Source organism: Anolis sagrei, chromosome 4 (genome assembly GCF_037176765.1).
Source record: "Anolis sagrei isolate rAnoSag1 chromosome 4, rAnoSag1.mat, whole genome shotgun sequence".
NCBI classification, from domain to species: Eukaryota; Metazoa; Chordata; class Lepidosauria; order Squamata; family Dactyloidae; genus Anolis; species Anolis sagrei.
This window is the reverse complement of record NC_090024.1, coordinates 86,847,159-86,919,247: the sequence shown is the minus strand read 5'-3', so window position 1 is coordinate 86,919,247 and position 72,089 is coordinate 86,847,159. Positions and strand designations below refer to the sequence as shown.

At 42.2% G+C, this 72,089-nt stretch overlaps 1 protein-coding gene across 1 annotated transcript; it reads left to right on the top strand.

The window, feature by feature from the left end:
• The first annotated feature begins 38,870 nt into the window (after positions 1-38,870).
• LOC132772790 (enoyl-CoA delta isomerase 2-like) lies at positions 38,871-71,391 on the top strand. Its single transcript, XM_067467042.1, has 7 exons — positions 38,871-39,037; positions 49,521-49,590; positions 53,083-53,173; positions 56,486-56,606; positions 57,780-57,869; positions 66,895-67,038; positions 71,225-71,391. Exons 1-7 carry the CDS (start codon positions 38,921-38,923, stop codon positions 71,375-71,377), a joined length of 786 nt encoding a protein of 261 aa, XP_067323143.1. The 5' UTR covers positions 38,871-38,920; the 3' UTR covers positions 71,378-71,391.
• The last annotated feature ends 698 nt before the right edge of the window (positions 71,392-72,089 follow it).

Below are 72,089 nucleotides of genomic sequence, written 5' to 3'. Positions count from 1 at the left end.
TTAGAAATGGAGATGAGCACCACACCCCAGAGTCAGACATGACTGGACTTAATGTCAGGGGACTACCTTTACCTTTACCTTTTTAGTGTTTATTTTGCTCTTACCTTGTCATTCTTTCTTGCCAAAATATCTGTAAAAGAACAAGACTTCTATGTTACTTTACAGAAATCATTTCACAGTTTCTCAGAATGTCTTTACTAGTTCTCACCTCCTTTGGAAATATTCACTTTTGGCAGGCTGATGTTCTCCTTTCATGAAAACATCAGTCTGCCATTTATTATTTATCTGAAGTATTTAATAGTCTGCCCTTCTCACCTTGAAGAGGACTCAGGGTGGAGCACAAGATATATACGGCTAGCATTCCACGTCGGGACATAAAATAACTATAAATATACAAAAAACACTAAAATCAGTTACATTTACTTTAAAATCAGTTGTTTTAAACTATCTCAAAACACCATGTTGGCTCCGGTCAGCGGAGTGGGTTTCCTATTATTGCATTATTGCACTGTCCCAAAGGCTTGGTGCCATGCCAGATGTACCTGCCTGAAATGACATGCACTGTTAATTTCACTACATTTCTAGAGAAGCCTAGCTGGAGAAATACACATTGGTACAATGTTTAAGAGTGTGTTCAAAAGAGAATTGTAACTGATCAATCTGGTCAGAAGAAATAATCCATATCCAGCTGTACATTTTTAAAAGTACTTAATATTTCTTACTGTGATCTGCTCTTTCAATGGAACCTGCATGGATGAACCTCACTGAAGAGCCGTTTTATTTAGAAAACTGCAGTACAAATCAGATCTTAAACCAAGATCAGCTCACATCCATGCAGTCAAAATTATATCTGATTCTAGGATGAAATTACACTATATCAAAAGTTAAGAGTTTCTGCAAGGACTAGGATCCAAAGAACCATATTTTGCTTCCTCTATATCGTAAAGGCAACAGATCCTGTCTGATCTTGGAAACTAAGCAAAATCAGAACTTGGATAGTAGATTGCCAATGAATACCAGGTGTTGTGGGCTATTTTTCAGAGGAAGGAAATGGAAAAACTTCATCTGAGTATTCCTTGCTTATTTACAGTATTTATATATTTACAGTATTTATATACTGCCTTTCTCACCACTGGGGGACTCAAAGCGATTAAGAAAGCTTGATAAAATTGATGGGGTTGCCATAAGTAAACAGGTACTTTAAAGGAACACACAAAGTGGGAGTTTTATATATTCTCCATCCTTCTGCAGCATCTTGATCTCTCACAAAAGCCAGTTGCTGAAGGTTGAGATAAAAGTGGAGGGCTTTTTTAAATATGGTATTGCACCATTAATGAGAATACTGTGTTATTGTTCTCTAAAACATTTGAAATTTGATTGCAGGTTTTGTCCTTTTTCCACGGATGTAAGGAGGGGATTTGGCTTTGAAAGCTGCTGCTATGAATCAAGGTTTCACAGAAAGGCATGCATGCATACCTGCACACATGCCCATTGCCATGTTCAAAGGGCAAGGAGGGTGTGAACCAGGGGTGTGGGAGAGAAAGGTGCACATCACCACTGCCATCCTTTGCAAAGGCAGCAGCTCCTCAGAAGCAGTGTCTCCTCATTGATTCCGGAGCACAGTGTTGGTGGTAGAAGGGGAGAACGAAGAAAGGAATGGGAGAAGGAAGGCAGGAAAAGAGAGGAAGGGAAGGAGGGAGAAAAGGGAGGAAGGGAGAAAGAAGGTGGGAGGGTTTTTTTTTTTTTGAGGGGAAAGAAAGATGGGAGAGAAGAAAGAAGGAAAAGAAAGAAGGAAAGAAAGAAAGAGAAAAAAGGAAGGAAAGGAAGAACAGCTGGAAGAGAGGCCATGCGCCTCCCTTTCCTACTCTCTCTTGCACTTTCCTCTCCTCTCCTCTCCTCTCTCACATGCCTTCCTCTTCTCCCTTCTGGCTGTGCCAAGAGAGGAGGAGAGGCGACGCGCCTTCCTCTCCCCAGTCCTTCTCATTTCCTCTCTTCCCACCTCAGTTTCCCCCCACTTTTCCAGGACCCCATTCCCATCCATCTTCCCTTTTTCTAGTTTTCCCCGTCCTACCCTAGTCTTCACTATCCCCAGCCCCTCTCTCCCACTTTTCCAGATCACTTTCCATCCCAGCCTTTCCCAGGTTCTAGCCTCTTTTTCCCATTTCAGTCTTGCCCCTTTTCCCACTTCAGTTTCCCCATTTCCCAGCCTCTCTTTCTTATCGCAGTCTTCCCCACTTTCCCACCCCCTTTCCCACCTTGATATTTCCCATTTCTCCGCTTGCCTCCTTCCTACTCCAATCTTTCCACCTTTCCAGTCCACCTTTTGCACCCCAGTCTTGCTCATTTTGCAATCTTCATTTCCTCATCTCAGTCTTATCCAGCTGCCCCTCTTTCCCACCCCAATTTCCGCAGCTTTTCCCAATCCCCCTTCACACTCTAGACTGGCATCTTTCCCACTTTTCTAGCCCCTCTTTCCATCTGAACCTTTCCCAGTTTCCAGCTCCCCTTTCACACCTCAGGCATTCCCCCCCCTATCCAGTTACGCCCTTCCCACCCCAGTTACCCCCTTCCCAAGCCAGTCTTTCCAACTTTTTCTTATTCATATACACACAGCATTTTCCTCAAAATGTATACTGAAAATAAACTATGTTGATTATTGGACAGATACCTAAGCACATTTACATTGAAGAAAGTTAGAATAATAATTTAATCAGAGTTGGACAGCCTTATCTTACTGTTCTATGTAAATATTCAAAAACATTTAACCAATGGATGCCTCAATTAATGTAATTTTATTGGTATCTGTTTTTATTTTGAAATTTACCTGTAGCTCCTGCATTTCCCACCCTCAGCTTATACTCAAGTTTTCTCATTTTTTTGTGTTAAAATTAGGTGCCTGGGCTTATATTCGGGTCGGCTCATATTCGAGTATTGTGATATTTGTCTATTGCTATCAACATTAGGCATACTACAACTGTGCCATTTGTTCAAATGCTCACCTCACTCTATGTCTGTTTGTCATATTGTTTTGTGATACCTCCAAGTTCCATTTCTGCAAGGCATCCCAAAAGGATACCGTGGTATATGGTATCGAAGGCTGCTGAGAGGTCCAGCAGAACCAACAGGGTTACACTCCCCCTGTTTAGCTTCTGGTGCAGATCATCTACTAAGGCAACCAAGGCTGTTTCATTTCCATGTCCCGGTCAAAAGCCAGACTGTGTCAGATCTAGATAACCGGTGTCTTCCAACAATCCCTGGAGTTGCGAGGCCACCACATGTTCCATGGTATAGGAGATTGGAAACTGGCTGATAGCTGACAAATTGAGTGGGGTACAGTGATGGTTTTTTTCAACAGTGGTTTTATAACAGCTTGTTTTCAGCTGGCTGGAATCTTGCCCTCCTGTAAGGAGGCATTAACCACCACCTTAACCCACTCTACCAAACCCCCTCTGGTAACACACTTTCCTTGTTCTTTTATAGATATTTCAGCAACACCAACAAGAAGGTGAGAGCAAAATAAACACTACACCTTTCATAATAGTTTTCTTACGACCTCATCATACATAACTAAATTGGCATCCTAGGATGTTTGGACACCATCTTCAGGAAGGAGCCTATGCTGGACATCAAAGTATGTAGTGTAACTTCCGGCGCAGGCTCCACCCCCAACTATGGTAGAAGTTGGACACTTCCCCCAGAACACAGAGAAGATCGCATTTCTTTGCTTTGATATTTTCATGATACATTTTAGCCATAATTGAATGGGCATTGCTTGTTCTGAGCTATATAGAGAGGCTATTTTTTCTAAAAATGTTTTGTCTTTTTCAGTAGTACTCAAATAGCACCAAACAAGAATAATTTAATTCCGGGAGCCATACACATAATCAGAAGAATAAGTCAGTGAGCAGGTAAAGAATTGCAATCTCTTTTCCTTTTAAGCTAAATTAAGATAGAACTGGTGAATAAGAAGGACAAAAGAAACCTTAAACTACTCCTTTGTTTATAAATACAAACTGCTACATTTTGGCAATGGAAACCTCTGTTGCATTGTATGGATACTTTGCAAGCATTAAACATACAGTGTTACGGTGTGAACTGACCTCAGTTTGTGTAAGGATTCCTATCCTGTTTTTTCAGTACCTTCGCAAAAAGAAAACAGTTTGAGTTATCTGTTGTGGAATGTAATCCTGACATTCAAAACTAAACAAGTATTAGCCTAATGTAGAGCTGTGCTTAAACTTTGCGTCCCAACCCCAAATGCCCTTAGCTCAATGTTAGAGCCGCAGAAAGCTCCCCCCCCCCCCCAAAAATAGAAGCCACAGATGCTGCTGTTCTTATCAAAGGAGAGCAGAAAAAACCCAGCTAATGCTGCAAAAGGAAGGGAAATGTGTCCAATGAGGTAGCAAGGCACATGAAGGAGGGCAGAAGAAAGCAGGCAGCATAGAACCTCTAGTTTCTGTCTAGGGACTGTAGGGTTGAGACCGTGTGCTGCAAATGGCGTAGCGTAAGTTGACTGTGCCACACTGTATGTACTTGCTGGCCAATCTTGCTTCATGTTCACTTGTGGCAGACTGTTCAGTAAGGCAGCCTCTCACTTTGTCACTTCTGGTACCATTTCAATATGCTGTGGTTGTTGTCTTTTGGGTATCTAAACCACTGATGTTGCTGATTCTGCCATTGGAAGTTGTTTTACAGTCTTAACTTCTTCTGGTTCAATCCTGGGGTTTCAGCATTGACTGTTTGTATGTTGAAGTAGAAAGTCACCTTTGCTATGGGGTTTTCTTCCTCTACTTCTTTGGAGTCGGAGGTAAATGAACTCCCTTTAAGGACTTGTTTTAAAACCTGAGCTCTTACTCATAATTCCTCTTCTGCCTTTGTGCCAGTGTCTACAAGGTGACTTCTATTTTGGTTCGATGAGCCTGTTTTGCAGTCCTGGCAGCATCTGCTACGGCTTGTTTTGTAGCAACTTTGACTTGTTTTGCAGCCGCCACAGCATCTTATTTGGCTTATTTCAGTCTGTTACTTTCGGACTCCACCACATTAAGCTGGGAAGTGTTTGAAAGAGGAGAGGAGTGTCTGGGTCCGTTTAGTTTAAAAAATGGATGTTTTCCCTATCTTTCACCACATTGGTTTACTTTTCCAGTGCACTCAGCTTTTTTTGCAAGCATAAGGCCCCACCATCCCCTCTCCGTGTTTTTTTTTTTTTTTTAAACTCAGTTTGTCCCTTTGGGAAACTGTTGAGGAGAGAGGAGGGAGGAAGAAAGGGGGATTAGGGATTTCAATGTCATTTCTGGCATGGGGGAAGGGGGATAAACTCTGCAATTTAGCTATATATGTTCCGGGAACAAAAGTACAAATGCATTGTATAATACTTTCATAATCATATACAAACAATTTACTAGGGGATACTTGCATCATTGCATAATAGCAGTCAGGCTTTGAAGCTGCAAGGCTATTTAATGCTAATCAAGGTCAACAATTGCATTACTCCCACTTGCCTCTGATAAGTGGGGGTCCTATCTACACTGCCATATACTCCAGCTCCTGAATCCCAAAAATCTGGATAATTGCATCATTGCATAGTGGCAGTCAGGCTTTGAAGCTGTAACACTATTCAGTGCTAATCAAGGTCAACAATTGCATTACTCCCACTTCCCTCTGATAAGTGGGGCCCCCATCTACACTGCCATATACTCCGGCTTCTGGATCCCAAAGATCTGGATACTTGAATAATTGCATAGTGGCAGTTAGGCTTTGAAGCTGCAAGGTTATTCAGTGCTAATCAAGGTCACCAATTGCGACATTCTCACTTCCCACAGAGGATACCTGCCACTGATGTGGGTGAAACGTCAGGGCATAATAATAATAATAATAATAATAATAATAATAATAATATAGTGTTTCTCAACCTTCCTAATTTCGTGACCCCTTAATTCAGTTCCTCATGTTGTGGTGGCCTCCAAGCATAACATTATTTTTGTTGCTACTTTATAACTGTAATTTTGCTACTGTTATGAATTGTAACACAGGCATTAAAAAGTACAGCTTCTGGAGTCGTTAAGTAAGCTTAAGAAGTCAATATCCTTGATCACAAAGCATTCAAAGCGCTTCCCAAAGGGATTCAAAATGGCCGCCACTGGTGCCAACATTTCAATGAACATCACAATACTCAAGATGGCCGCCGCTGTTATGGGAGTGGAGCCCCTTTCTTCAGAAAATGGCTTCCTTCTTTTTGACTTTGTTTTAGTGCACAAAGTTCTGGCTTTTATAGAGGGTTTGTTTGGCACTACCATGCTGAATGGGGCTGGGAAATCTCCTTGCTGACAGTTGGGGCCCAAATGAACCTTTTCCTTTCATTGCTGGGCCGGGATCATTCTTTGTCTTCTGCCACTGGGCCTGGAGACATATGCTTCCCACTGTTCTTCCTCCCTAGTTAACTGCCGGGTGCCCAGTTCTCGGTGAGGGCAGAGTTAGAAACTCACACTAAACAAGTGTAACAATAAACAAAAAAATCATTTAATTGTAAGACAAATCAGAACCCTAACTCCTAGAATCATAGAGTTGGAAGAGACCTCGAGGGCCATCCAGTCCAACCCCCTGCCAAGAAGCAGGAATATTGCATTCAAAGCACCCCTGACAGATGGCCATCAAGCCTCTGTTTAAAAGCCTCCAAAGAAGGAGCCTCCATCACACCCGGGGCAGAGAGTTCCACTGCTGAACAGCTCTCACAGTCAGGAAGTTCTTTCTAATGTTCAGATGGAATCTCCTTTTGGGAGTTGTAATTGCTGGGATTTATCCTCCCAGGGTCTGACTGATAAACAAATACTTTGAAGGGAGTTTAGGATTTTACTCATGTTCTTTTGATTACTTTGGAAAAGATCTTCTTCCTGGCCTCTTTCTGTTTCCTTTATGCAAATTTGCCTTCTTTTAACACCTCAGAGTTTCCTAAACTATCAACTTCTCAACTTTAAGTTTCCTCAGCCTTTGACTGGAGTTTCCTCAACCTTGAACGTGGAAAATGCCTACATTTATGGCACCCTTTTAAAATACATCAAACATCCAGGCGTCCCCTGGGCAACATCCTTGCAGACGGCCAATTCTCTCACACCAGAAGCGACTTGCAGTTTCTCAAGTCGCTCCTGACAGGAAAAAAAAACCTGCCTACAAAAGGGCTGTTGATGTGGGCAAGACAACTGCAATCTCTGCCTTTTTTTGGAGGGGGGGGGGGGTTCAAAGTTTTCCTCCTACAGAAAACTCTACAGAAAATAACTTAGCCCATTTCTACCAATTTATTTATTTATTTATTTATTTATTTGGTACGCTTGTATACCGCCAATATCTCAGCCTAAAACGGCGACTCATTGCGGTTTACAACAACATTAAAACAACAGTATTCCAATTAAAAAAAAATAAAACACAAACATATACATTTCACAGTATTGGGCCACCAATACAGACCAATGCATCTCTTAATTTAATCATGATCCTATTTCGTTGTCAGTAATTGCCGGTCCTAGGTCGAAAATTCCTTGCATCGGGTTAACCGAATGCTTGCTCAAACATCCATGTTTTCAGTTTTTTACGAAATACCATCAGTGAAGAGGCTGATCTTATCTCTATAGGGAGGGCATTCCAAAGCCGAGGGGCCACCACAGAAAAGGCCCTATCTCTCGTTCCCGCCAACCGCACCTGTGAAGCAGGCGGGATGGAGAGAAGGGCCTCTCCTGAAGATCTTAGGGTCCTGGTGGGCTGATAGGTCGAGATACGTTCGGATAGATATGTTGGGCCAGAACCGTTTAGGGCTTTAAAGGCCAAAGCCAGCACTTTGAATTGGGTCCGGTAGCTAATAGGCAGCCAGTGGAGCTGGTACAGCAGAGGAGTTGTATGCTCCCTGCGCCCTGCTCCTGTTAGTACCATGGCTGCCGCCCGTTGGACTAATTGGAGCTTAGGGAATAACTGAGACTTGGCAGAAAAAATACAATAAAAGCAAAATGATTGATAAGAGATATTGACAAGCTGGGCAATGCCCAAAGGAGCACAACTGAAATGATCAAAGGTCTGGAGACCATGAATCGCTATGAGGAGCATCTGAAAGAGTCTGTTGAGCCTGCAGAAGAGGAAGTTGAGAGGAGACATGATCGCCATGTATAAATACCTGACATAATATGATAAGGAAGCGGGAGTAGGCTTAGAGTCATAGAATAGAGTTGGAAGAGACCTTGTGGGCCATCCAGTCCAACCCCCTGCCAAGAAGCAGGAAAATTGCATTCAAAGCACCCCCGACAGATGGCCATCCAGCCTCTGTTTAAAAGCCTCCAAAGAAGAAGCCTCTACCACACTCCAGGGCAGAGAGTTCCACTGCTAAACAGCTCTCACAGTCAGGAAGTTCTTCCTCATCTTCAGGTGGAATCTCCTTTCTTGTAGTTTGAAGCTATTGTTCCACGTCCTAGTCTCCAGGGCAGTGTTTCTCAACTTTCCTAATACCGCGACCCCTTAATACAGGTCCTCACGTTGTGGTGACCCCCAACCATAAAATAATTTTCCTTGCTATTTCATAACTATATTTTTGCTACTGTTATGATTCGTAATGCAAATATCTGATATACCGGATGTATTTTCATTCACTGGACCAAATTTGGCACAAATACCTGATACGCCCTAATTTGAATACTGGTGGAATTGGGGGGGGGGGGAGAGATTGGGTTGATTTTGTCATTTGGGAGTTGTAGTTGCTGGGATTTATAGTTCACCTACAATCAAAGAACACTCTGAACTCCACCAATGATGGAATTGAACCAAACTTGGCACACAGAACTCCCATGACCAACAGAAAATACTGGAAGGGTTTGGTGGGCATTGACCTTGCACTTGAAAAGTTGTTCCCTGTTCTTCTAAATAATAGCGGTGATAATGAAGGCCAGAAACTACTTTGATGCTCTTTCATGGAAGATGAAAAAAATGTCTGAAGAGCGATAAAGAGAGTATTATATTTTAATAAAATCAATCCTTCCTAGATACACTCTCCATCTGTAAAAATATAATTCAATATGATGGGAGAAAAGAAGTGAAAACCCGTAAGGAAAAAAAATGGAAAAAATAAACACCACACATGCCTGAACTGGAGACTAAATGGCCACCAAGAGGCCCTCTAGCTATTCATATCTGATTTAAAAAACACTGATCATAGATAACTATGAATTTCCTTCTATGTAATGCTTGTAATTTTTCCATCTCCCCTCCTCACACACACACACTGCAGTTTACTTCTATAACTGCTATTCACATTTACCTAAGAAGGGCTGTAATGAAGGAGGTTTATTTTTTAATAGATTGTAAGAGCAATCAGTTACTTGGATCTTCTAATTTCTGTTCTTTTAAATTTAGAATATGGTTCTTCTTTTCATGTCAGGAGTGACTTGAGAAACTTCAAGTCGTTTCTGGTGTAAGAGAATTGGCCTTTTGCAAGGATGTTGCCCAGAGGACACCCAGATGTTTTACCATCCTTATGAGACTTAATGGGAGGGGCTTTGGCCATTGCAGAAAAAATGAAAACTAACATCCAAGGTTAGCCAGGATCTGCTGCTTTTCAGATATAGAGAAAATAAATATGGTGCTTTGGATCTTAGACCTTGCAAAACTCTTAACTTTTGATATATTGTAATTTCATACCAGTATCAAATATAATTTTGATCGTTTGAATGTGAGCTGATCTTGGATTGAGTTTTGGTCTGTACTGCAGTTTTCTAAATAAAACGGCTCTTCAGTGAGGTTCACCTATGCAGTTTCAATTGAAAGAGCAGAACACAGTAAAAAAGGTTAAGAGCTTTCTAAAATGTATATCTGGATATGCTTTATTTCTTCTGACCTGATTGCTCAACTACAATTCTCTTTCGAACATACACTGAAATATTTTATCAATGTGCATTTATTGTGCTAGGTTTCTCTTGATATGTAGTGTAATTACCAATGCATGTCATTTCAGGCAGGTACCTCTGGCTTGGAAGCTGCCAAAGAGAACATCAGTTTGCCAAAACTAAAGGCTGCTTCAGAAGGTGAGAACTACTACAGACATCCTGACTGATGAGAAACTGTGAAATGATTTCCGTAAAGTAACACACAACTCTTAGCTTTTTACAGATGTTTGTGCTTCAAATATTACAAGGTAATAAATAAAGACTACTCCTTTTGAAATAGTTTTTTTTTTTTTTGCAATTTATAGAATCATAGAATTGGAAGAGACCTCGTGGGCTATCCAGTCCAACCCCATGCCAAGAAGCAGGAAAATCACATTCAAAGTATCCTTGACATATCTAGTCTTGTATATCATGGAATTCAAGCATCCATGGGTTTTCGTTTTATCTATTGTTTCTGGAACCATACCCCAGCCCAGCGATACTTAAAGCCCCTGTATTTGACTTAGGGGGCTTGATTATGTACTTGGAAGTTAGGTGTCCTAATTGTTATTGCTGTGGTACAACTGATTCTTCATATCCACTGATTTAACCATCCAATAGTTAAAAAAACTTTGATTTGTATACCTTTTTTTTATATAGCCATATACCTGGGTCACATTAAAACGTCATGGGCAAAAGGGCTTGCAAGCTGAAAAAGTTTAAGAAGCCCTGGTCTAATGCAACAAAACCAGCAGAGGGTCTTGTGCAAAACAGTACCACTTGTAGCCATTCAACCCACTTCCCTCCCACGGACCTATGCTGAACTGCTGCAGCGTTTCCCCAAAGCTATTTCATGCAGATCTCAAGGTGAAGGGAATTGGAGAAACAGTTGGCTGCATCCTCATGGGACATATAGCGAAGTTTCTCTAGACATGTAGTGAAATTAACAATGCAGTCCTAGCATAGCTTTATTATCATTATATAATAATAAACAATTGAAAAAAGAGGATAAAGATGCGATAACAAACTTATTAACAATAGCAAGACTGCTTACAGCAAGGAATTGGAAAAGAGAAATAAACATACAAATAGAGGAGAGGTACAAGGGTTAAACAAAGAAATAAAAGGATTAAAGAAAGAAGGAAAGTTGCCTACACAAGAAGAATTGAAATTTTGGACAGATGATATGTAAAAGCTGTGGCTTGGGAAGGGGCAAGGGAGCACAGTGGTGAGGGATAGATAATATGTATAAGCAGAAAAATAACAGTAGATGCCAAAAGTTAAAATATGGTAGGTTGTTTATTTTACAGCAGATACGTATTATTCAATACAATGTATAACAAATGTATGGAACTATGATAAAATAATAAAAATTACACACACACACAATAAATTAACAATGCATGCCATTTCAGGCAGGTATCCCTGGCTTCAAAGTTGCTAAGGAGAACATAAGTTTGCCAGAACTTAACTGGTAGAGACATACTGACTGATGAGAAACTGTGAAACGATTTCTGTAAAGTACCACACAACTCTTACTGTTTCACCAATTACACATAAAAGCAGTGCATTTCCTGTGATTTATATTTTAAAAACACGAGATGAATCCCATGTCCAAATGCTCCATTTCAACCAACTTTTGCACATGTTTTCCAACAGGCTGACGATGGCAGGGGACAAATGTCATTTGATAGGACCCGTCGAGATTACAAACAAGCTCAGAAATGGACTATCTCTTAATGTGATCAGGTTCCAAGTAATTTATACCATCTTCTCATAGACATGCTTTGTATTTCAGCTACAATTCTTTTTCGCACACATGCTTAACCACTGTACCAATGTGTATTTCTCCAGCTAGGTTTCTCTAGATATGTAGTGAAATTAACAATGCATGTCATTTCAGGCAGGTAACTCAGACATGAAATTTTCTACGCAGAGCATCAGTTTGCCAAAGCTGAACATTTCCAACATAGGTGAGAACTAGTACATTCTATACAAATAAATGCTGTAAATAATAAATAAATAAGTCTGACGTATGAGAAACAATGAAACAATTTATGCAAAGTAACACACAACTCTTCATCTTTTACTGGTATTTCTACAAACCCATATGATAAGGTAAGAGTAAAATAAACACTCCTCCATTCATAATAGTTCATATGTCTTGTCATAGATATTCTGTGTATTTCAGAGGGAGTTTCACATACACTGTCACTCTGTGAACTCACCTCAGTGTGAGTTCTTAAAGGGTTCCTACCTTGTTCTTTCAGTTCCTTTACACAAAGAAATTACTTTCAGTTATGTGTTATAGAATGCATTCCTGTCATTCAAAACTAAACAATCCAACGTAGAGCTGCTTAAACTGTGGGTCCACCTCATACTCATTTTCCAAGGTGAATGCCAATGTTCATTTCCACTCCATACCATTATTTTCACCGCTGAGGCTTCAGTAGACTTTCCATACAAATGCCATCTAACTCCAGTGATGTTCCTCCAAACATCATCCCCACTAATCCGCTGGTGCATTCCTTTATGAAGAGATGTTACCTGGTTTCTTATTCTTGGACTCAGAAGACAACATCAGGGAATTCCAGCAAAAGTGGTGATGGAGACGTTTGCAGAAAGGACAATGAAACCAAGGCTTCTAATTGTAATAGTAGAGGTAACACGCATTCAGCACTCAAAAGGAAAATGAAAAGACAAAATGGTAATATGGAGAACACGCGTCCAGTAGAAAAGAAGAATGCATCTAAGCGTGAGGAAAGAATGAAAGCTTTGCGGGAATCCTTAAAAATAAGTAATTCTAAATTAAAACCTTGACCCTATAGAACACACGGAAGATGTTCCATCTTCTTTGGAGAATGATACTTTTTCAAACCCTGAATTTCTTCCTCAGAATGATACTTTTGCATACTCTGATTTTCTTCTTCCACCATACAATAACTTGGATTAAAAGAGCGATCAAAAATGCATGACTGGAGATCAGCTTTCAAGACTGGCAATGTGGAGAGTATGTTTCCAGTAGAAGAGAAGACTGCATCTGAGAGTGAAGGAAAAAAGGTTTCTCAGAAGCTCAGAAAAAAGGAGGGTTCTTTTGCACTTACTCCTGCTGGATTCTGTTAATTGGGAGAGAACACTGCAATAGAAGCTTCCTGCATTATAGTGGGTTGCTCATCGACTTAGTAGCCTTGCTCAAAGACAGCACAGACTCCCCATTTCTCTTCTTTTCCCTTTCTGAAACCTCAGTAAATGGAAGTTTTCTACGATTTACCCCGTCGAAATAGGAGACAGCATCTTTCCCAAGGCCTACCCTCATCCGCTGCAGCAGAGAATAGACGGTTGTTCTCAACTGGGGTCTGCAAGTACCGTTGAGACTCCTCCCCTTATGCAAATCAGGGAACGCCCAGCGCCCTCTCTCATTGGTCCGCGGCGGAGGCTGGGAAGCCCCGCCTCCTCCTCCCACGAGCATTCAGCGGGGGTTCTTTCTCCTTTTTTTCTGCCTCTCAAAAAGAGAAACCGGGTCCTAAAGTCTGCCGAATTACAACCTCTGGTAGCACAAAGGAAAAGAAATGGCATTGAATGAGAGGATGGCGTTTTCATTATTTGTTTCCCCTTGTCTTTCTGCACTGCAGCAAGCCTATGGCGAACCTGTTACAGGGTTCTTGGTTTGTGTTTGGCAAGAAGCGTTCAGCCTCAGAGCCAGTGCCTGACTCTGAGGCTGAGAGAGTGTGACTGGCCCAAGTTCACCAAGTATTGTTGGAGCCCCCGGTGGCGCAGTGGGTTAAACCCCTGTGCCAGCAGGACTGAAGACCGACAGGTCGCAGATTCGAATCCGGGGAGAGGCGGATGAGCTCCCTCTATCAGCTCCAGCTCCGCATGTGGGGACTCCTGAGAGAAGCCTCCCACAAGGATGATAAAAACAATTCATTCGGGCATCCCCTGGGCAACGTCCTTGCAGATGGCCAAATCTCTCACACCAGAAGCGACTTGCAGTTTCTCAAGTCGCTCCTGACACAACCAAAACCTAAAAAACCAAGTGTTGTTGTAGGTTTTTTCAGGCTGTATGGCCATGTTCTAGAGGCATTCTCTCTTGACATTTCGCCTGCATCTATGGCAAGCATCTTCAGAGGTTGTGAGGTCTGTTGGAACTAGGAAAATTGGGTTTATATATCTGTGGAATGTCCAGTGTGGGACAAAGAACTCTTGTCTGTTGGAGCTAGGTGTGAAAGTTTCAACTGGCTACCTTGATTAGCATTTGATGGCCTGACAGTTTTTAGGGTTAGGGTTAGACCTCACAACCTCTGAGGATGCTTGACTGTTCATGGTTTTGTAGTTCCTGCTTCATTCTCTCCACCTCCTTGTCCTGGTTGTCCTTCTCCTGTTCTTCTGCACTGCTGCCCTTCCTGCAGAGCTAATCCCTCACTCCCTTCTCCATCTTCCCATTGGAGCCTCATCATTGGAGCCTCCATCCTCACTATCTCATTGAAAGCAGATGCTATTTTTCCTAAAAGCACCTTCCATGTCATGGCTGTGAGCACTGTTTATAAAAATGCAAATCAGAACTGTGTCAAGTAGCTTCTCATTATAATTTATGAAAAGCAAGAAGGATCATCCCTGGCGTTTGCCTAAGTAGGGCAAAATAGGATTAAACCAGGACTACCCGGAATACTCACCAAATGATAATGACATCACCCATTGCATCACAATGCTTGTAATCAGTTAAGGCTGTCTCCATGTCAACAACAGTTTAGACAACCTCTGCAACTAGGCCCCATCTGCAATACCATATAATGTGGTTTAAGTGTATTGAACTATATTATATGAGCCTACATACAGCAGTGTACATGGGGCCTAGGGTGTTGAATTTACATAATTGGTGTAGAATTGTTTACTATAAGATGAAATACTCTCTCATTGATCTAAAAAGACTAATTCCACACATATTATGAAGAGATAATTGGTAAAAATTGGTACACCAAATACTAACATTTCATTTGGAAGATGAAGAAGTGAAAGATTGTATGATAAAGTGAGATGTTTATCTAGACACTATAACTCCTTTTGATGCAGCCCAAAATCCCATTGCCCTTTTTAGCTGCTGCATCTCATTGTTGGCTCTTGTTCAACTTGTTGTCCACAAAGACTCCAAGATATTGTACACATGGACTGTTGTCGAGCCAGGCATCACCCATTCTGTATATTTGAATTTCATTTTTTTTTGGCCTACGTGTAGCTCTCCTAATTTGGTGTCACCTGCCGACTTGAGAAGCATGCCCTCTAAACATTCATCTAATTCATTAATGAAGATGTAGTGAAGGACTGGGCCAGGACCGATCCCTGCAGAACTCCACTAGTCACTTCTTTCCAGGATAAAGTGGAATCATTAGTGAGCACTCTTTGGGTTCAGTCACTTTACCAATTGCAGATCCACCTAATAGTAGCATTGCCTAGCCCAGTTTAGTTTGCAAAAAGTTCATGGGGTACTTAGTAGAAGGTGTTGCTGAAATCAAGATATGTTTCATCTACAGCATTCCCTGCATCTACGAATCTTGTAACTCAATTGAAGAAAGAGATTAGATTAATCTGACATGAATTGTTTTTGAGAAATTCATGTTGACTTTTAGTAATCCTGGAATTCCTTTCTAAGAGATTGCAGACTGCTTTCTTAATGATCTGCTCCCGAATCTTTCCTTGTATTGATGTCAAGCTGACTGAACAGTAATTGTTTGGGTACTCTTTTTCACCTTCTTGACAATAGGGACTACATTTGCCCTCCTCCATTCTGCTGGGACTTCTCCTTTTCTCCAATGGTTCTGGAAAGACTTCTGATACTTCCTTCAATACTCTTGGATATTGTATATCTGGCCCTGGACACTTACTGGATGAAAACTTTGTGCCATTCTAATTTCTCAAAGAGAAAAAAAAATGGGAACATTTGCTGTGTGGGGACAAAATGTGGTCACAATAAAAAAAGCTATATATTTTAAAGTAAGCCCTCCAGAACTTACTGAGGCTTACTTCTCAGTACCTATTTATACCATTGCATTATTAATTTGAATGAAATCTTGCTTTTCATATCTTTTAATATCATATCTTGTCACATAGACGTCAAATTGTCTACCATCTGTGCTGTAGTCACCGCCTTCCTATTTCATTTCCCTGAGAGTCTCTGTATACCAAGGAACCTAGCTAGTAACTGGCTGGAGATGACATTTGGGAGAGATAGAGTCAATAGCCCTGGTTAGAGTTTGATTTCACTCGTTGATTGGGGATTCCACAGGATCGTTGTTGATACTAGCTGTAGAACCGCTACGACTTCTTGTAATCTCAAAGGAACATTAGCCTTCAAGAACAGACCATTTTGATAGATTCTGGACCCCTGCAGAAGTAGGTTGTAACTGTGAGATCAATTCTGCGATCTTGGCCAGGGAGTCTGTTAGGCAAGTGGTCTCAATGGGATGCTGGGATAACTGGGATGCTGACATCCCAGAAAAAAAAGTGTAAGCAAAGTATGAGAAAATGCTTCCATAAAGTGGAGTTTACCTCTAATTTGGTATCCTTAGGATGCTTTTTGTCAGTGAAATGCTTGATGGTGTTTTTAATGATAATTTACATTCGTATCAGATGTGTAGCAACTGTCTTATTCAAACAACCTACTTTATATTTAATATTTTAAAGATTTATTTTTTAAAAAAAACCAGAAATGCCATGCCAAAAGGTTCTGCATGTAAGTAACAACTCTGGCAGAGAGTTTGTGTCCCTCTGAACAAACTGGAAATCTCAGAATGCCACTGAATGTTGCATTGAAAGTGCATGTATGTTGTAGTCATTTCCTATGTATGGTATGAAACAGGGGGGTTGAATCTAACTAGGAACAGCACACATTGAAAATAAAGGGTGTGCCCCCCCCCCTCTTTTTGAGAAGTGTGCATCTTGTAATTCTGGGGAAGGCTTACATTACACAAGTCATTGTTTCTGTCTTCACCTTGCATCCAAAGAGAATCACATAGGGTTTTGAAAGGATTGAAAAGTGACAAAGAAATCTTCAGGCATCTCAAGAAACAAAGTAAGATGCTATGGATGCATTTCTTCATGTTCCATATGCATTTCAACTGTAGAAGATCTTTTTGCTTCATTTCTCTGCTGTCAAACCAAATTTGGGTGTATCGGTTGTTTGTGCCAAAATTGGTCCAGTGAATGAAAAATATTGTCCGTTTTAGTGGCACTCTTTGTAACGCAATCAACACATTATAAAAGTTACAATAGTATCATCTACACTTGAACAACACCAGCTCTCCACTTCTGGAGTGATTAAGCTTCTCTGCTGGCTGGAGGGGGCTGGTCTAGATGCCCTTTGAGGGTCTCTAGTATCTCCTTCCCTGGAGCTATTAAATTGGCTGGATGGCCTTCTTCAGGGAGTGCTTTCCCTGGACCTCCTTCCTGGCTGAAAGGTGTTGGACTGGGTGTACTCACTGCTATCTCATTCCCTGATCTGTGTAAACATGGGTATCCTACTGTTCTTTCCATAGCAGAAAAATATTTTCTGCTTTAACTTCAACATCCCTGGAAGAAGGTTTCTATTGATTAGTGGCTATGGTTTACAAATACATCAATTTTAGTACCATAGTAAAGGTTTGGGTAATGCTTTATTTTGAAATTATTAACACTGGTTAGCATATTCAAGACTACTAATTTACAGACATATATCCAATAGGAAGACAAGGTAAAATTTAAACCAAAGAAAACATAAGAACTTACAGTAAAAGTAAACAAAGAAATTTACAGTTTTTATTATTTCCTCCTCCATGTGACATATGCAGAGTTACTTAAGGCAAACCCATAGACACAAATTCCTGGCTCATTCCAGAAAAAGGATCATTTCAGAGCAAATCCCCCAGGTATCTCTATTCACCAGGGAATCAGAAGCACATTGGCTACCTCTCACTTACTTGTCCCATAACCATAGAATGCTTAAAAGTATTTAGAAAGATAGAATAATTTTATTGTCATTGTACATCATACAATGAAATTTAATACTTCCTCCAACACAAGAAAAAACAACAACATACTCTTCCCTCCACACTCCAACCACCAACCACCATTTCAAAAGGAAGGTCTGTTTGTGTCCATGGGTGGCTCCCCATTTGACTTTAGGGTATACTACATTCGTTCTTCTTAGCAAAATACTCTGTTTTGCTTTGTTTTTGGTCTCTTCAGCTGCTTCAAAATTTCTTTTGCAATAGTTATAATGTGAAGGTTGTGACTTCCTGTATAAGGAATGTCTGCTGGGCATCTCAGTCTTTTTGGAGGAAAACCAAATAACTTGAACTCTGCAAGTGGTCAGCTGAAGAGTGGCAGGAGGCAGCTTTGGAAAATGGAAAGGGAAGGGAGAGGAGAGAAAGGAGAAGGAGGGGGAACGAGAAGGGGAGGGGCAGGGGTCGGGGAAAGGGAAGGGGAAAGGGGGGAGGGGAGGGGAAAGGGGGAAGGGATGGGAAGGGGAGGGGAAGGGAGGGAGAAGGGGAGGGTAGGGGAAGGGGACGGGAGGGGACGGGACGGGACGGGAAGGGAAGTGGAAAGAGGAGGGATAGGAGAAATAGAAAGTCAGGAAGGTAAAGACAGACAGACAGAAAGACAGCAAAAGGAAAGGAAGAACGAAAAAATGAAAGAGAGAGATAGAGAGAAATAATCAGAAAATAGAAAGCGAATGAAATCGAAATGGAGACAGAGGAAAAGAAAGACAATCAGAAAGTGAAAGACAAAAACAAAGAAGGTCAAAAGAGAAGGAGAGAAAAAAGAGAAAATGGGAAAGAGGGAGGAGAGAGAAGAGAGAAAAGACAGAAAGAAGGAAAAAGAGATAAGAGAAAGGAGACAGATGAGTGAGACGTGTGAGGTCTGTGAGATGTGTGTAATGTGTGATGAGAAAAAGATAAGAGATGGGCAAAAACATAAAGAGAGACAGATTTACAAAAAGAGAAAAGAGAAAAGGTATATGGTAATGGTGATATGAGATAGGCAATGTGTGTGAGATGTGCATGGTGTATGTGATGTGTGTGGTGTGTCATGTGTGTGATTTGTCTGGTGTATGAGGTGTGTGTACTCTGTGTGTGTGTGTGGTATGTGTTCTGGGCAATGTAGGTGTTCTGTATGATGTGTATGATATGAAATGGGCAGGATGTGTGAGACGTGTGTGGTGTGTGATGTGTGTGGTTTGTCTGGTGTATGAGGCATGTGTACTATGAGTGAACTGTGTGATGTGAGTGAGGTGTGTGTTCTGTGCAATGAAAATGTTCCGTGTGATGTGTGTGGTGTGAGAGATGTGGAGAGGGGAGGGAATGGGAAGGGAAGGGAAGGAGGGAGAAGGGAGGGGAGGGGAGGGGAGGAGGGAGGGGGAGGGAAGGAGGGGGAGGGAGGGAGGGAAGGGAGAAGGGGAGGGGTAGGGAGGGGGAGGGAACTTGGAGGGGAGGGGAAAGGAAGGGGACAGGAAGTGAAGGGGAGAGAAAGGAGACAGGAAAGGAAGGAGAAAGGGATGGCTGGAGGAATGGGCATTGGGCAACCCATCAGGAAGAAGGGGAAATGCCTTGGCATAGTGTGTCTCTTGATTTCCTCCGATTCCCTCTGGCCCTCACTTCAGGTCATGTTGTCTCCTGTTGTCTCCACATATTCTCTTTCCTCTACAAGTCTTTGACACAGAGATCATAGCGAAAGGTCTTTGAAGATAGTGTGTTTCCGAGTGAGGTTGATGAGGCTGAATCCTTGGCTGAAATCTTTGCCATACCCTGAGGCTTGTGAGGCTTGTCACCTGAGGATAATGGTAAGAAGGACATGGCATATCACAAGATTGCTTCACCAACTTGGATATCAAATTTCTATATAAGGGTTGCTCAACCCATGGTTCAAAGCACTGATGGTAACCATGGAGAATTCACACTTTCTAACTCTCAGAGGAAGCTTCCTCCTTTTGAGACTTTAAGTTGTTTCTGACTAAGAGCAACCATAAAGTGACCCTACCACAGAGTCACATTGGCATTTTTGGTGGGGGAGAGGGGCTCTCTGAACAAATCTTACCAAGAAAAGGCTGTGAAAGAAGCCTTTCAAGCTGGTTTTGGGTGCAAAAGAAAAGAGGAGAAACAGGCAGTAGAGACATCCTGTCTTCCTTCAACTATGGCCGCCTGCTTCCATTCCAAGACTTTTTGAGTCGAGTTCTGCCAAAAGCTAGGCAACAAGCTATGTTTTTCTGTTTAGTGAAAATATAGCCAGGAGTGGGTCAAACTTCCACACAGTTGAAGAAAGGAATGGGCAACTCATCAGGAAGAAGGGAAAATGCCTTGGCATAGTGTTCCTCTTCATTTCCTCCTATTCCATGTGGTTCCCATTTCAGGTCATGTTGTCTTCTGCTGTCTCTGAAAATCAACCTTTCTCTGGAAGCCTGTGCCATAGATAACAACCAAAAGGCTGGAAACTCTTCGAAGGCTGGAAGCATGGCTGAAAGGTCGGCCCCTCCCTTGAAGCTTGTGGGGTTTGTAGTCCAAGCTATGCTCCTGCAGAAAGAAAGAAAGAAAGAAAGAAAGAAAGAAAGAAAGGGCTTTAGTACCCTGCACAAATCTTTTCACTCTGCTGAAATATAAAGCACTAAAGACTTTGGGAAAGGGGAAAGTGGTATCTACATGCAGACAAGGAGCAAAACACAGTGTGTTACATCCATCTAAAGAACACCAGTAAAAACAAGGCAGCAGGCACGCAGCGCAGAGTTCCCTCTTTCCCCAATTGCTCTCTATCCAAGTATTAATCCTGTTTCAGTTCCAACAAATATGTGTCCACAATCATTATACTCTGAACAAATGCCTGATTTTTGGCTAAGATCTAAAATATTACACTTGCTGCATACCTTCTGGCAAATACTTGGATAGTGGATGGACACCTCAAATCAGCTTGAAAATATAGCACCATACATACTCAGTGCTTCTCTGACACCTTCTCTGAATCCAACTTTTTATACAGAGACAGCAGTTTCCAAAGCCTAAATTGTAGAAAAACTATTATTTTCAGAAACTACACATAACAAGTTCAAACCTCTTTCCCTCCAAACCTTGTCGAACCCCAACATTCTCATCTAACTGAACTCCCAACTGTCATTCTCTGACACATAGGCTTGCCTTATGCAAATCTCCCCAAGCTTCCACCAATCAGCATCCACCCCATATTCCATTCTCTCCCTCTCCCACATGCTGACCCAGAGCAAATCAAACCTACTCACTGTCTGAAGTTTATAAAATAGTTACTGAACTCAGAAGCTTATACAAAAAATGACCAACTTCTAAACATGCTTGTCAGCATCATTCATTACCACAAAAGGCTACATATTCACTTGTGGAACTGATTCACAGTAGGATCTTGATATCTGATGGGGTTTTGTTCCAGGAAACCTGCCTTCCATAGACAGCAAAACCCATGGATGCTGAAGTCCTATTATCTACAGCGGTCTAGTAACAGGATGTCCATTACTTAAAATCACAATGGAAAAGTTTGGGGGTTTTTAAAAGAAGGAATGTGTATTTCAAGCTATAGATTCATGGATGCAGAATCCATGGATAGAGAGGGCTGACTATACTAACAAAAAATAAAGGAAGTTCAGAAATATGTGTGCATCTCCTTAATTATTTTAAATCTCCGCTAACCACGAATTATTGTAATGAAAATAATCAAAGTCAATCCATAAACCTCATTGTGAGATTGTGGGATACCCCATAAATTGACATTTTAACCTATAATTGATACTTAACTAATCCAAGTCCAACAATTAGAAAGTAAGGATAAGATTTAGCTCATTAAAACTTCTGAAGTGATTCTATCTAACAATCATCCCCTTGTGCTGGCAGGAGTGCTGACTAATAGGTCAGCAGTTTGAATCCAGAGAGAGCAGGTTGAGCTCCCTCTGTCAGCTCCAGCTCCCCATGCGGGTACATGAGAGAAGCCTGCCACAAGGATGGTAAAACATCAAACATCTGGGCGTCCCCTGAGCAACGTTCTTGAAGGCGGCCAATTCTCTCACACCAGAAGTGACTTGCAGTTTCTCAAGTCACTTCTGACACACACACACACACAAATCCCTAGAAATCAGATAGAAGTGTATAACAAATCTATATCTATCTATATCTATCTATATCTGTATATATAATAAAGAAGAGTGTTTGTATGGGAAGGACAGAGGAAGTGTGGAGGGCGGAAGGGGTATGTGGCAGCGTTCTGATTGGCTGCCGCTGTGGTGCTATTTGCATATGGTCTCTGATTGGGCAGCTTCAATAGGAGCCCCTGGTGGAGAAGAGGGTTCATGGCAGAAACGGGGCATGACAGAAGGAAATTTGCATATGGTCTCTGATTGGCCAGCCTCAAATCCAACATTCCGAGATGAGAAAGAGAGGAAAGGAAAGGCCGGGGGCTGGGTCAGAACACTCCCAATACAGACCGAAATAGGCACACAGAGCCCCCATCACCCACTCTACATCCTACTGCAGTTTGGAGGACTATGAACCATGGATGATGGGACTTGCAGTACCACCACTCACATTCTGAGACCGCTGTTAACCTTATCCAATGACTGATCAGGACCAAACTTCACACAGAGACCTCTCATGACCCACTTTATGTCCTGGTGTGGTTTGGCTGGGGATGGACCGTGGATTATGGGACTTGCAGTACCATTGCTCATTCTTCAGACCACTGCAACCCTCATCCAATTACCAAAAAATACCAAACTTGGCACACTGAGTCTCCATGACGCACTCTACATCCAGGTGCAGTTTGAAGGAGGATGCACCATGGACGATGGGACTTGCAATACCTGCACTCCCTTCCTAAGACCATTATAACTGCCAACAATGATGGATCAGGACCACAATTTACACAGAGAGTCCGCATAACTCACTCTACATCCTGGTGTGGTTCGGAAGAATTTGACAATGGATGATGGGACTTGCAGTCACTTCACTCACTTCCTGAGACCACTGAGACCCACGCCAATGACTCATCAAGACTAAACTTGGCACATGGAGCTTCAATTACCCACTCTACATCCTGGAGCAGTTTGGAGGACGACAGACCATGGATGATGGGACTTCAAGTACCTACACTACCCAAGACTGCTGCAAAACTCATCTAATGACCAATCAAGACCAAAGTTGGCACACAGAGCCCCCATGACCCACTCTACATCCTGCTGCAGTTTTGGAGAAGGGTGGACCATGGATGATGGAACTTCCAGTACCTTCACTCACATTCTGAGACCTCTGCAAACCTCATCCAATGACGGATCAACACCAAACTTGGCACATAGACCTCTCATGACCCACTTTACGTCCTGGTGTTATTTGGAAAACTTTGAACATGGATGATGGGACTTGCAGTACCTTTTCTCACTTCCTGAGACCACTGAGACCCTCGCCAATGACTAATCAAGACTAAACTTGCCACATGGATCTCTAATGACCCACTCTACATCCTGGTGCAGTTTGGAGGAGGACAGACCATGGATGATGGGACTTCAAGTACCTCCACTCCCTTCCAAAGATTGCTGCAACCCTCTTCTAATGACCAATCAAGACCACACTTGGCACACAGAGCCCCCATGATCCACTCTACATCCTGCTGCAATTTGAAAGGGGATGGACTTTGGATGATGGGACTTGCAATACCTTCACTCACTTACTGACACCACTGCCACCCTCATCTAATGACTGATAAAGACCAAACTTGGCACACAGAGCCCCCATGACCCACTCTATATCCTGCTGCTGTTTGTAGGAGGATGGCCCATGGATGATGGGACTTCAAGTACCTTCACTCACTTCCTGAAAATAATGCAGCTGTTATCCAAAGACCAATAAAGACAAAACCTGGCATACAGAACCGCCATTACCCACTTTCTCTAATAACCCGGGCAACGCCGGGTCCCCAAGCTAGTCTATATATATAATAAAGAAGAGTGTTTGTTTGTATCGGACAGAGGAAGGGCGGAGGGCGGAAGGGCGGAAGGGGTATGTGGCAGCGTTCTGATTGGCCAGCCTGAAAGTTCCAACATTCGGATTGGCTGCCGCTGTGGTGCTATTTGCATATGGTCTCTGATTGGCCAGCTTCAATAGGAGCCCCTGGTGGAGAAGAGGGTTCATGGCAGAAACGGGGCATGACAGAAGGAAATTTGCATATGGTCTCTGATTGGCCAGCCTCATTTCCAACATTCCGAGATGACAAACAGAGGAAAGGAAAGGCCAGGGGCTGGGTCAGAACACTCCCAATACAGACCGAAATAGGCACACAAAGCCCCCATCACCCACTCTACATCCTACTGCAGTTTGGAGGAGTATGAACCATGGATGATGGGACTTGCAGTACCACTACTCACATTCTGAGACCGCTGTTAACCTCATCCAATGACTGATCAGGACCAAACTTCGCACATAGACCTCTCATGACCCACTGTACGTCCTGGTGTGGTTTGGCCGGGGATGGATCGTGGATTATGGGACTTGCAGTACCATTGCTCAATTCTTCAGACCACTGCAACCCTCATCCAATTACCGATAAATACCAAAGTTGGCACACTGTGTCTCCATGACGCACTCTACATCCAGGTGCAGTTTTAAGGAGGATGCACCATGGACGATGGGGCTTGCAATACCTGCACTCCCTTCCTAAGACCATTACAACTGCCAACGATGATGGATCAGGACCACAATTTACACAGAGACCCAGCATGACCCACTCTACATCCTGGTGCAGTTTGGAAGGATTTAACAATGGATGATGGGACTTGCAGTACCTTTGCTCACTTCCTGAGACCACTGAGACCCTCGCCAATGACTAATCAAGACTACACTTGGCACATGGAGCTCCAATGACCCACTCTACATCCTGGTGCAGTTTGGAGGAGGACAGACCATGGATGATGGGTCTTCAAGTACCTCCACTCCCTTCCGAAGATTGCTGCAACCCTCTTCTAATGACCAATCAAGACCACACTTGGCACACAGAGCCCCCATGATCCACTCTACATCCTGCTGCAGTTTGAAAGGGGATGGACTTTGGATGATGGGACTTGCACTACCTTCACTCACTTACTGACACCACTGCCACCCTCATCTAATGACTGATAAAGACCAAACTTGGCACACAGAGCCCCCATGACCCACTCTATATCCTGCTGCTGTTTGTAGAAGGATGACCCATGGATGATGGGACTTCAAGTACCTTCACTCACTTCCTGAAAATGATGCAGCCGTTATCCAAAGACCAATAAAGACCAAACTTGGCATACAGAATCGCCATTACCCACTTTCTCAAATAACCCGGGCAGCGCCGGGTCCCCAAGCTAGTATATAATAAAAGTCAAAACTTGTATGCGGAGGGCAAAAGTGTGGCGGTGTATGTGCTCGCTTTATGATTGGCTGCCACTGTGGTCTCTGATTGGCCAGCCTGAAAGTTCAAAGATTCCGATTGGCTGGGCAGCCGTGCTATTTGCATATGGTCACTGATTGGCCAGCTTCAAGAGGAGCCCCTGGTGGAGAAAAGAGTTCATGACAGAAACGGAGTCATGAGAAGGAAATTTGCATATGGTCTCTGATTGGCCAACCTCAAATCCAACATTCCGAGATGAGAAAGAGAGGAAAGGAAAGGCCGGGGGCTGGGTCAGAACACTCCCAATACAGACCGAAATAGGCACACAGAGCCCCCATCACCCACTCTACATCCTACTGCAGTTTGGAGGAGTATGAACCATGGATGATGGGACTTGCAGTACCATCACTCACATTCTGAGACCGCTGTTAACCTTATCCAATGACTGATCAGGACCAAACTTCGCACAGAGACCTCTCATGACCCACTTTACGTCCTGGTGTGGTTTGGCCGGGGATGGACCGTGGATTATGGGACTTGCAGTGCCATTGCTCAATTCTTGAGACCACTGCAACCCTCATCCAATTACCAATAAATACCAAAGTTGGCACACTGAGTCTCCATGACACACTCTACATCCAGGTGCAGTTTGAAGGAGGATGCACCATGGACGATGGGACTTGCAATACCTGCACTCCCTTCCTAACACCATTACAACTGCCAACGATGATGGATCAGGACCACAATTTACACAGAGAGCCTGCATAACTCACTCTACATCCTGGTACGGTTTGGAAGAATTTGACAATGGATGATGGGACTTGCAGTCATTTCACTCACTTCCTGAGACCACTGAGACCCTCGCCAATGACTCATCAAGACTAAACTTGGCACATGGAGCTTCAATGACCCACTCTACATCCTGGAGCACTTTGGAGGACGACAGACCATGGATGATGGGACTTCAAGTACCTCCACTACCCAAGACTGCTGCAAAACTCATCTAATGACCAATCAAGACCAGCGTTGGCACACAGAGCCCCCATGACCCATTCTACATCCTGCTGCAGTTTTGGAGAAGGGTGGACCATGGATGATGGAACTTCCAGTACCTTCACTCACATTCTGAGACCTCTGCAAACCTCATCCAATGACGGATCAAACCAAACTTGGCACATAGACCTCTCATGACCCACTTTACGTCCTGGTGTTGTTTGGAAAAATTTGGAGATGGATGATGGGACTTGCAGTACCTTTGCTCACTTCCTGAGACCACTGAGACCCTCGCCAATGACTCATCAAGACTAAACTTGCCACATGGAGCTCCAATGACCCACTCTACATCCTGGTGCAGTTTGGAGGAGGACAGACCATGGATGATGGGACTTCAAGTACCTCCACTCCCTTCCAAAGATTGCTGCAACCCTCTTCTAATTACCAATCAAGACCACACTTGGCACACAGAGCCCCCATGATCCACTCAACATCCTGCTGCAGTTTGAAAGGGGATGGACTTTGGATGATGGGACTTGCAATACCTTCACTCACTTACTGACACCACTGCCACCCTCATCTAATGACTGATAAAGACAAAACTTGGCAGACAGAGCCCCCATGACCCACTCTATATCCTGCTGCTGTTAGTAGGAGGATGGCCCATGGATGATGGGACTTCAAGTACCTTCACTCACTTCCTGAAAATAATGCAGCCGTTATCCAAAGACCAATAAAGAGCAAACTTGGTATACAGAACCACCATTACCCACTTTTTCTAATAACCCGGGCAACGCCGGGTCCCCAAGCTAGTAGTTTATAAAGTGTACTAAGATTTGCTCATGGAAACAGTTTCCTTCTGCCAAGGTTGGAAATTTCACATCCACCACCGTTAATCGAGGAGATGGGGTTGCTCTCCAACATTTCACAAATTAGTCTCACAACATAAGCGCCTGCATAATATAGTGTGGTCAATATGGCAAAAGGTATTGAGGAAGAACACACAGGTTAGGAAAGGTGGCAGCAGTCTCCCTTCTCCAAAGCTTCGTAAATTGTTGACAATAAAAGGTTTTTGTCCACCACCTAGTGGCTATTTCAGATATTAAGATGATTCCAGAGCATTGAGCCATGGAAATAACTTGGTGTCAACATGCAGTAATTCTACAATCCAGAGAAGGGATACATTTGCTGGAAAATTTAGTTTCCTACCAGATAAATAATTTCTCATTTGTTTGATCTGGTGTTTAATTTGAATGGCAAGCTTTAAGCATCTGTGGTTGATGTTTCAAGTCACATGCTCAAAGATACCACTCGGGGTGGGGGAATACCTTTCAGGGTTTTTTTTGTCACTAATAATAAATAATAAATTTTATTTATACCCCTCCACCATCTCTCCGAAGGGACTCAGGGCAGCTAACATGAGGCCAAGTCTAAATAATTACAAAAGGCAAAATAAAATACATACAAAACAAACAATAACATCAAATAAAAATGCTTAACAGTTACATAGTAATGCAGTAAAATAGTGACATTAACACAATAAAACAAAATATGCAATGATCCAAAAATTAAATAAGGGCGAGCTGGGCCAAATGCAAGGGTAAAAATTGTGAAAATCCTCACAAAAGTTGTGCAACCCAATACCAGTTTAAACAGCAGCTCAGTGATGTTTGGCTAAAAAAGTCAGGCCTAAATGCCAATTTTTCACATAGTCATTTATGCTGATGTGAAGCAGGGATAAGCCAAGATCCTTTCATTACTCTGGAACATTTTTGTGCTTTTGTCTATCATATTCAGCCTCTAATTAACCCCCTTGATCATATACATTAAAAAGGGAATGAAATCTCTTATAAGGTTCTCATTTCCAGATAATGGCTCACATTATGAAGCTTTGAAAGATGTAATTTGCAAGAAAGGGGCAAAAAACTTCATTTTCTTTGAAGAACATTTTGATTAAAAGGGCATGTAATACATCACATCTTTGTGAGAACATTTATTTCTAGAGAATCAATGTTCTAAGTCTTTCTTGACCACATGTCGCCCTTTGGCTTATTGAACAGGAACAAACATCCAGTTGTTCATTCACATTTTGGGATTCATTTCCAACAAGTATTTTACACATAGTACATATATGGGAGCCGATTTAAGTCATCATCCTAAAAAAAGTCCCTCATAGTCCATTAAAACAGGATATTTGCTAGCAAGTTAGTCTAGCAAGTTAGTCTAATCATACCCCGCTTGGCAGGGATGAGAGACAGGGCCTTCTCAGTGGTGGCCCCTCGGCTGTGGAACACCCTGCCTTCAGATGTCAGATCGGCCCCCTCCCTGCTGGCGTTTTGGAGGAAAGTGAAGACCTGGCTGTTCGAACTAGCATTTGATTAAACAGTGTAATTGAACATAGGAATACAGAATAATGGCTGATGAGACTGGATTCTGATTTTACTGTGGAGGCGCTAATTATTGTTATACGGATGTTTAATGATTTATGTTACAATTGTTTTTAATTGCCCTATACTTGTCTTGTGATGTTTTGTATTGATGTTCACCGCTTTGAGTCGCCTGAGGGCTGAGAAAAGCGGTATATAAATAAATAAAATAAATAAATAATAAATAAATAATAAATAAAATAAATAAATATCCTGCGAACACTTGATCCCGCAGCCAGGATTTCAGTTTCTTTTGTAAGGTCAGAAGTGATGGCACAGATTTGATCTTGTTAGGGAGAAAATTCCAGAGCCAAGGGGCCACAACGGAGAAGGCCCTGTCTCTCATCCCCACCAAACACGATTGCGATGGTGGAGGGACTAAGAGCAGGGCCTCTCCAGACAATCTTAATGTCCTAGGTAGTTCATATAGGGAGATATGTTCAAACAGGTAAACTGGGCCAGAACCGTTAAGGGCTTTATAGGCTAAAGCCAGCACTTTGAATTGTGCTCGGAAGCTAATAGGCAGCTGGCGTAGCAAGCTTCTGTTTGTCTGACCAAGTTTTTTTTTTTGCTTCTTATAATTTCCATAATATCCAGTTGTATTTGGTTAACATATATTCATACCATTTTTCCAGTGTCTATTTTTTAAATCTTTCCACCCCCAAGCTATTACTGTATGTGCTGCTCTAATCATCATCATTCATTCTTGGTCTTGGCTCTTCTATCACCATATACCCATATTAACAAAATTTGCATATTTATATCAATTTTTATTTTGTTATGTAATTCTACCTGGTTTAGAATTTGATTCCAGAATTTTTGTATCTCTTCACACACCCACCATAGATATGAACACCATGCCTCCCAACTCCTGCAATGCCAACATTTGGGATTTAATCCCTGAATCATATGTGCCAGCTGAATTGGTGTTCTATACCATTTCTTTATTATTTTCCGTTCTAATTCCGTATATTTTTCTATTTTTATTTTATTTAAACCATTGATTATCTTTTCTATTTTTTTCTTTTTCCAGGTCCCCTTCCTTTTCCTACTTGTTTTCCATTATTCTATACATAGATTCCTTATCTTCTATCATTCTGGTAATATTTAGGCATTTTTGTTTGTTTGTTTTTTAAAGAATTTTTCCTCACATAATAGTCGCAACCTTCTTTTTGATGAAAAAAGAGGGGAAAGTGTGACTATTATGCAAAGAAATGTGGTACTCTATATTGATGAAACTAACCCTATGACACGTTACTAAATTACTAATCTATGTCAATATGCACAAGATACAAAAGAATTCTGCTCCACACACACACCCAACTGTAATGTAGGCCCCATCTATACTGACCACTTCAGTCTAAAGTAGTATCAGTCTTGTAGTGGCCAAATGCGACAACATAAGTAAAGACCATTTTAATATAGCCTTGCCTTGTATTACCAAAAGTTGGAGGAAAGTCCAAATTCTGCCTCTTTTGGCAATGAGGGAGGCAAGGGAAAAAGGCTTTTGGCAGCAAAGGAGGTGAAGAAAAGGGCTTTTGGCAGCAAGAGAAATGAGCAAAAAGGGTTTTTGACATCAAGGGAAGTGAGGAAAAAAGACTTTTGGCAGGTAGGGAGGCAGGAAGAGGGGGAGGAGCAGGAAAGAGGAAAGAAACCTTGGAAGGCAAGGGGAAAGAGGAGGAAAGCAGGGAGCCCCTCAGTATATTTCGTGGAGCCTCTGGGGTTTGTGCTAGGGTTTGGTGTCAGGATTCCCTCGTTAATATTAAATTCCATAGATGCTTAAGTGCAAAAAGCACAATTTGGAGTGAAATAAATTAATCAAGACAAGTATTGACTTTCATACATTTCTAAAACCAAATGGAATTATTATCAATAAATGGAAAGATATATAGAAATTCAGCAGCTGAACTCTGTGTTGTACTATGCAATCAAGAAATGGCCTCCATTAAATTTTATTTATTTATTTATTTATTTTTATTTCGTATCAGAAGCATTGCATAAATTAGAAATAAAAATAGAAGGAGCGCAGGCAGGGCATAGTGGACAAGCATACAGATGTGGAGTTTTCTGGTGTGGGATTCTTTTAGGTAGTGCCATTTTGTCATTAAATTTAATAGGTCTTACCCCATAGATTTGCACAAATTGCAGATTTCATGGCAAAAAAAGAATTAGATTTAAGTTGTTTAAATTATACGGAGCCCCCGGTAGCACAATGGGTTAAAGCGCCGAGCTGCTGAGCTTGCTGACCGAAAGGTCGCAGGTTCAAATCCGGGGAGCGGCGTGAGCTTCCGCTGTCAGCCCCAGCTTCTGCCAACCTAGCAGTTCGAAAACATGCAAATGTGAGTAGATCAATAGGTACCGCTCTGGCGGGAAGGTAACGGTGCTCCATGCAGTCATGCCGGTCACATGACCTTGGAGGTATCTATGGACAATGCTGGCTCTTCGGCTTAGAAATGGAGATGAGCACCACACCCCAGAGTCGGACACGACTGGACTTCATGTCAGGGGGAAACCTTTACCTTTCCTAGTTTAAATTATTATTATTATTATATATATGAGAAAGGGGGAGAAGGATAATATATTATTTTATGCCCAGGGAAATCCAGTTTGCAGTTTTGGATCTGTGTAGAAATTATAGCAAAGCAGGACATTGTGGAATATATAATGATCAGCATAGATTCAGATAATTTATGCAATTACATATAGACCATTCTAACCTCTTATATGGCCACTCTGTTCGTTTGAGTTTGAAAATTTCAAAATATACAAATTATTGGGTTTTTTCTTTTATATTAATTGATAGAATAAGTATTTAATTACATTTTCATATAAGATGTTTACCTGTCGGACTCAAGATTCATACTAATTATCTTGGAATGAGGAAAAAAATTCCCCAGACCTATGGAGAACTCTCATGCGAGACAGTTTACATCACACTATCTGTGATAGAATAAAATAGTGGTGTAAATTGTTCTTCCTCCCCTAAGCAAATGGAGCATGTTAAGTCTAATCTAACTGCAGGGAAATCTGATTTTCACTTTAAAGCTAGGCTAGAAAATGATCACGTTCTTCTCTCAGTCTCTGGCTTCCTAGAGTGAATCAATAGTTTTAAGTGTCTTTCGGCGAGCTCGGATCCATTCTATCAACAAAGAGCTACAGCCTGCAAGTAATGTACTCCAGAATAGTTCTGCTGAATTGAGTGAATATACTTCAGATCATCTGCGCTAAAGATTGCAGCTTTACAGTAGCTAATCTTAAAGGCAGTAATGGTTGTCAATCTTCAATTGCTAGGGAGGGAAAGTCGGTGTGCTGCTGAGTGTACTCTTACAGTAGAGCGAGTGTCAGCTAAATGGGATATGTTTACTGTGTCATTTGTTAGGACTAAAAGTGTTCCTGAGGCATTAGATTTGTTATAGGAACTGAATTATGCATTTTCAGTAGGAATCAAAATTGTTATTTCAAGACTGCTGCATATCTCTTTGTCAATATTTAGAGCCATGTAGTGTGGCTATACTAAATGTGTTGCATATTTGAAAATGCAGATTTTGAAAGGCACAACATGCAATAATATAGTTTGCTTTCCTACGCCATTGGCTATTATGCTATACTTTTAGGGAGTCATTTTATTTCAGAAGGTTTCATCTATTGTGGATTTTTTTTTTGAGAGGGGGGTTGTAGGAACATTCCTAAGATGTGCACAAAAGCTGATTATACAATTAACATGGACAGACAACACAACAGAGGTAAAACAGACACACAACAGAGGTAAAGGCAGTTTTCTCATCTTATTTCTGGCATCTTGGAGGCTGTTCTCGACTCCGGCCCCAGGGGATGCTGTCGCTCCATCTTCCATGCCGATGAGCTTTCCTCCAATCAATATCCTTAAGGGTGCCTTCATTAACACCCTGATAAAAGCGGTACCTATTTTATCTATTCCCATTTCTGCTTTCGACCTGCTAGGTGGACAGGAGAGCTGGAGCTAACAGCCAGTGGTCACCCCGACCCGGGCTCAAAATACCAATCTTTTGATAGGTAGGATTTTTCTGCAGCATGGCGGTTTAACCTATTGTGCTAAGCCCAGCCCGTTATGGGATCAAGTGGCATTGTAGAGGATGCCCAAGTTGGGTCAACACTGCCGTATAATCCAGTTCAGAACAGAAAATTTCCATTTTATATGGTAGTGTAGATGGGGACTCATTTGCTTTTATCCTCTCTTTTGTTCTATATTTTTCATTGCCACAACTTCATTACAGGAAGTAATGTGGCAGATTCTGCTTTTTATGCTCAGAGGTAAAGGTTTCCGCTTCACATTAAGTCTAGTCATGTCCAACTCTGGGGGGTGGGGTTCATATCCATTTCTAAGCTGAAGAGCCGATGTTGTCCATAGACACCTCCAAGGTCATGTGGCCAGCATGACTGCATGGAGTGCCATTATCTTCCAGACAGAGTGATACCTATTGATCTACTCACATTTGCATGTTTTTGAACTGCTAGGTTAGCAGAAGCCAAAGAAGTGGGATTTTACGTGGCTTCCCGGATTCGAACCACCGATCTTTCGGTCAGCAAGTTTAGCAGATCAGCGGTTTAACCCACTGCACCACCAGGGGCTCATCCTCAGAGGTACTGACCCTTATTATAGACCAGAAAAAGCACATACATTTGTGCTATATATTCAAATTATAAAGGAGCATTGCCACTCTCTATCTGAAGTTAGGTACATTACAGAGTGCCTGGGATAATAGTTCTAGAAACTGTGAGATTAGTTCGCATCCACACCGTACTTATATACAAGGAAGAAATATTAATAGCACAATTACATGTATTTCTACTCATAAGTAAATTTAATTGTGATAAATTGAGGCTTACTTCCAGGAAATTAACCACAGGATTATGAGACAAATGTGGATTTTCAGAGATTTGGGAAACAAAATTGCTGTTTTGGAAAATTAAGAATAGCTGATAAGCAATAATCCTGGGCTGACCACTGAAACTGAAAATTTCTCTGAAGAGATACATGTCTATCAGGGGAATAATGTACAGCTGGAATAATATTTTCCATTATCTGCCCATCACATATGATAGACCTGGTTTGCAATAGATTCAAATCCACCAATAATATCTTTTTTTAAAAAAAAGCAGAAATGAAACAATCAGAAATTGTCTCCCTACATCAAATGCCTGTTTCTTAAATCAATCTCTCCCTCCTCCACCCCACCGCACACATGGAAATGAATCCTACAGCTGTCAAAACACTTTCCACACTTCTCTATGATCTGTGACAGCTCTTTGTTCCTATACAACTCAAATCTATCAGCCTTGTGTTAGGGAGAGGGAGTGGGTGCTAGGTGCTGATTGATACATTAAACCCCGGTCCCTTGTCAGAGGGAAATCCCACACAAAAATCAGTCAAAGATTGTGGTCATCTTAGGAAAATTTGTCATTATATGTTGGCTAAAATTATTAAATTTCAGCTCTTAATCCAAAATACATCACTGATTATTGAGCAGTACATTGCACTAGGTTTTGGTTACTGAATTTCAGTCTGGATCTACACTGCCATATAATCCAGATTATCAAATCAAATGATCCACATTGGTTGGTTTTCCCCTGACATTAAGTCCGGTCATGTCTGGGGCGTGGTGCTCATCTCCATTTCTAAGCCAAAGAGCCGGCATTGTCCGTAGACATCTCCAAGGTCATGTGACTGGCATGACTGCATGGAGTCCTGTTACCTTCCCACTGGAGCGGTACCTATTGATCTACTCACATTTGCATGTTTTCGAACTGCTAGGTTTGCAGAAGCTGGGGCTGACAGTGGAAGCTCATGCTGCTCCCCGGATTCGAACCTGCGACCTTTCATTTCAACAAGCTCAGCAGCTCAGCGGTTTAACCCACTGAGCCACCAGGGGCTCCGATCCACATTATCTGCTGTGAAGTGGATTCCATTGCAGTCTAGACTCATATAATCTAGTTCAAAGTAGATAATCTGCATTTTAAATAGTAGTGTAGATGGGGCCTACATTAGACATCCCTTTAATTGTCATGTCTTGATACTTTTGAATCCGAAGTTGTAGTTTCACAAGGTTTTTAGCCTTCTCTATCAAAGAGTGCTGGTCCCTCCCCAAATGCAAGGAAGGGCCCTTTCACACAGCCATATCTCAGAATATCAAGACAGACAATCCACAATATCTGCTTTGAACTGGGTTATCTGAGTCCACACTACCATATAATCCAGTTCAATGTGGATTTTATAAAGCTGTATGGAAGGGGCCGAAAGCTAAATACTTTGTTAAGCTACAACTCTCAAGATTTCATAACATTGTGCCATGGCAGTGAAAGTGGTTTCAAACTGCAAATCAATTTGAAATTCCAAATAACCTATTGATTTCAATGGGATTTACACATGAGTAACTCTACCTCCAGTCTCTCAGTGCAATTACACTTTGGAATTCATGCAGTTTGACATCTCTTTAACTGCCATGGTTCAATGCTATAGAAAACTGAGAGGTGTAGTTTCACAAGGTCCATAGCCTTTTCTGCTGAAAGGTGCTGGTCCCTCACTAAACTGCAACTCCCAGGAATCAATTTGAACCCATTCTTACTGCCATGGCTCAATGCAACAACATCCTGGGAGTTGTACTTTCACAAGGTCCTTAGCCTTATTTGACAAAGAGTGCCATTGCAGCACCATACTTCAGCTCCCAGGAATCCATGTCACTTTCACTGCCCTGGCTTATTGCTATGAAATCCTGGAATATAGGGTTTGTTGAGGAATTGGCACTATTCATCAGAGAAAGCTAAAGACCTTGTAAAACTGCAATAGCATTGAGCCATAGCTATTAAAGTGCTCTCAATGGAGAGAAAGGCTTCAGATTTTTTGCAGATAGATGAAAAGGGTTAAGGTTTGGTTGTCTTCCTAATGTCCTCAGAAAGAAGTTTCTCCTCAAGCAGGAGTGTTTCTTTGTCATGAGATAGCGTACCAGGAACTGACCTGTCCTTCTGCATATAACACATCTGCCATCAACACTGATGTTTGAGTTACCTTTCAATACAACATTACAATACAATACTACATTTTACAAGGTGTGATTTTACAAGGCCCATTTTACATTTTACGAGGTGTGATCGTGAGCTTTACTTAGATAATGAACATGCAGCTGAGCAGTGACGGAAACTGCTCCACTACTACTATAATTTTTGCACAATAACACTTTGAAAAAGGGATAGGGAATGTGTGACCTTCCACTTAATCGTGGGCAACATTTCAGTGGCATCACTAAGCAGAATGCAGTATATGTGAACCACACCTGGTGACACCATCAGAGGGGGTGACACCGAAAAGACTGTCTATACAATTTTGTGCACGAGCCCCCGGTGATGCAGCAGACGAAAGCTCTGAGCTACTGAACTTGTTGACCAAAAGGTTGCAGGTTCGAATCCAGAAAGCAGTGTGAGCTCCCACTGTCAGCCCCAGCTCCTGTCAACCTAGCAGTTCAAAAACATACCTTCCGATGGGAAAGTAACAGTGCTCTATGCAGTCATGCTGGCCACATGACCTTGGAGGTGTCTACAGACAACGCTGGCTCTTCGGTTTAGAAATGGAGATGAGCACCAACCCCCAGAGTTGGACATGACTGGACTTAATGTCAGTGCCCAATGTAGGAGCCCCAGGTGGAACAATGGATTAAACGTTTGTGTCGGCTGAACCACTGACTGAAAGGTTGACGGTTTGAATCCAGGGAGTGTGGTGAGCTCCCATCTGTCAGCTCCAGTTTCCCATACAGGGACATGAGAGAAGCCTTCCACAGGGGGGTAAAACATCTGGGCATCCGCTGGGCAATGTGTTTGCAGACGGCCAATTCTCTCACACCAGAAGTGACTTGCAGTTTCTCAAGTCGCTCCTGACATGGGAAAAAGTGCCCAGTGTTAATTTCCCATTCTTCAAAAGATGACATTTTGTCACGCCTCTGCTTTGACATAAATGAATTTATAGTTGGGTGGAGCTTTAGCTGACTGCACTGTTGTGTGCCAAAGTAGGAACATCCCATTTAGTCAGTAAATACAACATAGCAAAAGAAAAAGCAGGTGTGGTGCTTGGAAAATAAAATTAAGCCCCAGTAGAGCAAAACGGCTCTCATCAAGGTAGGTGCAATTCAGAAATTTTAAATTCATTTTGTCTGTCTCTTGTTCTATTAAACAGTGGTGTTGAAGGAGTAATAACATATCTGTCCAGTTTGAAAATATTTTCTTTAATTATGACTTGTGGATGGTTTTATGATTTATTAAATTAATTCTCATAAAATACTTTTGAAGATGACAACAGCAGTACATGAAAAGCAAAAGGCATGCTTTACCGCCCTAATGATGTTTTCACAAAACAGTTGTGAAGCTCTTTCTATTTTATCTGCTTCAATGAGGAAAGCAATGTCTAAAACAAAGTAAGCCTTACATAACATTAACGATATACCAGGATGATGTATTCCACTGTGTCCCAAATTCACAGATATTGACAAATTCTTAAGAAAAGACTGAAACCTAATTTTCTCTGGGTTTGATCATTTTAAAGTCAAAAACAAGTATTCCCTGGACCATTCAGTAGTCTTTAGGTTGTTTATTATTAAACTGAAACAGTACAATCTATGAACAGAATGCTTGCTACAATTAAAAGAGAAGTATCCCACAGGTTATTCACCCAACTCCTCTGCCGCAAGGCTGCCGGCACAGAGCCCCATGGAGTCCCGCCAAAAGTAGTCTTGCGTCAAGTGATGGGCTCCATGGGACTTGGTTCTGGCACTGGGAAAAAGTGGGGAGAAGACACTCTTTTCCCTACATCTGATTACTTTGGTTCTATGCATTGTCGAAGGCTTTCATGGCCAAAATCACTGGGTTGTTGTAGGTTTTTCGGGGTATATGGCTATGTTCTAGAAGCATTCTCTCCTGACATTTTGTCTGCATCTATGGCAGGATGCCTGCCAAAGATATAGGTGAAATGTCAGGGGACTTACAAAACAGACTTACAAAAGAGACATGGGCAAACTTCAGCTCTACAGGTTTTTTGAACATCAGCCATCCAGAAATCCCAGCCAGCTTACTGGCTGTTAGCAATTGTGGGAGTTGAAGTCCAAAACAACCGGATGGCCAAAGTTTACCCATGCCTGTTCTAAAGGAACCTTCGCCATTTCCCAGGCAAGATCCTAGTTTTATATATACTAGGGGTCCTCAAACTAAGGCCCGAGGGCCGGATACGGCCCTCCAAGGTCATTTACCTGGCCCTCAACCTAAGTCTGAAATGACTTGAAAGCACACAACAACAACAACAACAACAACAACAACAACCCTATCTCATCAGCCAAAAGCTGGCCCACACTTCCCACTGAAATACTAGTAAGTTTATATTTGTTAAAATTGTTCTTCATTTTAATTATTGCATTGTTTTTAATTGTTGTTGTTTTTTTTGCACTACAGATAAGATATGTGCAGTGTGCATAGGAATTCGTTCATTTTTTTTTCAAACTATAATTCGGCCCTCCAGCAGTTTGAGGGACTGTGACCTGGCCCTCTGTTTAAAAAGTTTGAGGACCCCTGCTATATACTGTTGTAGTATGTACAATACATTTCAGGAGGAATCATATACAACTTTTTAACTTCAGTATGTAATCTAACTTCCAAAATGCTTCAGCCAGTTTTGGCAACACTTAGCTGATCCTGGTGTCAATTTCGCCAAATCATATAAACTGATATGATTTCAATGGCCGGTGGTTTAGTATTGCTGTCAAACCATTCAAGATTTTTCAGGAAATTGAGAAAGCAGCTCTTGATGTTTGAGCAGTAAGAATGACGGAGCTTGGAAAGTTATTATTGCAAAATAATTGGTTATATGAGTAAATATCGAGGAAGTAACTTAAGGACATGTTTTGTTTTGTTTTGTTTTGGGCAACAGGGCGTGTTGCTTGTTGCATTATTAATTATCATATATGGACAAGTTTTGGGCTTGTCAAAAGATATACTCATGAATATCAAAATCAGAATCATCCATGCCATAGTATTACTAGTTTCAATATAGGGTTCTGAATGTTTAACAGCAAAGATGAATGATAGGAAATCCCACTCATTTGAAATTACAACATGCATTTTAGAATATTGAGTACTGTCATTATTTTGTTGAATAGAGAATAGATTTGACCCAGAAGCCTGGTGCCTTGTGGTTCCTTCACCAGAGAGATGTCAGGTTCTGCTGAAAGCAAAGGTGAATATAAAACCATACTGGTCACTACCAAGGACAAGATCACAAAAATCACATTGAATCGTCCCCACAAAAAAAATGCTCTTAATTTTGTGGTAAGTATAGTAAAGCAAAGCAACTTCTATGTTACTGAAACCTGATCCGCTGCAATTATGTATATATACTATGTGTAAAATACTTATAGGAAATGCATCCCAAAATGTGAATGAACAACTGGACCAGTGGTTCTCAACGTGTGGGTCCCCATGTATTTTGGCCTACAACTCCCAGAAATCCCAGCCAGTTTACCAGATGTTAGGATTTCTGGGAGTTGAAGGCCAAAACATCTGGGCACCCACAGGTTGAGAAACACTGAACTGGACTTTGTTCCTGTTCAATAAGCCAAAGGGCGACATGTGGTCAAGAAAGACTCAGAACATCTATTCTCTAGAAAGAAATGTTCTTACAAAGATGTGATGTATTACATGTCCTTTTAATCAAAATGTTCTTTAAAGAAAATTTAGTTTTTTGTCCCTTTCTTGCAAATTACATCTTTCAGAGCTTCATAATGTGAGCTATTATCTGGAAATGCGAACCTTCTAAGAGATTTCATTCTCTTTTTAATGTATATGATCAAGGGGGTTAATTAGAGGTTGACTATGATAGACAAAAGCAAGAAAATGTTCCAGGGTAATGAAAGGATCTTGGCTTATCCCTGCTTCACATCAGCATAAATGACTATGTGAAAAATTGGCATTTAAGCCTGATTGTTTTCGCCAAACATCCCTGAGCTACTGTCTATACCAACTGGTATTGGTTTGCCCAACATTTGCCAGGGTTGTGACCAACACCCCACCCCCCACCCCCATGAAAGACATGTCCCTACGCCAAGTTATGCCATTGAGCATGTGATATGAAACATCAACAACAGTTGCTTAAGTCTTGCCATTCAGATTAAACACCAGGTCAAACAAATGAGAAATTATGTATCTGGTGGGAAACTAAATTTCCCAAGCTCATTTTAAAACACATATAAAAGCAAACTTGTCTCTTCTCAAGATTGTAGAATTAATGCATATTGACACCAAGTTACTTCCATGGCTCAAAGCTATGGAACCACGTAAATGTCTAAAATAGCCACTAGGTGGTGGGCAGAAACCTTTTATTGTCAGCAGTTTAAGAAGCTTAGGAGGAGACTGCTACAACCTTATTTATTATTATTTATTTATGGCATTTCTACCTCTCTCACCCCAAAGGGGACTCAAGGCAGCTTTACATACAGGCAACAATGTGATGCCCTAAAACACAATGTACACTTAAATAAATATTAAATAAACCTTCCCTAACCCGTGTGTTCCTCCTCAATATCTTTTGCCATCTTGATAGTATATCAAGATGGCAACATACTACATACTATGATAGTATGTAGGCGCTTATGTTGGGAGACTAATTTGTTGGAGAGCAATCCAATCTTCTCCATTCATGGTGGTGGATGTGGAATTTGGATATCTTGACAGGAAGAGCCTTGGCAGAAGGAAACTATAAAGAGAGCTTCCATGGGCAAATCCTAATACACCTTAAAAGCCTTTTGTTATCCACTTCTAGCTGTACTTTAATTTCAAAAGTGGGTACATTGGGTAAGAATGAGTGCAGCAACACCTTTTGTTGGGCTTGATTGGGGATGATTGTGAGAGATAATCACTTTGGAAGTTTTAATGACCTAAATCTTGTCCTTTCTTTCTCATTTTTGGACTTGGATTAGTTTAGTATAAATTATAGGTTAAAATGTCAATTTATGGGGTATCCCACAATCTCAAAACGGAGGGACTTTGATTATTTTCATTATAATATTTCTTGTTTAGCTCTGATTTAAAATTATTAAGGAGATGTACACATTTATGAACTTCCTTTATTTTTTGTCAGTATAGTCACCTCTCTGTATCCATGAATTCTGCATCCATAGATTCAGACACCTATTGCTTGAAAAAGCCATTCCCCCTTCAAAAAAAACCCTTTTAATTTTGATTTTAAGGAAAGGAAAACCTTTTACTAGACTGTTGTAGACAATATAACTTTAGTATCCATGGGTTTTTTTGTCCATGGGAGGCAGGTGTCTTGGAACCAAATCCCATCAGATTCCACTAGGCAATATGTAGCCTATTGGTTATACTGAATGATGGTTACAATGATTGTACATGTTTCTGTACAATTTAGGAACTATTTTATATACTTCATCCAGTGAGTTGGTTTGATTGCTCTGGGTCAGACTATTTGTATTACTGTTTCACTGAAATGTGTTCTTGATGGATGGTGTTTACAGTATTTTGACAGTACAATGAAACTTGACTGACTGGAGGAAGGTACTATTTGTCAGTTATTAAAAAGGAAAGTCATAGAATAGAAACATTCCTGGGATATTGTAGTGTTTGAACACTTTCGTGAACAATAGAAATTCCAGACATTATTAAAAACTATCAATATTAATTAGCATAGACTCTTTAGTTGGAATCCTTTTGTGGATTTAGTTGACGTTACACAGTTGCTGCTTCCTGATAAGTAGGGAATGGGGACCTCTTAACATGTGCCACCAAAATCACCAACTATCACCGCAAATTGTGGCAATTGCGGCAGCATTCACCCAGGGAAAATGGGGACCAGTTGTCCCACACTGTTCCTACCTCATGACATGGGGGTCAGTAAGCCGACACAACACATCTTTTCTTATGGAAAGACAGGAAGCCTCCCATCTTATGCTGCCAGCAATTTTTTTTTGGTGGTGACAGGGTTTGTTTTTTTTGTTTTTGTTTTGTTTTTGCATGTTTCCTGTCGTAGTCACTGTGAATCGTACATTTGATATTTACACGCATGCGTGGAACAGCTTTCGGAACCTTCTAGAAAGTAAAAATAACCATTTAGACCCCGGCTAGACCCGCCCACCCTCCCCCGAGTATAAGTAGCCCGTGGGCGGGGCTAGCCAGCAGTTCTCTTTTCCGCGCTATTGTTGGCAGCTTGAGAACCTTCTTCTCCGTGCGAGCTTCTCTGCTTAGTTTTAGATTATTGGACTGTTTGACTAAGAGCTTTGGATTGTGATTTGGACCCCGTTTGCCTTCGATTGGACTGTTTGACTACGAGTTTGGATTGTGATTTGGACTTTGTTTGCCGTCGATTGACCCGGACTGCCCGACCTTGATCGTGAGGCTAAGCTATGGCTACTACCTCATTCAAACGATGCTCCGGTTGCCCTAATTTGTTTCCTAATACTGATGGGCATTCTCTGTGCTTAGCCTGCCTGGGAGAAGGGCATCTCACTCAGACCTGCCCGATTTGCATGGCGTTCACGCCTCAAACTAGAAAAAGCCGCGAGCTTCGGCTCAAAGCGGCTTTGTACGAGAGGGCCCTCCTCCCGCCCACGCCGTCGGCGCAGCAGACACCCACGGTGCTAAATACCTTGCTGTTTCTGGAGAAGGCTGGAAATCCGGCCAAAAAGAAGGCAAAGAGGCCTAAGGATAAGGCCTCCAAAGATGGCCGCGGCACGTCGGTGGGGAAGAAAGCGCCCGCGAAAAGGGCGGGAAACGCTCCCTCTCCTCCAACCAGCCAAGCTCCGCCCCCTGTAATGGCGGAGCAGCGAGACCAACCGGGACAGCCTTTACAAGCACCTACCTTGGGTCTCGAGCCTCTAGTTATGACTCCGATCAGGTCCTCCTCCTCGAGGCCGGAGAGCCTGCCTCCAGAGACCCTGTTGACTCCAGTCATGCCGGTCCTGTCCTCCCCCGGGCCCGAGGGAGGACAAGAGGCGGGGCTAAGGCAGGAAGCACCTCCCTCTGCAGCTCCGCCCGTAACACCGCCCATGGAGCCTGTTCCCTCCGGTAGCGGCGCTTTCGGAGGGCTTTTCAACGGCCCGCCCACTCTTCCAGCTGATGTGGGCTTGGTCTTAGCCTCCCCGAGGCCGGCAGCATCCGAGCTCCCCCGGGCCCGAGAAGAGGAGCCAACTGATTACTCGGCGACCATGCCGAGCTCCATCGGGCCGTCAGGGACGGCTGAGCTGCTCGAGCGGCAGCGAGAGGGCCGGGGCTCTCGCCGCCCCAGTAAGCGCCCCAGGCGCTCCAGATCCCCTTCGCGGAGGAGCAGGGGCTCCCGACGCCGCCGGTACCGAGCATCGCCGAGAGGGAGCAGGCGCTCCAGATCGTCTTCCTCCTCCTCCTCTTCGACCTCGTCCTCCTCCTCCTCCTCCTCATCGCCCCCGCAGAGGCGCCGGAGACGCTCCCATCGGTCCCGGAGGGGACAGGAGTCGAGAGTTGCGGCCCCGCAGGGCTTCTGGCAAATGGCCCCGTCGGGCCAACTCATCTTCGTTCCGGCCCCGGTGCCTTTTTCGGTGGCAGCAGCCCCTCCGCCCCCTCCCCTGCCGGGCTCGGGGCGAGAGGGAATGAGCCTCCAGATGGCTCCGTCGCCCGCTAGACCTCAGCCTCCACAGGCCTCTCCAGCGGGCCCTCTCTTGACTGGGTCGGCCGAGGCCACCCAAACTGCCTGTAGACTGCCCATTGCGGGCCCCCAACTGACATCCTCTACCGCGCCGCTGGGCGCCTTGAGTGCTTCTAATTTGCCTTTATGCATCTCTCCTGCAACAGTGGTCCCAGCCTCCGCGGGCGTAGCCCGTACAGCGGAACTGGACACTACTTTGGCCACCCCCGTGGGAGCTGCAACCGGAGAGGTGCCAGGGGCTACGGCCCAGGAAGATAATGAACCTCAGGACAGTGACTCTGGTTCAGAACCACCTGATGTGACTCAAAACTTGGGGGGTGAGGATGCTTCTGTAATTCTTCCTGCTGATTTTAATAAGTTTGCAGCTCTGGTGGAAAGAATGATAAGGGCCCTGGAGATCCCTGCCCCTAAACCCCCGGAACATGTCGAAGATCCGATGTTCCCGTCGGATGAACAGAATGTGGTCCCCTCTTCGGCCCTCCCAGTGTTGCCTTATCTTTTAAAATTAGCTAAGGTTGTAGACGTCGCCCCTTTGGCGGTGCCCGCCGTCCCAAGGCGATTGGATTCATTATATAAGATTGACATGTCTACGGCCAGATGGGCACTGACACCTCCCAAGGCCAACACTGTGGTGGCCGAAGTCACCAAGTCCAAGCGGCCTAAGAGCTCAGCGACAACCCCGCCGGACAGGGAGGGGAGGAAGTTGGATACGATGGGTAAAAAAGCTTATTTTGTAGCAAGTTTGTTTACACGGATGGCTCATTATGCTACATATATGAGCGGTTACCAATCGTTTTTGTGGAACCGAATGTTGCAGCATATTGAGTCCATGCCGCCGGAGGAGCAACGCCTTCCCAGAGCGCTGCAAGGAGAGGCCATAGTATTGTCAAAACTACAGAAAGACTTTGCCAAACATATGGCAGAAACGGCAGGCAACTTGTTTGCCATTGCAACTTCCATGCGAAGGCATGCCTGGTTGCGGGCCTCTAATCTATCCGAGGAGGGCAAGGCCTTAGCTGAAGACCTCCCCTTTCACGAGGAGGGCCTGTTTAACCCCAATACAGATGACAATTTGAAGCAGAAACAAGACGTCCGGCAGTCTGCTTCTAAGTTTGGATATACGTGGCAGCCGTATAACCAATCCAGGGCCAAATGGCAACAGTCTTCCACCCCGTATCGTAAACCATTCAATAGCTCCTTCACAGGACCCTTTAGAAATAGATACTCGGGGACTTCCAGATACCAAGGGGCCCGCCGTACCCCATATTTCCAAAAAGCTAGGGCCCAACCCTTCCAGGGAAAGCCTAAAATTCCCGGCGCCTCCAAGAAGCGCCTTTGACGCTCCCACTGCGAGCTTGGGGACGGGTCCTCCTGATCTGGCAAGTACGCCATTAGAAGAGCCCTGTCATCTGGATCCACTCCCACACTGTTCTGCCACGTTGAACCCTGAGGTCCCGGTTGGACCAACCCTTTTGTTCACAGACAGGCTCGCCCCTTTCTGCCACGCATGGGCACGCATCACAACGGATGCCTGGGTGCTGTCTATTGTTTCTGATGGTTATGTTATTGAGTTCCGTGATGTCCCTAGAGTGGGTCAGTTGAGGGACACCGCCTCTTCTCCTCAACTCATGGAGGAAGTGGGCATGTTGTTACAGAAAGGGGCTATCTCGTTAGTGGACCCTTCATCGGTTCCGTTCTGTTTTTTCTCGAGATACTTCCTGATTATTAAACGTGGTGGTGGGATGCGCCCCATACTTGACTTGAGAAATTTGAATAAACACATCAAGCCAAAGAAATTTAGAATGGTGACTCTTGCTTCCATAACCCCTCTTCTATCCAGGGGAGTTTGGTTTGCGACCGTTGACCTTAGAGATGCGTACTTTCATATCGCTATTGCTCCACACCATCGTAGATTTCTCTCCTTTAGGGTAGATGGCCAGACGTATTGTTTTAACGTCCTACCTTTTGGCCTCTCAGCTGCCCCAAGGGTTTTCACAAAGTGCATGGCGGTGGTGGCCGCCCACCTTAGAACGATGGGCGTTACGGTCTACCCGTATATTGACGACTGGCTTATAGTGGGCAGATCCCGTTACGTGCTTCACAATCACGTTTCTATGGTTTTGTCTCTTCTCCAGTCGCTGGGCCTCGTACTCAATCGGGAGAAGTCGGTGTTGGTGCCATCACAACGCATCCACTTCATCGGGGCTCTCCTGGACTCCACCGCCGAGAGAGCCTTCCTGCCCGAGGACCGCTTCACCAATCTGCGCGACCTGGTCAGCCTGACCATCACAGCACCCGACATGTCAGCCAGACACTTCCAAGTGCTCTTGGGGCACATGGCGTCGACTACGTCGGTTATCCGCTATTCCAGGTTGCGTATGCGGCCACTCCAATCTTGGTTCCTCTCCAAGTTCAATCCGTTGACGGACAACCCAGCCGTGAGACTGTCTCCACCATCGTGGGTCCGATCCTCACTCCGTTGCTGGATGGATCCAGAGTGGGCTTGTGCGGGGCTACCCTTCTACGCCCCTCGCGCCACAAGGACGGTCACTACGGACTCCTCCTTGACGGGCTGGGGGGCCCACTCCGAAGGCCTGCTGGCTCACGGCGTGTGGGGAAAAGAAGAAAGCGCTCTTCACATAAACGTGCTAGAGCTGCTCGCCGTGGACAGGGCTCTGAAGGCCTTCGAAAGAGTAGTCGCAGGTCAGGTAGTACACATCCTCACCGACAACACCACGGTGATGTACTACCTGAACAAACAGGGAGGCACACACTCTCGCACCCTGCTGGCCCTTTCCATACAGATATGGGAATGGTGCATAGACAGGAGGATTCATCTGCTTGCGACCCACGTGCCAGGAGAGTTGAACCTGTTGGCGGATTCTCTGAGTCGGAATCCGCTAACACATCACGAGTGGTCCCTGAGCCAGGAAGAGGTGCAGAGGCTCTTCCGAGCATGGGGGACCCCGGAGTTGGACCTCTTCGCAACTCAGTCCAACTCGAAGTGCCATCTCTTCTGCGCACGAGCACATGCATCGCCTCAGGGGAGATGTCTAGGAGACGCCTTCATCCACAGTTGGACAGACTACAGGACTTACGCGTTTCCTCCCTTCCCACTCCTGTTGAGGGTGGTGGCGAAGATACAGGCGGACAACGCACACTGCATATTAGTGACCCCATGGTGGCCAAGGCAGCCATGGTTCGCGCCGTTGCGCCTATTAGCAAGGGGAGTATTCACCCGTCTGAGGGACAGGGCAGACCTCCTAACGTCGCAGGAAGGACAGGTGTTGTACCCAGAGGTACACAAACTGAGACTCACGGCGTGGCGGATTCTCCCCAGACTGTAACTCCGTTTTCTGACTTATCCCAATCTGTACTCCGGATTATAGAAGCGGCCCATAGGCCATCTACCAAGCGATCTTACCTTTATAAATGGTCGAAATTTTCTTCCTATGCCAGGGGGCGGGGAGCGAACCCAGACACGGCCCCCATCTCCTTAGTTCTTGACTTTCTGGTGTCATTGTCGGATGCGGGGCTATCCTACCCATCGTTAAAATGTTACTTGGCTGCGATTTCGTGGTTTCGTAGGAAAATGGGCCTCCCGTCGTGTTTCATAGATCCCCGGGTGAGGACCTTTTTAAGAGGGATTATGAATACTAAGCCCCCAGTAGCTCCGGTAGCCCCTTCTTGGAGCTTAGAACTGGTTCTTAATTCATTGATGAAGGCCCCGTTTGAGCCCTTGGCCTCAGCCAGCTTATTTTGTTTGTCATGGAAGACGGCCTTCTTGGTGGCGATAACATCAGCTAGGAGGGCTAGCGAGCTGTGCGCTCTTAGAGCAGACCCGCCGTACCTTAAATTTCACAAGGATAAGGCAGTTTTGAGGACGGACATTGCATTCCTGCCCAAGGTGTCTACGAAATTTCACATTTCCCAGGACTTGATCTTACCCTCTTTCTTCCAGAATCCGACCACTCTCTTAGAGAAGAGTTTACATTTGCTGGACGTTCGCAGGGCCCTGGCCTTTTATGTAGAAAGAACGGCCCCGCTTAGGAAGACCCCTAAACTGTTCGTCAAGTATCGTTCCGATGTCTTGGGCATGCCTGTTTCTTCTCAAAGATTGTCTTCCTGGATTGTATCTACGATTGAGTTATGTTATCGGGTGGCGGGCAAAGAATTACCCCGGCCCGTGAGAGGGCATTCAACGAGATCAGTCGCTACGTCGGCGGCATTTTGGAAAGGAGTTCCTCTGGATGCTATCTGCCGAGCAGCGATATGGTCTTCACCGCTTTCCTTTGTCACGCACTATAAGTTGGATGTTGTATCCAGGCGTGAGGCCCAATTTGGCAGAGCAGTGTTGTTTTCGGCTGTGGCATGACGCCCACCGTCCTGGTTAATAGCTCGCTAATCTATCAAATGTACGATTCACAGTGACTACGACAGGAAATTATAAGTTGCTTACCTGTAACTGTAGTTTCCTGAGTAGTCACCTGTGAATTCGTACATACCCGCCCATCCTCCCCTCGAGTACATGCCACACCTTCTGGCTGCTTTGCGGCGGAAGAGAACTGCTGGCTAGCCCCGCCCACGGGCTACTTATACTCGGGGGAGGGTGGGCGGGTCTAGCCGGGGTCTAAATGGTTATTTTTACTTTCTAGAAGGTTCCGAAAGCTGTTCCACGCATGCGTGTAAATATCAAATGTACGAATTCACAGGTGACTACTCAGGAAACTACAGTTACAGGTAAGCAACTTATAATTTTCCAAGGAGCTGGACCAGAAGTATTTTCCAGTGTGTGATGGGAGATAGTGGGTTTCATGGCAAAAGTGCAAAAACCTGACAAAAATGACAACAACTAATTTTAGCCCATGTGAAGAGGTCCTAGGAAGGTTTGGATGGAATTCACTGGACAAATAAATTTTATTTATGTATTATTTTATTTATACCCCACTTGTCTCCCTGAAAAAGAGACTCAATGTCGCTTACAATAAAAATGTAAAATGTAAAAATACATAAATATTAAAATAGAATTAAATGTTAACAGTATTAAAAATAAACAGTTAAAAACCTTAATATTAATTAAAATCTATTCATAGCTAAGCCCCTTCCTCCCCCAGTTGATCTTTAAAACCTTCTTTTAAAGGCTGCCTGAATAAAAAAGGTTTTTGCTTGCTGCAGGAAGGATAGCAGGGAGAGAGCCGTTCTGGCTTTCCTGGGAAGAAGAGAGCTCCAGAGTCAAGAGGCAGCCACTGAGAAGGAATATAACGATGGTGCTTACACAATCATAACTCTCCAACAGTATTCCTTCATTACTGAACATACATATTACTACTAATATTCTGACATACATGCATACTTTTTGCACAGAAAATTCCAGCTTCATTTCATATAATCTCCACCAGGTTTATAAACCAAATGCTGCCCAAATGCTGCCAATCATGGTCAACAATACTGGGTTAGATGTATCAATGGAAGACACCTTCCTTTATTTCTACATGGGACATACGCTGGTTTAGCCCAGGTCACTCATGGAGCCCATTGGCTCCCATCAAATGACATTGGCAGGGCTCCATGGGTGAAGTAGGTCAGAGCCAGCATATGCCATCACCATGACATGGTAGTCTTTCCGTATTGCCATTGGAATCCATGGGGGAAAACTGCATGATTGATGCTCACCCCCCCCCCCCATAGAATCGCCCTTTACTTGGAGCTAGAAGATAAAGGGCATGGGGTGCCAGGTTGCCCATATCTCCCGACAATGAAGATTGTTGGTTGTGTGACAAGGTCATAAGTGGGACCGATGCTTCAAAAATGGAAGACAGGAAGGCAATGAGAAGCAGATGATTAGCAATAGAGAAGGGAGAAAGCAAAGCAAGAATGAAAAGAGCAATTAGAATGGAGCAGAGCTAATGCATCATATCATCAAAGGAAAACAGGATCCAGAATGTTCATTATGATAACATAAGAAAGCAACATTAGATGTTTGATGGCACACTATAGACTTTACTATCTCTCTAAATCATAATAAGGGAGGGAGTTCCACAACCTGTTCCATATTCAGTATTTAGATGGGATTGGCTGAATGCTCTCCTCCCTCTCTTCCCACCCTCCTTTCTCATGTAGATGTATAGAGAAATTCAACAAGCATTGGAAGAAGCAGCCAAGGATGATTGCACCTTAACCGCGATAACAGGTATTTAATCTCCAGGATGTTCTGAGGGGCTTGTTATTAACAGAGACCAAACATTTATCCTCTGTGGGTGGAAGGCAGGAGAAAGGATGTCCACCTACAGGAACGAACGGTGGCTGTTCTCATCTTAGACAGGCCCCTACATTGGCAGTCTTCAGAAAGAACTTGAAGACCTGGCTGTTCCGATGTGCCTTTCCCAAATAGGAAACCTCCAATACCAAGTCCCATAAGCACTTTATTAAAGCTAAGACCACCGCACACTGCACTTGCCCATAAGCCTCATATTCCATCTGTCACATCAGCACTTTTAACCCTTGTACCCTTACTCTGGCCCAGCCCAGTTTTATTGTGTCTTAGTGGATTGTTCATTGCTTGTTGTTTAGTTTGCTTTAATTGTTTTTAATTTGCTTAGGTTTTGTATTGTTGTATTGTGTGTTGAGGCCTTGGCCTTTGTAAGCCGCATCGAGTCCTTCGGGAGATGCTAGCGGGGTACAAATAAAGTTTAATAATAATAATAATAATAATAATAATAATAACTAATGCATGAAGCCTGAAATGTATCTACCTAGGGACAGATAATACAGACTTTCTGTTTATATCTTGCCATTTGATCTTTTTAACAAGCATGTGTTTTCATGTTGTTTTCTGACCATTTGGGGCAATGCTTGCAGGAACACATGCCTGAACTGCAGTGGTTTCTTTGGGATCTGAAAGTTCAGTAATACCTCAGAAAAACAGGTGGAAGTTTGGTAAGCAGATGACATCCAACTCTGTCACTCCTTCCCACCCTGTTACTAAGGAGGCTGTCCAGGTTCTGAACCGGTGCTTGGCCACTGTGAAGGTCTGGATGAGGGCTAACAAATTGAAATTGAATCCAGACAAGACAGAGGTATTAGGGCATAGGGTTACAGCCTGTGTTGGATGGAAGTTACACTCCCCCTGAAGACGCAGGTTCACAGCTTGGGTGTGATCCTGGATTCATTGCTGAGACTGGAACCCCAGATTTCGGCGGTGACCAGGGGAGCATTTGCACAGTTAAAACTTGTGTACCAGCTGCGCCCATACTTGGGAAGTCTGACTTGGCCACAGTAGTCCATGCTCTGATTACATCCCGTATAGACTACTGCAATGTGTTCTACGTGGGGTTGCCTTTGAAAACTGCTTGGAAGCTTCAAATGGCCCAAGGTGTGGCTGCCAGGTTACTAACGGGAGCTGCGCTCAGGAAGCACACAACTCCACTACTGCATCAGCTCCACTGGTTGCCAGTTTGTTACCGGGCACCATTCAAAGCGCTGGCTTTAGCTTATAAAGCCCTAAACAGTTCCGGCCCAGCTTATTCTATCCGAACACATCTCTCCCTAAGTTAAGATCATCAGAGGAGGCCCTGCTCTTGCTCCCACCTGCCCCACAGGCACATCTGGCGGGACAAGAGACAGGGCCTTCTCTGTGGTGGCCCCTCAGCTGTGAAACTCCTTGCCTAGGGACATTAAGTCAGCCCCCTCCCTCTTGACCTTTTGAAAAAGAGTGAAAACCTGGCTCTTTGAGCAAGCGTTTGGAACCCCAGCATGACCAAATAAACTCAAAGTGAAATGTGAACAAGGAATGGCTAAGACAATGTAAACGGATGAGGAATTGAATTGGAAGACATAGTTTTATAGTATTTATTGTTCTATTGTTGTTTTTTGTATTGTGATGTGATTTTATTGCTTTTAACCAATGTACGTATTTATTTATGGCATCTAATTGTTGCTGATCTGTACACCGCCCTGAGTCGCCTTCAGGCTGAAATGGGCGGGATAAAAGTAACGTAAATAAATGAAATAAATAAATATCTACAGATTCATGGATTCTATTATACACAGCTTGAAAATATCCTCATCCTACCCACCACCCCAAATAAAACCCCAAAACTAAACCTTGGTTTGCCATTTTATAGAGGGGACTCTATTTTACTACACCATTATATATCCTAAATAATGATGTTGGTATAAAATAAGAATTTAAAATCCAGCTTTAGTGAGTTTGATCAACTCCGTTTTGACATCAATAGACTTCTCCATATGGCCTGTATTGTTTGCTAACCTCTGTCATTTATGTTTTTCTAGAAATGCAGTAACTACAATATTATGTGCTCAGGGCCAACAGCCAGATGCTATGACTACATACAGCACCACACCCTGAGAAACTCCCTCATCAACAGGCAAATTCTTAATACATTTTGTACTGGTCACATACACCCTCATTACGCTAGAGAAAAAAACACTTAAAATCTGGTTTCTGCCTCCTGCAGAATTTTGGGGTTTGTAGTTTAGGGAGGAGCCTTTAACAACCTCACTAAACTACAAACCCCAGAATTCTGCAGGAGGCAGAAACCAGATTTTAAGTAGATCTTTTATCTAGTGTGATGAAGTGGACTGGCAGGTAAAGATTATCATATGGTCACTAGATGTGTTGCATTGTAGCCCTGGAACACCTTTTCACCCAACACCACACAATGTTCAGCTAATCCAATCAGTAAAAGTTGATTAATAAATAAGTATAAAATGAAAAAGCAAGTCAAAAAGAAGCAGCAAAAGTACAAAAAGTAATACCCAACAAGATATCGAGTTCATCAGCTTTTGAACCAAGGCATCAAAAAGCAATCCACACAGACTTGAGTTAACACAAAGCAAAATAATATTTAGACAGGGTATTGTTCAAAAGTCATACCCACAAACATGAAAAGATGAACACAAGAAAGGCAAAATCTCCAAGAACATGAAGTCATAAACAGGAATCAAACCAAGAATCTTGAAATACAGGAACCAGGAATTTAGGACTAGAAACCCCTTTTTACAACATTGTTTCCACAAAAGGCCCGAGAGCCCAGAAACCACTTAAAAGGCTTCAGTCCCACCCATGTCATCACTTCGCATACACCTGCTTTTTCTCTCCTTATCTCTATACCTCTGAGAAAAATTAGTTTGTCTTTGTTTTACATTCTGCCTCCTAATTTCAAGGCAACTCAATCTGGAAAAACTTTTGTCTTCCACATTCTCCTCTGAAGGCCTCTCTGACCTATTTTCATGGGAACCGATATTACTTTCTCCAGTTGCCTGGGAACAGACCCCTGCTATCCTCCACAGACTCCACAGATTAAAGGTTGCAGCCCATTATCCCCTTCCCCATCCTCTGAGCTCAGAAAGCTCATCTGATGCTTGCCAGGCTACAAAAAGATGTTACTCATGCATATTTTATTGTTGATTGTGTAACTCTAAAATTCTATAAGAAACTGAGACTTGATAGAAATGTTACCTGTCTCCACCAGTTCTTTGAACAGGTTGGCCGGAAAGCAGTGCTGGGACTTAGAAGTGGTAGAGATCGGCATAGTAGGGTGGCATAGGAACCAGAAACCATTGCTATTAGAGGACAGAAACATCATTTACGCATGTTATTTGTCCAAGGAGTCTTGTTAATGTCATTTTCCCTTTGGTTTTTATTGTGTTTTTCTTCTAGGATGTGGTGATTACTTCTCTAGTGGAAATGATCTTTATGATATTAATAAAAATATGTCTGAAATTCAGAAAACTAATGGGAAATTTATGAGGTAAGAAAAACTATTTAACTATATTATTATTAAACGTTTATTCTTACCACAGGCAAGCAGTGCCAGAGACTGGGAACACAGTCTAGACCAGGAGAAGAAGCCATGCATCTTTTCAGATGTTGCTGGACTGCAAGTTCCAACATTCTTATGTAGCATAACCAATGGTGAGGAATGTTGGGTGCTGCGGTACAACATCTGGAGGGGTTGAAGACGCATACAACTGATAAAGACATTTCCTTTTTGTTTACTCTGTAATTCTACAGTCCAAGAAGGGAATGCAGCCTACCTTGTCCTCCACCAATATGCAGCCAGTCCTCCTCCACTACCTCCAGTTTTGGGAGCCGGGGGGATGGGAGGTGGGATCTGGATAATTTTGCCTTGTGGACTATTCTCAAAATCAGAAGGGACAACCTCATCACTTCCAGTGTTTGAAAAACTAACAGTTGTGAGCTAGACAAATGGGGTGAGGGTGGCCTCTACCTATAGAGATATTCAATGTATTGTCGAAGACTTTCATGGCCAGAATCACTGGTTTGTTGTAGGTTTTTCAGACTGCATGTCCATGTTCTAGAAGCATTCTCTCCTGACATTTCACTCTCATCGATGGCAGGCATCCTCACAACCTCTGAGGATGCCTGCCACAGTTGCAGACGAAATGTCAGGAGAGAATGCTTCTAGAACATGGCCATACAGTCCAAAAAACCTACAACAACCCTGTCATGACCTGTTTGAGACATTTGAAACACATTTGCCACATTCATACTGATAATTTTGTAAAAGTATAGAAAACAGGAGGTTTCCTCCTAATATGTCAAACCCTTCAGTACATTTAGATTAATATTCTGTACACTGTAAACAGGGGCAGCTCAACCATTACGCAAAGTAAGCATTTGCAGTATAGTTGATTTTGCCCTGGGGCGCTCTTGAGGCGCTCTTGGGGAAAAATAGACCTTGACATATGCGAGTTGTAGTTACTGGGATGTACAGTTCACCTGCAATCAAAGAGCATTCTGAACTCCACCAATGATGGAATTGGACCAAATATGGTACACAGAACTCCCACGACAAACAGAAAATATATATCAGTGATTGGTTGGGGGGGGGGGGTGGCAAAATACTGTTTGCTTACTGTTGAAAATTACCTAGGGCCACCTCTGACTGTAAATTGCATACCATGGTCGCTAATCTACAGTCTCTTTTCTCAGCAGCCTGAATCCCTATCTGTTGTCTCTCGTCCGCAAGACAGCTCAACCTTTTTTCCCCTTCTGAAAGCAGTATGTCTCAATTTCTCTGTTGAGCACTAAATAGTGGAATCTTCACCTGCCATGTAGTGTCGGAAAAAAGTGGGTTGCTTGAGAGTCAACAGAAAAGCCTTCTCTATTTATTGATGTGATGGCAAGAAGAAAGGGAGGATGCCAAGCTTTTCTCCCTTCCGGGGCAATTCAGATTTGGAAGAAAATAAGAATAGGAGACCATAGGTATGAGAGGAAATGTGGGGGAGTCTGTGCATAAGCATGTGTGCATATGAAAGAGAGAGAGAGACTATACAATTCATACCCTTCAAGTGATTTGGTGTGCATCTACACTGCCGAATTAATGTAGTTTTGACACCACTTTATCCACCATGATTCAATGCTGTGGAATTGTGAAAGCTGCAATTTGGTGAGGCACCAAAGCTCTGGAAGAGAAGGCTTAAGTCCTTGTAAAACTACAACCACTATGATCCTATGAGCCATGGCAATGGTGTCAAACTGTGGTAACAAACCATATTAATTCAACAGTGTTGAGGCACTGCAAACCTGTTGAATTGCATAGTCTCTCTCTCTCTTTCACACACACAGATTCTCTCACATTTATTCCCACTCTCGTGTGGAAAGTCTTGATTAATCCTCTGTCATTGCATTTTCACCTGCTTTTAAAATGTCTCAGTTTCTCTTGCCTATTTCCCATTTTCCCCTTCCTTTTTCCCACCAACAGTCCTTTCCCATACCCCCCTTTCCTGACAGCATCCAAAAATCTCACTCTGAGGCCCATCCACACATGCATTCCCTCCTGCACTCAGGTGGGAAGGTTATGGGAGAATAGAAGGAGCGAGGTCTACTGGTACATGAATCTCCAGAGAGGATGGGGGGACTGGGACAGGGTAGAGAAGGAAGACGTAGAAGGGACAAGCAGGCAGGATGCTGACACCAACAGAAGAAGGACAAAGGCTTTGGGAAGGGGCCATGGCAGATTCACTGCAAAGCTGTTGCAGTCTCTTCCCATTGCCCTTGCTCTTCTTCCACTATCATCGAATCCCCCTGCTCTGGTTCTCTCTCTCCACAATCCTGTTTCCTCTATCCGCCCTGAAGACCCATGGACCACTGCTTCCACATCCCATCCTTTTTGTCCCACTTATCTGAGTGAGTGAGGAAGGCAATGTTCCCACTAGTTTGATTTTCTTCCAGAACCCAAAGATGTGACCACTAAGCTTGGTTAAACTGAACACAGTATCAACATTCATGTTAAAATTGGAAAATGTTAGAGGTGGCAGCAAATAATCTATGTATCATCAAATCCACAAAAGTTTAAACCAAGATATATAGCAGTGACTGTAGACTGGAAATCTTTCAAATAGAAGGCTGTTTTCTGTAAAGTAGGGCACATGGGCACCTAATATAGACAGATTGCTACAACTCATTATTTGCGAGCTGCCTGAAGCATAGAAGTGTTGGCACATAACTGTTTCAAATAAAGACATATCAAAACATTAATGCAAGAAAGGGGAAACCCCTACTACATATTGTAGGTGTAAAATGCAATTTTCTGCAAAATTGTCTGGTCCACTACATGATGCATCTCTCACGTTGCTAACCCTAATCCATCTATATGTGAAAAACCAGTGACCCCTGTAAAAGGGTTTTCAGATAACCAGTTCTTCAAGTCAATTCTGACTTATGGTGATTTTATCACAGGGTCGTTTTGACACATTTATTCATGGAAGCTTGCTGTTACCTTCTTTTTAAGGCTGAAAGAGTGTGACTTACTCAAGGTCATCCAGTGGGTTTCCATGACTGTGTGGGAATGTAAATCCTGGTCTCCCAATGTCCAAGTCAACCACTCAAACCATTACATGACACTTGCTCTAGTAGCAAAGAGGAAGTACTAAGCAAAACTTGCAAAAGTTATTGGGATAGGACCTACCGATTCTGTGAGTCGAAGTCCAAAAGTAACTTTTCTCGGCACTAGCAATAAAAAAATACCGAATAATATTCACCTTTCACGAATTTCCTTTTCTCATGAAACCAATGTCTGTTCTTTCTCTGCTTTCAGGGACTTTATCCGTCATTTTATTGACTTTCCCAAGCCACTAATAGCATTGGTAAATGGCCATGCCATTGGCCTCGGTGTCACTCTTCTTGGCCTGTGTGATATTGTGTATGCTTCAGACAAGGTGAGTCATTGATACAGTGTGGAAAGGGAAAGTTTGAATCTCTGACATGAAACCTTTACTTTTAGTTTGTGTTTGCATTGGCAGAAAGGTGGGTTGAAGTATATACACTTTGCATATACTCTGGAACATATTATCTCTTATTCTAAATCTAGGTGAAGCATGAGACTCCTGGGTTGGCTGCTTCATAAAACTATCATTATCTGAAAATTAGAGAAGAACGGCTCGATTGCTTTTGATATTTGCTAACTAGATAAATGCACTGTCGTACAGCAGAGCAGGAACACCTCTGACCTTAAACATACAATAGCAAGCAGCTTATTGAAGAATGTATGTAGTCAAAGCAGTAAAAAAAAAATAGCAAAAAACAGTAAAGGTCCAATATATGAAATAGTCCATAAGCTTCAAAGGAAAACAAGATCCATGAATACATAAAAATCCATGAAACTAGGCACTTGAATCCATGAAACAAGACAGCAAGAAAGTCTGATTCAGGCCCAAGTCTAGTATATATACCATGGGTCTCACCTCTCCAAGGATCCTGTCCATATCCTCAGGCTGAAAACTATTGATCAGTGCTGGAGAAACAGGACCCAGGTTATATCTACCTGACCTGTATCAATTGTGGTGTTCAAGTCAGAGTAAATATAAGTGATTTTGTCTGCAAAGTTGTGGGAAAATGTCTTGAAGCAGTTTCAAGAGATACTAGGTGTTAATAAATGACACTCTCTGTTACAAGAGCTTTCATTTCTTTGCTATAATCTGGAAGAAGCCACTTCTTTTCCTTGAGAAATTATGCTTAAATAAGTAAAGTAAGGAACATGTGCCGGTTTTTACAGAGGCAGATCTTAATCCTATGCATGTTTACTAAAAAACACATTTAGTTCATGGGATTACAGATTTATATTTTTATCCATATGTAAAATTCTCTGCCACTTTTTTTTTCAAAGAGGCAATTCACAGGTTGTGAGGAATTAACTTATAGTGGTGCAGTAAAATAAATGTGACTTCTTTTCTTCAAAATGCATTGGTATCTCATAAAATGGGATTGTGATCACAAGAGTGGCTATCCAATGCTACTCCAGATGGGTTTGCAACAGCTGAACTTTTTTCTAAGCCTTGTGTGATAATGCCCTCTATTTTTAATGCCATATTTTCTTTTCAATTCCAATTCAGGCAGTGTTTCAGACTAGATTCACCCAATTTGGTCTATGTCCAGAAGGAGGCTCAAGCCACACCTTCCCTAAGATAATGGGTGTTGCAAAGGTAAGAGAGATAATCCATTGCTCCAAGAACAAAAAACCTTATCAGAGCAACCAAACTTTAGTTATCATCTCCATGTTATAATTCTTCAAGTCTAAGGTATATCTAAGAGGGAGTAGTGTCCAAATCTGCAAGTTTTAAACAGAATCCTATATATATATATATATATATGAACAACAACAATAAACTTTATTTATACCCCATCACCATCTCCCAGAAGGACTCGGGGCAGCTTACAGAGCACTCAAAGATGCAAACAAACACATAAAATGCAAAAATAATAACATAAAAAATAACAGCCAACATAAATATCTCACTTCACTGGTTAAAATCAGTAAAATCCAGCAATAGCTGCAGGTATAAAACAACAATAATCTATCTCAGTCATGTAAAGTGCATGGTGAAATCTATGGGTCCTCATGCATATTCATTAAAAGAATCTAAATATGGTTGAAGGTTATCTAACTATTTGTAGTATATTTAAATTAGGGGTGGGCAACTGCAATCCACATATTGGGGTGTTGTGTAGTTTGCAGACTTCATGGCCATGTTCTAGCAGGATTTTCTCCTGATGTTTCGACTGCATCTGTGGCTGACATCTTCAGAGGACCTATAGAGCCCCCAATCCACACAACAGCCCAGTCATGAAAGTTGAAGGCCATGAAAGCCTTCAGCTTCCACATATTTTGAACTACATTCCCAACAGTACTAGCTAAGTTAGCCAATATGCAGAATGGAGATAACTGCAAAAAATCTTGAGTATCATGGTTTTCCTCCCATGGTATAAACTCATAACTATAAAGAAGTTTTGTCTCTCAGATCTGTGAGAGGTCATTCACACATGGAAGTCATAACTGTAGTTATAGAGACATAAAATGCATGAGTAAACCTGCTCTATATATTTTTAAAGATGTAATGGCAATGTACATACTCTACATATGAACTGGATGTCAGTAATTCTTGCATCTTAAAGCCATCATTGACTTGATAAAACTGAAAATCAGTGATAGTATAAGGACACATCAATAGGCTGGGGTGTAGTAAGGAAGCAGCTGGAAGAAATGACCCACAGCCTCAAATGATTTTATACTAATGTACAAAGCATGGCAAATAAACAAGATGAACTTGATTACTCAACCCAGGAAAACAAAAGTTATTTGAGATACAATACTTAAACATGCTGGAATAAAAGTCATGATTACAATGTAGCAGTGAGGGGTTCTGGTCTATTCCAAAGGAATATATGAAACAGGAATAGAGTAATATTGTGTCCAATTATGGGCACCGCAACTGAAGAGAGATATTGACAAACTGTTGCCCAGAGGAGGGCGACTAAAATGATCAAGGTTCTGGAGAACAAGTCCTATGAGGAGCAGCTTAAAGAGCTGGGCACATTTAGCCTGAAGAAGAGAAGGCTGAGAGGAGATATGATAGCCATGTATAAATCTGTGAGAGGAAGTCACAGGGAGGAGGGAGTAAGCTTGTTTTCTGCTGCCCTGGAGACTAGGATGCGGAACAATGGCTTCAAACTACAAGAAAGAAGATTCCATCTGAACATTAGGAAGAACTTCCTGACTGTGAGAGCTGTTCAGCAGTGGAACTCTCTGCCCTGGAGTGTGGTGGAGGCTCCTTCTTTGGAGGCTATTAAACAGAGGCTGGATGGCCATCTGTCAGGGGTGCTTTGAATACAATATTCCTGCTTCTTGGCAGGGGGTTGGACTGGATGACCCATGAGGTCTCTTCCAACTCTATGATTCTATGATTCTATGTGTAACCACTGTGAAGAGATCAATGAAATGCAACATGGAAGTCAGATTGAGAGCATTTGGGCAAACAAGGTGAAACAATAGTAATCACTGTCAAATTCTTCTACATATCTCAAAGCCAGAATTGAACAATTGCAGGTAATCATAGATTAGCACAGCAGGTTAACCACCAGCTGCAATAAATCTTGCCAATCTAAAGGTTGGCAGTTCGAAGCCCGGGTCAGGGGTGAGCGTCCAACCTTATGCCCAGCTCACTGCCCACCTAGCAGATCAAAAACAGCTGTGAGTAGATAAATAGATACCGCTTATCCAAGGAGGTATTTTAATGGCAACATAAGGAGATACCAAAAGAAATGCTAGCAATTTGATAAAAGGAGGAAGTCTGTGGACAGGGCTTTTTGGCATGGTGGATGGAGTGACAGCAACTCCCCCACACACCTGTGGCCAGAATTGACCACAACCCCCAAGACATTGAATATGGGAAAAGTCTGTATACCTCTATCTATGTATTGTATCTGTCCTTTCAGTGTATAACAGCACTGAATGTTTGCTGTATATGTGTTCTGTCATTCACCCTGAGTCCCCTTCGGGGTGAGAGGGCGGAATATAAATACTGTAAATAAATAAAAAGAAAAATAGGATAATGGGAAATTTCAGATACCTTGACATATGTTGGATATGCCTGGAATAAAAGATCAACAAATCCCTCACATGCCTTGCTGATAATTTAATTTTCTAGAAAATGATAGAAGTGACAAAGAGATCGATTAGACTGGATTTGAACAAAGCCAACAGGAGAAAAGTGGTCATTAAAGTGGAAGTAGTGGAACCTTGGGTGGAAATGACAAGGGCCTAAATACCATAAAGGCACCAGATTCCATCTGATCTTGAAAGCTAAGCGGGATCAGCCACAGTTAATACTTGGATGGGAGAATGCCATCAAATCCCAAGAAAGACCACTTCTGAATATTTCTTGCCCATATATTTGCAATCATGTATAGTTTGGGCCTTATGATACAATTCTATATATGCTTATTTGGAAGATAGGGCCCCTATATTTAGTGCAATTTGGGCCTCTTCTACACTGCCATATAATCCACATTATCTCCTTTGAATTGGATTATATGAGTCCACACTTTTCTTTACTTTTCTTTTTGGTGCCAGAATCAACTTGAGAAACTGCAAGTTGCTTCTGGTGTGAGAGAATTAGCCGTCTGCAGGAGGTGCCCGAATGTTTTACCATCCTGTGGGAGGCTTCTCTCATGTCCCTGCATGGGAAGCTGGAGCTGACAGATGGGAGCTCATCCTGTTTCACAGATTCAAACAGCTGACCTTCAGGTCAGCAGTTCAGCTGGCACAAGGGTATAACCCATTGCGCCACCGCAGCTCCTACTGAGTCCACGCTGCCAGACAATCTAGTTCAAAGCAGATAATCTGGATTTTATATAGTACTGTAGAAAGAGTCTTGCTATCCTATCCTGTATATATTTATCAACAGAATTTATATACAGAGCAAAGAAATTCATAAGACTCCATAATAACAATGAAGTTTTAAAATATTCTGCCAAGACTGCCTCTAATGACAGAAATTTACATTTAAACTCTCTCATTTTGCTATAAATTCTATATCTATGACGGTAAATAGTATTAAGACCTCTAGATTTTAAGTTTATTTTCTATCCCTTCTACATATTGTTCAGTAATAGCATTGCCCAGGGAATTCAGTCTTAAAGATATCTAATTATATGGGTGAAAAGTAATTGAAATACTCTTCTCAGCCGTGCAGTGCAAAATCTTTGAATTCTGTCCCTGACAGTATGTTTTCTTTATATCACCTTGATTATTCTTTTTCAAGATTGCAGGATGGAATTATCTGAGACTCAGACAATAGTATCCACAGGTGGCTTGGAAAGATCAAATCCATAATTAGCTTTTCACAAACTCAGTGATATATGGGTTGTTGTAGGTTTTTTCGGGCTATATGGCCATGGTCTAGAGGCATTCTCTCCTGACGTTTCGCCTGCATCTATGGCAAGCATCCTCAGATGCAGGCGAAACATCAGGAGAGAATGCCTCTAGACCATGGCCATATATCCCGAAAAAACCTACAACAACCCAGTGATTCCGGCCATGAAAGCCTTCGACAATTCAGTGATATATATTTGCATGTCCTAACAAGAATGAGAAAATTGATGCATAGTCTGCAGTTTGCATCTAAGCTCCAATAATGTAAGGAAGGATCATAAGGTGAGACCTGTAGAACCAAAGTCCCAATGCGGAGATTGTAGGAATCACATATTGCTGTGTATAATTCCTTTATCTTTATCTATCACTATCCCAAATGTTTTCATTATCTCATTGTACTTGACATATTTTAAGCAAAATGACCTGTAGGGGAAATGAGTTATCTGTAGACATCACAACTTGCATGGAAGCAAGAATTTAGCCTTGGGTTGCTTTGAGTTTTTTGGGGCATGTTCCAGTAGCATTCTCTCCTGATGTTTCGCCTGCATTTATGGCAAGCATCCTCGCCGGCATCTTCATAGGTCTCACGAGGCCAGCATGTATGAGCATGCATTGATATATACACACTTACATACACACAAAGAGTTTTAGCAATTTGCTACAAAAGTGATTTCTGCTCATCTGAACATCCCTACATTAGCCTTGTATTTTGCTCTTCACAGTGTAAGCAATTAACCACCAGGAGGAGCTGTAGAGCACTATGTATCCTCATATAACTTTAGTGAAAAATGTGACAGCAGCCAACATTGAACCCATCCACAGTTATACAAAATCCAGATTTTCTGCTTTGAACTGGTGTATATGTCAGTGTAGACTCATATAATCCAGTTGAAATCTGATAACCTGGATTAGTTGATTTGATAGTCATATGTGGACCTTGGATTGCATTATCCAGACTTTCTCTTTTGGGGAGGGGGATATTTCGCTTCCTTCCCTCCTGGCAGAGCTCACAATGGAGATTATTGCACTCAGTGGTAGTTTCCATATCTGTGTGGCTGTGGATTTACTCATCTATATCTCTATGTATTATAAACCTGAAAATAGGTATGCATGTATGTATATAAGTTCCAGGATGGCTCCTACATGGCTCGATAGAACTGGACCAAATTGGGCACACCAACCCATCATAACCCTACTTAAAATACTGGTGCAGTGTGGGGGATAATGTCAAAGGATGATGGGAGTTTTAGTTAATCCACATCTGGAGAGCCATGTGTCTCTTAACCATGATGATTCTGGACCAAGCTTGGTACACATATCCTTCGCGATCTAACTTAAAATACTGGTGGGGTTTCGGAAAGAGGCCTGATGATGGGAGTTGTAGTCCAGCCAGGCCATATAACCCTAATCAAACCTAGACTTGTAAGGTGTGGAGGGATGTGTGTGTGCTTTATCTATGCACCACCGCCATCAGAGGTCTTTATAGTAGGAAGTAGAGTTGTTGGGTTCTCAAAATATAGTTGATCTTCTACATTTTTTGGATTTAATTTTTGTGAACCTGACTATTTGTGGATTTGGTTAATATGCTATCTCTTGGGGCACATCTATACTGTAGAATTAATTCGGTTTGACCCCACCCTCACTGCCATGGTTCAATGATTTTGAATCCTAGGAGTTGTAGCTTTTCAACAACAATAACAACAAAGTATTATTTATTTTATTTATTTATTAATGCACTTGTATACCGCTAATATCTCAGCCTAAATCGGCGACTCATTGCGGTTTACAACATTTAAAAAACAATATTCAGTTAAAAGCATAAAACACATATACAGTACAAATTATTGGGCCACCAATAACAATCCTATGCATCTCATAACTGGAATCGTAATCCAAAATTCATCGTCCGTGTATAACCAATCCTTAGTCATCACAATTCGTTGCAACGGATTAACCGAATGCTTGTTTAAACATCCATGTCTTCAATCTTTTCCGAAACACCATCAGCGAAGGGGCTGATCGTACCTCTATGGGGAGGGTGTTCCAAAGCCGGGGGGCCACCACAGAAAAGGCCCTATCTCTCGTCCCCGCCAGCCGAGCTTTATAGGTCATAACCTGCACCTTGAATTAGACTTGGCAACTTATCGGCAGCCAGTGAAGCTCTTTGTCAGGAGGGCTTTCATTATGTTTTCTTGCCCTGGTGAAGGGAATTGGACTGGAAGGCCTTAAGTATTTTCTGTTCATGGGGGTTCTGTGTGGGAAGTTTGCCCCAATTCTGTCATTGGTGGGGTTCAGAATGCTCTTTGATTGTATTACCTGCCTCTCCATACAGCTCAAAGCAAGGCACATCATATTTAAAATACATCATGATACTAAAATGCATTCCATAAAAAAACCTATTAAAACATATTTCTACATATACTAAAATACATGGGGCAAAAATTAAAACACAATAAACATAGAATGTGATAAAAACTAACTGGGTAGGGCTACAAGTTTACATTATACATACCTGGGAATAAATGTCATGGATGAGACAGGATTTGAGAAAACTTTGTATAGAATTGTATTCTATTGTCTTCTTTTATCACTAGCCGTCCCCTGCCACACGTTGCTGTGGCCCAGTCTGGTGATCTGGAAAATAAAGTAATGAGAAAGTGTTGGTTTCTAATTTCTTTGTGTTTTTGGGTAAACAGTATTTCTTGCTGTTTCTTTGTCAGTGTTGATGTGGAGATTGTCTGGTTTGCCTACTCTGGAACATGCAACTCTGGCACATATAATTGTCCTTCTTTAGGCATCCCTTTCAAATCTATGATACTATATTTCTCTCTTTGTGAATCATATCTATCTATCTATCTATCTATCTATCTATCTATCTATCTATCTATCTATCTATCTATATGGCTGGATGGCTCTTTGTCAGGAGGGCTTTCATTATGTTTTCTTGCCCTGGTGAAGGGAATTGGACTGGAAGGCCTTAAGTATTTTCTGTTCATGGGGGTTCTGTGTGGGAAGTTTGCCCCAATTCTGTCATTGGTGGGGTTCAGAATGCTCTTTGATTGTAGGTGAACTATAAATCCCAGCAACTTCAACTCCCAAATGTAAAAGTCTATTTCCCTCAAACTCCTTCTGTGTTCATATTTGGGCATATGGAATATTCGTGCTAAGTTTGATCCAGATCCATAATTGTTTGACCCCACAGTGCTTTCTGGATGTAGGTGAACTACAACTCCCAAACTCAAGGTCAATGCCCACCAAACCCTTCTGGTGTTTTCTGTTGGTCCTGTGTACCACGTTTGGTTCAATTCCATCATTGATGGATTTCAGAATGCTCTTTGATTGTAGGTTAACTATAAATCCCAGCAACTACAACTCCCAAATGACAAAATCATTTTTGAGTGATGGTCACTCCTTGGGTTAGTAGGTGTCTTGTGGCCAAATTTGGTCCAGTGGTTTTTGAGTTGTGTTAATCCCACAAATGAACATTACATTTTGATTTATATAGATTCATCATTCAATTGCAGTCTAGATAAAGAAGCCAAATATATCAATGCACAAAGTCTGTGATTTATTTATTTATCAGATATATTCTACCTTATCAGAAATTACAGGTATATGGATTTTAAAATTCTACGCTCAGAAATAGATTTTTATCCTAGTGAAACACCTTGAGAATGCATTGCAACTACGCATTTCAACTATGAAAATTTTTGTTTAAGAATGTGGTCCTTTTTACAGCTGTCTACAGACTTTCTTGTCTCAACTCCTCTTTATTTGGTTCATCAGATTTACTCAGGATGAAAATATGGGACAATTGGCTGCCATGGTAACATTTCTCATGGTTTTCTGAAGCATCATGCCAGAACATTGTCTTTCATTAGCAAAATCAATATGACTAAGCAACAAAGCTGGGAAATGATACTCAAGCCTAGAAAAGGATATCTGAACATCCTTTCCTATGGGTCTAAGGAACCAATACAGTGCAAACCAGATAATTATGGTTAGTTAGGAGGATTTTCTTTGGTAGATTTCTATAAATATTTTAAATGCTTTTGATAGACTTTAGCTGTAACCAAGAACCTATTAACTTTTTGAAATTAGTTTCCTAAAATGCAGGGGACAAATCTTACTATAGGTAGTTCATGGGTGCATATGAGGTTGACATTTTGGCACTTTAGTTGTGATTTGAAGGCAGCTAGTTTTAACTGCAGATGGTTTGCATTTTAAGCTGTGTTTTTATTTTTGTTTTTCTTTCATTTTATGTGTTGATAGTGGTTGTTTTTATAACTTTTATATGATATTGTTTTTATACTCATATACCGTCTATGTTATCCACTATATAGATAAATCATCTATGTTATCTATTACATAGATAAATCACAACATGACATTAGCTAGATCCCAAAAACACCTCACAACTATTGCTTTATTAACTAGTTTTTCCTTATCATCAAGACAGTGTGACACTTCACTTCAGTTAATTAGTCTTCTATCTGAAATAGAATAGAAATAGAAACTGCTACTACGTCCCATCATGGTAAAAGTTTGTGGCCTTTTTCAGGAAATAATTGTGTATATTTTCCAGTAAGCTGTGTGATCTGTACTGTCACTACAATATCACTTCATCTTTTCATAATGGGAACCCCTGGTGGCACAGTGGGTTAAATCCCTGTGCCAGCAGGACTGAAGACCGACAGGTCAGAGGTTCGAATCTAGGGAGAGCGCAGATGAGCTCCCTCTATCAGCTCCAGCTCATGTGGGGACATGAGAGAAGCCTCCCACAAGGATGGTAAAATATCAAAACATCCAGGCGTCCCCTGGGCAACGTCCTTGCAGACAGCCAATTCTCTCACACCAGAAGCGACTTGCAGTTTCTCAAGTCGCTCCTGACATGACAAAAAAAAATCTTTTCATAATCAGAGAATTTCAGTATCTTTATTCTTGTTCATTCTTGGAGCCCCCAGTGGCACAGTAGGTTAAACCGCTGAGCTGCTGAACTTGCAAGTTTGGTGGTTTGAATCCAGCAAGTGGGGTGAGCTCTCACTGTTAGCTCCAGCTTCTGCCAACCTAGCAGTTCGAAAACAAATGTGAATAAATCAATATGTACCGCTCTGGCGGGAAGGTAACAGTGCTCCATGCAATCATGCTAGCCACATGACCTTGGAGGTGTCTACAGACAATGCCAGCTCTTCAGCTAAGAAATTGAGATGAGCACCACTCCCAGAGTTGGACACGAGTAGACTTAATGCCAAGGGGAAAGCTTTACCTTTACTATTCTTGTTTTGTTTGTCATTTAGGCAAATGAGATGCTTATTTTCAACAAGAAGATAACAGCAGAGGAAGCATGTGCCCGAGGACTTGTGTCTGAAGTTTTTTCTGATAGTGCTTTTCAGGGAGAAGTTTGGACAAGACTGAAAGCATATGCAAATCTTCCTCAAAATGTTTGTAAAGTTAATAAATTATTATATGTTTACAGATGCATCAAAGCATAGTTGACCCTTCACATTTGTGGGTTTCACTTTTGCAGATTTTATTATTATTGCATTTGATTAATATGTTTTCTATAGGAATCTCTAGACTCTCCAGCATGACTGTATGATCAGTCCCTGCAACAGAGAACGGTTCTACAAAGCCCCTTAAACCAAGTTAGAAAATGAACTAAAAGGAGCCAGTTCTGCTATGGAGTGCCTACACCATCACCCCAGGTTGGGATTGTGGCCACAAATAATCTGATAGCAGATCTATCCAAACCCAGGATCAGATTTATAATTAACCTGTCTGATGTGTATCGCCATGACTGTTTGGAATCAGCATTAGACAAGCGGGACACAGAAAATGGGGACAAAGGGCTGGAAAGTGGGCCTTTTCATGGGGATGAAGTGTTTTCTACTCAGGCAGGGAGGTGATTATATACCTTGTTGCTTCTTGTGTTTCTGGGTTTGTAAAATGGGTCAGTGGTAGTACTGGCCTCCTGAGTACTCCGCATTTTTTGTTCTTGGATTCCAGCCCTGCATGGGAGATAATTTGATTATTTGCAGCAGATTTTGTGGCTTGTTCAGGAATTTCTAATAAGTTATTTTTCATATCCTGTTTCTGTCTTCATACATGCTGTATTAGGGGGTATACATTCTGTGGACAAACTAACTTCAAGCCGGCTTCAGAATGCATTGTACTGCGTGTGTAGCCCATGCAGAGTTACACCGGAGGACCGAGAAATTTCTAACAGAACATTTATATTGTTGCATCTCAGCTGGGGTTCACCTTGCTCAAGCACTCACCAGGAAGCCCAACGTAGAAATAAACAGTTTATTGAAAAAGCACACACAGTAAAGAGTAAAAAATCTAAATAGGTAAGATGAAAGGAGTCTCAAAAAATCAGAGATAAAAACTCCAATGAAAAGGTTAAAGCATGAATATAAATCCAAGAGGCAGGGTAAACTAATGAGCTTGAATAATCCAAAGATGAGGAATAAAACATCCACTTAAGTGATCCAAGAATGAAAGAACAATACATTAGCTTGAGTTCATGGTAAAATCCCCAAGACTTAAAGCAAAACTTGACCAGGACATGACTTGAAGCAGGTACCAAGGCAAGAGTTCCTTGCTCTAATTGCTAAGTTGCTTGAACTAAGTTTTCCCCCTTAATAAGGACAGCAATGCTTGAAAGCATCCCTTCAGCCCTTCGGCCTCTTTTTCCTATCACCTGATTTGCACCTGGAGTTCTTCCCCCATAGAAGCAGTCTCGATTCTTTGTCTAATCTCTCTTCCTCTCTTCACCGCCTGTCTTCCTGCAAAACAGTTCATTTTCACACAGAGAGTCCACCAAAATCCCCTCCGTTCTCCCAACTGGTGAATTGCCATCCTGTTCCAATATCCCCTCTGTCTGAACACCTTCAGAAACATCAGGGCCTGTAGGCCCTGCACCCCCAGACCCCTCAGCAACATCCTCAGCTGGCTGCACTATATCAAACCCCTCCACATCATCCTCAGCTGGCTGAGCTATAACATCTATGTACATATATAAGTCTGCCAGCATGATTCTATGATTATCTTCCAGCACATGTTAACCCAAACATTGCAGTGGAGAACTTTGAGATTCCTGGAGAGCTGTTCTGGTTTTTTATTTGTGTTTTTCCACTTTTGCAGGGTCCCTGCACACCCAGCAAATGTGGAGGGGAAAACTATATGCTTACTTTAATTGACGACATCAGTACTTACTTCCTATCATGCAGTTAGGATTGTACTTTTAAACATATTCGGACATTTTGCTTTCTTTCACTCGGTACTAGTTAAAATGTCAGTCAGGTTAGCTAAAAAGCCGAAAAAAGAATGCTCTTCCTAAATGACCTAAATAATCCATTCACATGATGCCTTCCTGGCATGCTCTACAACCTAGCTCTGTGTGGTCATTCCTGACTACAAAGGCAAATTGTCTCTAGGCAACCATCAGGAGATGCAGCATTTGGCCATGGTAACAGCTGTTGGAGTTTTCCTTTGGAGCATGGCTGTAGGATATGTGCTTTCTCCAGGTCATGCAAAACTAACAACAGGTGGCTTAATGCTATAGTAATTATTTATACAACACACACTCCTGGGATTCCTCTAATAGTTTTTTTGGGGTGATAGGGGAGGCACATTCAAGTAATATGCCATCCTAGGCCATCCTAGGGCTGGACTGAGGAATAAGTTATGAAAAGTCTGTCTATTCATGATGGAGGGAAAGGGAAGGGAAAATGCATTTCAATGCAAATGTACGTTCTAGCCAATATAGGGTCTGTATTCCCAGTTCAAATGTCTTTAATGAGTTTACGTGAAAGATAAACCTTAAGTAGAAACAATCCAAGAGAACTAAAAGCAGTATTCAGAATATATAAGACAAAATGGGAACACTTTAATTAAGTATGTGAATTAGAGAAGCCAGAAAAGCTCATTGGTTCTCCACAAATCAAATTTACGACCTCATCAGATGGGGGTGAATTCAGCAGCATGCTCCAGTTCACCTTCCCTTTAACCACGGGGCCTGCCAGCTCCCATTCGACAACCCATGGCTAATTCCGGAGGGGCTCTGTGGTTAAAGAGAAGGCGGACTGGTGCATGCTGCAGCCACAGAAACACAGGACGCTTCCCTTGTTGCACCAGGAACAATTTGGGGGGTGGGGGGAGCCAAGTGGTTGAGGTTTTCCTCCATGGAATAAGGACTCAGGTGAATCAGGTGATGTGGGGTGTGAGGCAACAGGTTCCCTACACTCCCTGATGGGCACTACTGGAATTGCCACGATCCATGATTCCAGCAGCACATCTGATGAGGGTGTTAGAGTCACCAGGCATAGGTCCTCCTTGATATTTTCTTGGATGTATGTGAGACCATTCTAATATTTCACCTTGAACAAGAAAAGGGGTAATCTTGAGGTGTTAAGTTGCTGGCACATGTTGAGCAACCCATATTAGAATTTCTAAAACCCAGATTTTCCAGAGTTTGAAGTTATCCACATGAATGGTTGAGATAGTAACATTTTTGCTTTCTGGTAGTTCAATGTACACAAACTTTGTGCAAACTACTATGTGTAAAATTATCTTTGGGAGTATATTAAATGTAAATGAATTTCATATTTAGACTTGGTTGCTGTAAACCGCTTTGAGTTCCATCGTAGCAGAAAAGCAGGATATTAATTAATTAATAATAATATTGCCAATTATCTAATAATGTATTTCTTCAATTCTGAAATCCCTGTTTTTCCATATAAACATCTCTAAAAATGGGATGCACCTTAGCACAATTGATATACACGTAAATATTAAAATAGAGTGTATTTTAAAATTGATGGACTCTTAGAATTGAAGAAACATGGCTGCTTATCCTAAGACCAATTTGGAGAGGCGAACACCAGATAAGCCCTGGGATGGTTTAGATGCCACACACACTGCAAAGTTGGGAGGGGTTCCTGACCATACGGTGATGCAAAACCCGATTTGGTACTGCCAGCCAGCCGTCTTTACTGTCCTCCTCCCATGTTCTTCTCATTACGGTGCCCAACAGATATGGCGTTACTCATACACACATATTAGTATGGTATCTCTGCTTATAGTTTGGCAAGACACACATTGTGATTGTTCATAGCTCACTTACTGGTGACTTAAAATTTCTATTGGTTAAACAAAGATCTATTTCAGATTTATAACTCTTGAAATTTACTATACTTCTGGAGGAAAAGCATTTTTATTTAATTCAAAGCTTAACTATTCACTATGTTTCTTGCAAAATCCAAGAATAGGTCAATGAAAAATCTTATTGCCGCTATTTAAAATTGTAATTTGCATTTTCAAATCAAAATTATCCAACAGAAATTAATATAAGCCATAGGCTGGACTCCTGTTTTGCTGCAACAGATTACCAGTGTTTTGTTCTTGCTTCTAGACACAATCCATTGTGGCTTTGTAAAATTCTCATTTATTTCAGGAAAACATCCCAGAGAAAACATGGCCATATAGCCTGAAAAAACCTACAACAACCCAAACCAGAGAAACTTATCATGGATTGTATCTTTTTGTTACTAGGGCCGTAAAATGTGCAAAGAAGAAACAAACATGCCTATCTTTTGAGTAACATTTCTATTTTATTTTTCTCAGTCTCTAGCCTTCTCCAAACAATTAATAAGAAATGGGGAAAAAGAAATCCTGCATGCTGCTGCTTCACGAGAGTGTGACCTACTTGTGAAAAGATGCTTTACAGATGAATTCTTGAACAACTTAAAAGACTTTGTTCGGAAGTCAAAATTATGATCTCAGTTGAATAAAATTTCCAACATCCATATAACATGCATGTTTTTGTTCTGTCTGTATTTTAAGTATTTCTTGAACTTTAACTGAATTACAGATGATGCATGATATGGTGTTTTCGATAGCATGACTTGGCAGTGTTTCTCCTCCAAAAGATCCCGTTACTTGCAACGGGATATATTTCTACAAATAAAAATGTCTGTGGGATTAACATAATTCAAAAACCACTGGATGAATTGACACCAAATTTGGACACAATACACCTAGAAGGCCAACGAGTGACCATCACTCATAAAAGCACTGGAAAACACAGCAAAAGCGACTTAAAAAGCCAAAAAATAAAAAAATACATTACAACATATGTGCAAAACCACATATATACATGCAAACACACATATATACGGACATATATATATATATACACACATATATACATACACAAAACACATATACAGAGATTGTGCCACAGCAACGCATGGCAGGGGATGGCTAGTACTGACATAAATTGATTGTATCCCAATATGATAAGGTCCCAACTGTCCCCAAAGAACTTCAGGACTGCATGGTGGGTGGGGAAGCATTCAGAAGAGCCTTCAAAAGAATAGCCACATTGCTCTCAGCTCTTGGAGTTGAACAATGCTACTCCAAACTCAGACAAAAGCTACTATGTACCTTGCTAATGTACCAACTGTGGATGCAACTGAAAAAGGTCAAA

Excerpts from the sequence above, each read along its gene's own strand:
- LOC132772790 (XM_067467042.1), top strand. The coding sequence starts at position 38,921 with ATGTCAGGTTCTGCTGAAAGCAAAGGTGAATATAAAACCATACTGGTC. Across the intron at positions 49,591-53,082 it reads CACCTTAACCGCGATAACAG|GATGTGGTGATTACTTCTCT; the intron begins GTATTTAATCTC and ends TTTTTCTTCTAG. Across the intron at positions 53,174-56,485 it reads ACTAATGGGAAATTTATGAG|GGACTTTATCCGTCATTTTA; the intron begins GTAAGAAAAACT and ends CTCTGCTTTCAG.